Consider the following 72,089-nt stretch of genomic DNA (forward strand, 5'->3'; position numbering starts at 1 on the left):
CAAGGAGGGGACTATGTCAAAGAGAAATGTTTTTTGCCTAGAATGATTAAAAGATAAAAGAAGAAAGAAGATGAGAGTCTTTTTCTCATGAGTTTCACTCTGAAGAACTTAATCTCCAGAAGAACTATTCAGGTATGCTCCACAGTCTGGGAGGAATTGGAATGTCATTTTTCTTTAACACATAGGTCTTTATGGGGCATTCTAAAATCAAATGGCAACATCTTCACCAATGATAACTTGTCCAGTGGTGGAAGCCACTAGATACTTCTATAAATTCTAATCAGATCTCAGCAGACTAAATATTTTATGGAATTCCCATTAAAATAGTTTCTTGCAGACTGACTGGGTCTTCATAATGTGTATCTGTGTGTTTACATGTGTGTGTTTGAATAAACTAATAAAACAATGTGGCAGATTAAAGTATTAGTATGGTCTTTTTTTTTCTTCTCATACTATGAAAGCCTGTCACAATTCCCAATCAAATCCCATCCAAGATTCAAACAATAATGCTGTCCCAAAATTTCTTTATGTTAACCTAAGTACATCCATCTCATTTCAGATGGCCATGGTATAGGAAAATTTTAAATCTTCCAATTACGTTGTCACCAAGGAAACAACGTACAATATTTCTTTTAAAAAAACCTAGAATGTAGAATATTTTATCCATAAAATTGAAGGAGTATACATTATAGGATTTAATTTAAATATTTAGTCACATAAATGGATATTCTTTATCCCCAACTCAGAGCCCTTTTAAACTACATAATTGCACAACTCATCTATTACCATCTTCCATGAAGACAGTCCTTGCTGTAAACAAACCAGATGTGGTGAACAAATTAACATGTACACCATTGTTACATGCTGCTCTTCTAAAGCCTGGAAGTGAAAGAGCATTTAATGCATGTGTAGAGCTGGTTCTAAGGATTATAGAAAGTGATTACTTTGCACCATAAATAGAAAAATCCACAGATGTTTTAAGTTGTTTTTTGTTTTTGGCATTTGTGAGATATATTTTGGAAAGCACAATGAATGAAAGCATGCTATTTTGTAAAATTTTGCAGGCAGACACATTTACTGAAATGTTTCATATGAGAAGACAGACAATAGGGTGGGTAGGATGTGGTATGCAGCTTTAAATACAGACAAGCAAAACAGAGAATGGGAATTTTTTTTCCTTAACAAATGCTTTCTGGTTATATTGTGCTATACACTATAATGATGAAATAATCATTTCTTTGGAAAAGTAAGGAGAAAACACTGTCACCTGTTGATTTTCTTTTTAAAGTGAATCTTAAATGTCAAGTTCAAAGAAATTTAAAAGCCTTAATAAAATATTATCGAGTATTACTTTCATTTTTGATGAATAGTTAAAACAAACTGACAGACTGTTAATCCATTAAGATTTATAAGTTTCCTGCTATACATTTCCTATTGTTCCTCTTTTTGGGGGTGATATATTTTTTTTTAGAATGGCAACATGGTCTTAACCATTACCCACAAAATGTATGCTGTCATAGAATCAGAGAGTTTTTGGGGTTTTTTGTTGTTTTGTATGGTTTATTTGGTCAGTCTTGGAGCTTGAACTCTGGGCCTCAGTGCTGGTCCTATACTTCAGCTCAAGGTGAGCGCTCTACCGCTTGAGCCACAGTACCGCTTCTGTCTTCTAGTGGCTTACTGGAGATAAAAGTCTCACAGACTTTCCTGCCCGGGCTGTCTTTGAACTGAGATCCTCATATCTCAGCCTCCTGAGTAGCTAGGATTACAAGCATGAGCCACCAGTGCCCAGCCAGAGAGTTTTATTTTATTAAATTAAGACAATAATAGGTTCATTTTATGGCAACACAAAATATAAACACCAATGACATTTTTCCCTAAAAAAAAAACACTTATAAAACAATCATGAGGGGGGACCAAGATGGCGACGGGGCAGTAGGGAAACGCCACAGCTCTCTCCAACCAAAAAGAGAGTTCGAGTTCCAACGCTTAATCTCCCCAAGAGATCGACAACAAAAAGATGAACACTCAGAGAAAAACCAGATGTGGAAAATAACAAAAAAAGAAAGAGAGGAAAAGAAGAATTTCAGAACAGAGAAGAGCGAAGACCTCTCCCCCAACCTTTAATGGCCGTGCGGCAGTGTGCCAAGCTGCCAGCCAGCCTGCCCGGCAGGGGCTGTCGGAGCCCAGAGACACAGGGGGCCGCTTGCAGATCACCAGGTACCAGATTGCAGAACAGCGGATCGCCAGGAACAGAGAAACCTACCAGCCTGGATTCTCCACGAGGATCCCACCCCCACCCCTCACTCTCCACTGCAGCAGAGAGGCTCCATCCCGCCAAAGCCGCCCCGGACCAGCAGCATGACAAAGGGACCTGTAGGCAGACCACCCGCACAATCACGATCGCAACGACCCGGCGGGGGCCGCCCAACCCAGCCCCCAACCACCCCAACTGAACTCGGATTGCAACAACAACTGACGACCTACACTACACAGAAACAACCAGCTCCAGGGTGAGTATTCCACAGGGGACAGTGTATCCCTCAAGGGAGACCAGAGCTGGAGGGAATCCCCAGACCCTGACCTAGACTCCCTACCCCAATACCCGGACCACAGGACCCACTAAAACTGGGAACTGTTCGAGAGCTCCACCAGCTGGTGGAGCACATTCTGCTGGCCAGGCCAGAGCAAGAGTGCCCCTGGAAGGGAGCTTAAATGCCCAAGCCAGGAACAGTGCCCCTGGGTCAAGACTACCAACAGTAGAAGAAATTTGAACTGTGTCCTCCAGGCTGCATAACCTAGGTGGTATACACATCAGCACAGGCCTAACGAGCGTGCTCCAGGTTGGGGCCGGAACCAGGCCCGGGGATCCGGCACCTGAACAACACAACCAACTCCTCCCAACTGAAGTAAAAAGCTGAGCATACGCCTCAACAGAGAGGAGAAAACCAGGAAACAACACTCCCCAGGAAGCATGCCTGTGACAACAAAAGACCTGGAGGTTCAGGACAAGAGAAGCCCAAACCCCACCAAAACTCCACCCATATACCCTAGGCTGGGAATTGGGCAACACAGGCTACCAGCACCTGATATTAAGCAGGAGCTCAGGCTGATAAGGCGGCTCAGCAATAGAGTGATAGTCTTGGATGTATGAGGCCCTGGATCTGATTCCTCAGCATCACAAAAGCAAAAAGGGTCAGAAGTGGTGCTGTGGCTCAAATGGTAGGGTGCCAGCCTTGAGCTGAAGAGCTGAGGTACAGCACCCAACCTAGAGTTCAAGCCCACAACCAGCCCAAAACAAACAAACAAAAACACATCAGGAGCCCATAGCAGACTCCAGTATTTGGGAGAGTGCATCCAGAGCATCTGATCTTCCCAAGAGCACCCGTAGGAGCAAACACAAGCAGTCTAGGCTGCTCAACCCTTCCAAAGGCGGGAATTGCCAGCAATCTACAGCAGAGAGCTGAGAATCCTAAGTAAGTCAGAATAGCAGCTGGAAATAGGCTCCCAACAGAACCCAGATCAGGCACAGACTCTCTCTACCAATACAGAATCAGTAACCAAGCAAAGACAGACACACCAAAACAAAATTGAAGAGCAGTCTCCTGAACCCCCATGCGAAAATCACAGAGAAAAATCACAAGGTTTACCACCACCCAGGAGAGCAAGCTCACCTCAAAAGCCAGCAGCCACGCAGGGGAGAGCCCCAGTGGGAGCAAAGCAGAAATGGAAGACAAAAGCTACATCCAAGGGTTGCTGGAGGCAATGACTCAAGAAATAAAGCGAGAAATGGATCAGAAATTGAAAGAGCACAAGGATGAACTATCAAAAGTGATACAGGATATCAAACAAAAGTTGGATGCAAAAATAGAAGCTGCACAAACCTCAGTAAGAAGTGAGATAAATGCCAAATTAGAGGTAATGCATACTGATCTCACCTCATTGAGAGGTGAGATCAGTACTCTGAGAACCAACATTGAATCCATAAAGGGATCCATTTCCTCCATGCAAACCACAATAGAAGCCACGGTCAACAGAGTGAATGAAATGGAAGGTAGAGTGTCAGATACAGAAGACAGAATACACCAACTGGACCAAAAAGTGACAGATATGGAAAAATCACTCAAATTAAACCAAAGGGAAATTCAAGAGCAAGCAGATAATGCCAAGAAATTTAACCTTCGCATAATCGGAGTGGACGAAGGGGAAGAATTCCAGAGCAAGGGAATGCAACATCTATTTAACAAGATAATAAATGAAAATTTTCCCCACCTCAAAAACGACCATCTTAACTACATTACAGAAGCTTATAGAACCCCCAACAAGCAAGATCCCAGGAGAAACACTTCTAGACACATTATAGTAAAAATGATAGATCTGAATAATAAGGAAACAAACCTGCATGCAGCAAAAATGAAGAAGGAGCTATACTACAACGGGAAAAAAATTAGAATCACTGCAGATCTCTCCACACAAACAATGAATGCAAGAAAAGCCTGGGAAAGCACCATAGGAGCCCTGAGAGCCAATAAATGCCAACCCAGACTGATATACCTGGCAAAGCTAGCATTCACATTCGATGGAGAACTGAAAACTTTTAATAGCAAAGAAAAACTAAATGAATACATAAACATTAAGCCAGCATTACAAAGAATTCTAAGAGGGGGGACACAACCTGAAGAAAGCAACCAGGAACTGGGACCTGCCCCAAACAAGCATTACTCAAAGTCTAACGGAGCAAGCACAGGAGGAAAGGAAAGAAGAAAAACTTAGGAAAACGGAATGGCAGAGACAACAATGCATCTCTCTATACTTTCTCTTAATATAAATGGGCTGAATTCGTCAATTAAATGAAATCGAACTGAGGACTGGATCAGAAAACAAGACCCATCCATCTGTTGCCTTCAGGAGACCCACCTCTCAGCCAAACATACAAACAAACTCAGAGTGAAAGGGTGGAAAAGGATCTACCAATCAAATGCCCCCAGTAAGAAAGCAGGTGTAGCTATCCTGATATCTGACAAAATAAACTTTTCATTAAAATCAGTACAGAAAGACAAGGACGGACACTACATATTAATAAAGGGAACAATCCAAGAGGAAGATATAACCATCATCAACTTATATGCCCCAAATATTGGTGCACCCAGATATGTCTAACAAATGCTCTCAAACTGACAGAATAAAATAGATCCCAATACGATAATACTAGGAGATTTTAACACGCCACTCTCTGCTCTCAAACTTACAGAATAAAATAGATCCCAATACGATAATACTAGGAGACTTTAACACGCCACTCTCACCAAAGGACAGGTCTACCAACCAGAGGACTGGCAAAGAAGCTACCGAATTAAGTGAGGCCATACTTCAAGCGGAATTAACTGACATCTACCAAGTATTTCACCCTAAAACAACACAGTACACATTCTTCTCAGTAGCTCATGGAACTTTCTCCAAAATAGACCATATCATAGTTCATGCAAGGTACTTAAGCAAATACAAAGGGATCGACATAATCCCCTGTATCCTATCTGACCACAGTGGAATCAAGCTAGCTCTCAATAACAAAGCATACCGCAGAAATTTCTCTAATACATGGAAATTGAACAGCACACTCCTTAACAATGCCTGGGTAACAGAAGAGATCAGAGAAGAAATAAAGCATTTCCTACAACTCAATGAAAATGAAAACACCTCACAAAGAAACTTGTGGGACACAGCAAAAGCAGTCCTGAGGGGCAAATTTATTGCCCTCAGTGCCCACATCAAGAGAATGGAGACAGACCAAGCAAATAATCTATGTTGCAACTAAAACAGCTAGAAAAACAAGAAAAAAATGGGACCTAAAGCTACTAGACGAAGCCAGATAACCAAATTAAGAGCAGAGATTAACCAATTAGAAAATCAGAAAACCATAACCAAAATGAACCTAACAAAAAGCTGGTTCTTTGAAAAAATAAACAAAATTGATGGCCCGTTGGCAAGATTAATTAAAAAAAGAAGAGAGGAAACCCATATTAATAGGATTAGGGATGCCACCGGAAACATCACAACATGTACCCAAGATATCCAAACAATTCTAACAGACTACTTTCAAAAGCTATACTCTCTAAAGGAAGAAAATCTGGCAGAAATGGATGCATTTTTAGAGAAATACAAGTTACCCAAACTGAGCAAAGAAGAAGTTAACCAATTAAATAAGCCAATATCCTATAATGAGATACAGGAAGCTATCAAAAGTCTTCCAACAAAAAAAAGCCCAGGACCAGATGGATTCACAGCAGAATTCTATAAGACCTTTAAACAAGAACTAATACCCATACTCCTCAAGCTCTTCAGAGAAACAGAGAAGGAGGGAGCTATCCCAAACTCATTCTACGAAGCCAATATCACACTCATCCCCAAACCAGGCAAAGACCCAACCAAAAAGGAGAATTACAGGCCAATTTCCTTGATGAACACAGATGCAAAGATCCTTAACAAGATTTTAGCTAACAGAATCCAGAAACACATAAAAAAAAATACACTATGATCAGGTAGGCTTCATCCCAGAGACACAGGGATGGTTTAACATACGTAAGTCAATAAATGTAATCCAACATATCAACAGAGCCAAGGTCAAGAATTACATGATTATCGTCACAGATGCAGAAAAGGCCTTTGATAAAATTCAACATTCATTCATGCTAAAAGCTCTGGAGAAAATAGGAATAGAAGGAACATTTCTAAAAACAATAAAAGCCATTTATGACAGACCAATAGCCAATATTATACTTAATGGGGAAAAGCTACAACCAATCCTCCTAAAATCACGAACAAGGCAAGGATGCCCACAGTCTCCACTCCTCTTCAACATAGTCCTAGAACCCTTAGCCAAGGCAATAAGGCAAGAAAAAGACATTAAAGGGATCCGCATAGGGAAAGAAGAAGTTAAACTATCCCTTTTTGCAGACGACAGGATACTATACTTCCACGATCCCAAAAACTCCATGCCCAAACTTTTAGAAATCATAAGTCACTTCGGCAAAATAGCAGGATACAAAATAAACCCACAAAAATCAGTTGCCTTCCTATACACTGATAATTTACAGGAAGAGAGGGAAATAAAGGGAGCAACCCCATTCACAATAACCTCCCAAAAAATAAAATATTTAGGAATTAACCTAACCAAAGATGTAAAAGAACTATTTAATGAGAAGTATAAAAAGTTAAAGAAAGAAATTGCAGAAGACACTAGGAAATGGAAAGACCTCCCATGCTCATGGATAGGTCGACTTAATATAGTAAAGATGATAATACTACCAAAACTAATATACAAATTCAATGCAATTCCTATCCCAATGATGTACATCACTGAAATACAGAAAACAGTCCAAAAATTTATATGGAACAACAAAAGACCTAGAATAGCCAAAACAATTCAAGGGGATAAAGACAATATGGGAGGGCTATCCATGCCGAACTTCAAACACTACTACAGAGCTATAATAACAAAGACAGCATGGTACTGGCACAAAAACAGACCCGAAGACCAATGGAACAGAATAGAAGATCCAGAAATAAATCCACAGGCCTACAGCCAGCTGATATTCGACAAAGGAGCCAAAGACATACAATGGAAGAAACACAGCCTCTTCAACCGCTGGTGCTGGGAAAACTGAGCAGCCACATGCAGAAAAGTAAAAGTGGACCCCAGCCTATCACCATGCACCAACATCAACTCAAAATGGATTAAAGACCTTAATATTAAACCTGAATCTCTGAAACTACTGCAGGACAGAGTAGGAGAGACACTTGAACTAATAGGCACAGGAAGGAACTTCCTGAACAGAGTCCTAGGGTCACAACAAGTTGGAGAGAGACTCGACAAATGGGACTACCTTAAAATAAAAAGCTTCTGCACAGCTAAATCTATTGCAACTAAGCTAGAAAGACAACCAACTAATTGGGAAAAAATATTTACCAGCAATATATCAGACAAGGAGTTAACATCCTGTATATACAGGGAACTCAAGAAACTAATCCCTCCCAAACCTAACAAACCAATTACTAAATGGGCAAGGGAACTAAAGAGGGACTTCTCAAATGAAGAAATGAAAATGGTAAAGAAACACATGAGGAAATGTTCATCATCCCTGGTGGTGAAGGAAATGCAAATAAAGACAACCCTGAGATACCACCTTACCCCAGTCAGAATGTCCCACATCCACAAATCAGCCAACGACAAATGCCGGAGGGGATGTGGAGAAAGAGGAACCCTATTACACTGCTGGTGGGAATGTACACTTATACAACCACTTTGGAAAGCAGTCTGGAGGGTCCTTAGAAAGCTAAAGATTGACCTCCCTTATGACCCAGTCATACCACTTCTAGGCATCTACCCTGAACAAAAGGAACCAGTATACAAGGACACGTGCACCTCCATGTTTATTGCAGCACTGTTCGCAATAGCTAGGATATGGAAACAACCTAGATGCCTCACCACAGATGAATGGATCCAAAAATTGTGGTATCTATACACAATGGAATATTATGCAGCCATTAGAAATGACAAAATAATGGCATTTTCAGGGAAATGGATGGAGCTAGAAGGAATCATGTTGAGCGAGGTAAGCCAAGAACGAAGAGACAAACGGTACATGGTCTCCCTGATAAGTGGATGCTAAATCCAAAATGTTAGGTGATATGACAAAACTAACAGGACTTAAGAAACAAAGAACTCCCGCTCATCTGGTTGAACCACTACTAAATATCCCCATGCTGCTGATCACAAATATGGTATTTAACATGTGAACACTGTTATATATTACAGACTGTGATAGACAATTTGCTCCAGGAAAGTTAGAATGAACTTGTGACTTTGAAATTATGTAATCACTTAGTCACAATCAAAAAAAAAAAAGAACCTTGGGGAAGGGAGGGAGGGAGGGGATAGTAGGGGGAAAACAATGGAGGGGGTAACAATGTTCAAGAGGAAGTGTACTCATTACCTCACTCATGTAACTGTAACCCTCTGTATAGTATCTTTACAATAAAAAAAAAATCATGAGATTCGGAGGAAGATGGCAGAGGAGAAGCTGAAGGCTAAACAAACTCTCCTATAGAAAGCATTTTAGTATTCCAGTGAACAGTTTTAGGCTACAGAGTCACACCAAGTGTGTCATCTCAATGCAGAGAGTTTGGACAGAGAGGGAAAATCCAAGCAAGGAAACAGATCTGAACACATGCAGCTAGCTATGGCTGAAGTGGCAGAGTTGGAAGCAGAGACACTCTTAGCAGCCATAACTATGGAGAGAATCTGGGACAAAGGCTCCAAATGTGGCGGACAAGTGGATTCTACCCAACACAATCAAGAACTGACAAGGAGCAGATATATTCATCCTGCAGATCACAGACCAGAAACTGTCCCGGAACAAGATTCTGGCATGAGTAGAAACCTGATCTCCTCATTTCTTCTCAGGGAGCAGAGGAGGGAAGGCTGCGTGTCACCTACCACTGGAGAGCTCCATCGTTGATACTAACAAAGGCCCAGTTGAGCAACTAGCTCCAACTCAGGCCTTGGAAGCAAACAAATGTGTCATTTAGCAGGTCACAGGAATCTGCCCTGACCTGCCAGGCTCAGCTCTACCCAGGGGAAAGTCAACCAGCCCAGACAGAGAAAAATCTGCCCCCTGAGGAGTGACTTTCACCACTGGGTAAACAGAGCCAGAGGCTGCCCCTCCCTACAGCAGCCTAGACAAACAATTGAAACTCAGTAAACATAAACCCTGAGAATGGCTCCAAGCTGGGCTCTCTGAGAGTCTCATTAGCTAGCTCAGCAAGGAAAAGCTACTGATTGCTGAAAGGCCTCAACTCTACCCATAACCTAATCTCATCACAGCATCTTCAAACTAGAGGAAACTCCCTTCTTCCTCTTTTGGGATACTGAAAGCAAATCTACCTCCCACTGAACTAGCCTGGGAGAAGGATAACAAAACATTGGGTTAGGCAAAGCATTTTTCTGCCTGCTCAAACACTGACTTCAGAAAACAATCAAGCCACAGGAAAACCAAACACCACAAGCAGCCCAGAGACTCCACCAAGAGACTGGTTATGGACACGGAAGATACACAATCATCCCATTGCCCCCATCCCCCCACAAAAAAAAAAATCAAAGAACTCTTTTTTTAAATTTAATTTTATTTTTTATTGTGAGAATACAGTACAGAGGAGTTAAAATTACATGGGCAAGATAATGAGTATATTTCTCATCAAGCATTGTTGCTTCCTTGTTGTTTCCCCTTCCCATCCCTTCCCATACTTCCCCCTCCCCCCAACCGACCCTGCCCCACCCCCCACCAAAGTTGTTAAGTTCGTTTTTCGACATAATGAATTGTACATCTCATTGTTGCAATCAAAGAACTCTTTTTTGAACCTTTTAAAAAAATTAATTGTTAAAATTGTTTTCTATTAATCTTATTTTCCTCCCATAATTTTTATTTTAGGTGTATAGGTGTGTGTGTTTGTGCTTTTTTAAATCTCTTCTGATCTTTTGGCCCTTTTTAAGTATTCTTTTCATTTTTTTCTGTTTCTTTCTTTTTTTGTGTGACTAAATTGCTGTTCGGTTCATTCCCAGATATATACCTGTCTTTGATTATTAGACCTTAAACCCCATTGTGTACACATTTAATCCAGAAAATTATTACTCAATTCACAACCTCTTAGGCTTAAATTCTTTAACAGCAGTATTATCTCTTTATATGTATATAATTTTCAAGTAACTAATTTTAAGAATTTTTATTTTTTAGTTTTCATTTCTCCTTTCAATCCATCCCTTCTTCTCATCTTATCCTTTTCTTCTCTCAATATCATTTGTTTAAACTTACATAATTTTTAAGTGTTTCACTACTTAAATTTAAATTTTGGTTTTTCCATTTTTTCTTGTTCGTTTTTTTGTAATCTCTCTCCGATCATTCTATCCAAACCATTTCCCTCTTTAAGATTAGGACTTGGTTAAATACCATGTTTTCGTGATCCATCCATCTACTGAGGGGCATATGGGTTGATGCCTATCTTAGCTATGTTAAATAATGCTGTAATAAATATAGTTGTGCTGGTAGGGTTAGTACGTTCTTGTTTGTGATCATTTGGGTAAATGCCCAAAAGGTAGATTGCTGGGTCATAGGGAAGTTCTAGGTGGAATCTTTGAGGAACTTCCATACTACTCCAAAGTAGTTGAATAAGTTATACTCCCACCAACAATGCAGTAAGATTCCCTTCTGGCCACATCCCATGAAGGATCTGTTGGCATTAGAGTTCTTCATTATAGTCATTCTACATGGCTTGAGGTGGTATCTCAATGTTGTTTTGATTTGCTTTTCTATTATGGCTTGGGAGGTTGAGCATTTCTTCATGTGTCTATTGGCCTTCCTTCTTTTCTTTTCAAAGAAGTTTGTCTTGAAGTCTTTAGTCCACTTATTTATTGGGCAGTTGTTTCTTTTAGGATTTGTTGTTGGGGGATTTGATATTTTGAATTCCACATATATTTGAGATATGAGACCCTTCTCTATTGTATGGCTAGCAAAGATCTTCTCCCATCAATGGGCTTTCTATTGATCTGGCTAGCTATGTCCTTTGCAAAGCAGAAGCTCTGCAATTTCATACAATCCCATTTGTCCAAACTTTCTTTGATTTCTTGTGCTTCTGGGTCTCTATTAAGAAAATTTCAGCCTCTGCACAGGAGACCTTGGGTATGTCCTACTCCAATCTGTAATGTTTTCAGTGTGTCTGCTTTGACTCCGAGGTCTTTGATACAGGATGATATATAAGGATATAGTTTTAGTTTTCTATGAGTGATTAACCAATTTTGCCAGCATTTTTACTGAAGAAGCTCAGTACTGTACAGAGAGGTTACAGTTACATAAGTAAGGTAATGAGTACATATCTTATTGAGCATTGTTGCCACCTCCTTTGTTTTTCCCCTACTATTCCTTACCTTCAACCATCCCCAACAACTCCCTCTAATAGTATCTTGCAAATCTCATTGTTACAATGGGTCAACCTGTATCTTTTCCTTGCATCTTAAATGAAGAAATGCTGGCTTGTTTCATGCTGATTCTACTTGTGTAGACACACTTAAAAACACTTTCAAAGTCCAAAAGCATATAAATGAAATGCACTCCATCTATTGTCAGTTGGTATAATTGTGTTCTACACATTTATTGACAGGTTACAAATTATTCTCAAATTTTAATACATTAAAAACTTTCTTTTTTTCTCATTTGCGTTGCCAGGACATCGGCACGACCTCAGTCAGAATTGCTCACTTTAGACTTTTCATATGGGTTGGTTAAATTTTGACCTGCACTCCAGTCTTCTCGGGAGTCACTCATCTGCTTAGGAATTGATGCTCACTGTTGGAAAAGAGCCCAAGGAAGGATGCCATTTAAAGCCTTATAACTTTATTCTTAACAAGGATATTGTCCTGCTACTTTGGCTGTTGAGAGTGTCTACAAGAGCAAGCATTCCATGGGGAGCAGAGAGACACCATATGACCTATACGTATTGAGATTTCCGAGTTACTTGCTATCACTTGTCCTGCATTTTTCAAGTCGAATCTCTCTAAACGTACCAGTTGGAAGAGATAAGAGGAGTGGTAAAAGAACTCTTAGAGACGAATACATCTTCAACACATTTGTTTCCAAGCATTCTGTCTAAGGCATATTCAACAACTAGTGAAACCTGTGTTGGCTATATCTATGTGTCTTTTTCCATTTGTGCATGTGTACATGTGTGTACGTATGTGTGTATGTGTGTGTATAGTGACATTCATGTGTACATATATGGGCCGATATTCATATGCATGTATAAATAAAAATACATACATATATATATGTATATATATATATATATATATATATATATATATATATATATCAGGTGTTCAGTGATTTAATCTAGAGTTCCCAGCACATTGTCCTTATCAAAAAGTGTACATGATAAACTGCTCTAAGCATCTGTGTTATATGAGGGGTATCCTTTGTACATACTTCCCCCATTAACTTGTTTTTCATCACTGTGAACAACTTCAGCCTACTTTCCCATAGGATAGCTTTGTTTTTATTACTTACTGATAATAAAAAAGGTTGTTTGTAAATGAAAAAGAACTTTTAGGTCCCAGTCTAAAAGTATATTATCAGTCCCAATGATTCGTATGAGATAAAATTTATAATAGTACTAAAAGTGAAAAGGAATTCCTAGATCTGTTGTTTTGCCATTTTGGCAAAGAATAATTTCATGTCACTGTTATAACTCTTAAAGAATGCAAGGGTAACTGATGGTCCCTATCATGTTCCCACAAAACCAGTGGATCCTGAAGGATAATAGTAGACCAGCAGAAATTCTAAGTAGCAGACATGGAGCATGAAAGAGAAAGAGCAGAAATGAAGAGAGTGAAAGACAGAGAAAAATATCATAATATTAAAGTGTGTAACAGATAAACAAGAGGTGTATGAGGACATTCATACTGCTATTTTGAGACACTACATGTACATTTGAAGGTATTTGATGTATGATAACGCATCAAAATAAAATATAAAGTGATTTTGATAATAAATAAAAATGGCTCAGAAGAAATTATAAATGCAAAAACAGTCTTCACAGAAGCAAACTTTCAGAAATATTTCTTGACTTTGAAAAGGATAAATTGGCTGTAGTTAGTATAAATTTAGAAGTATGACAATTCACAAAAATATAAAAATGTGTTCACATATTTCATTATATAACCCAAAGCAGAAAGCAAATATTGTTCAGATGATTTTTTAAATCACAGTTTCTCAGGAGCTGGGAAGGCGGCTCAGTGGTAGAGTGCTTGCCTTGCATGCATGAGGTCCTGGATTTCATTCCTCAGCACGACATAAGCAGAAAAAGATGAAAGTGCTGCTGTGGATCAAGTGATAGCGCTAGCCTTGAGCTGAAGAGCTGAGGGACACTACCCAAGACCCAGAGTTCAAGCCCCACAACCAACAAAACCAAAGCAAAAAACAAAACAAAACAAAACACAGTTTCTCAATTTTGTGGCCTCAACACTATAATACCGCTACTTCAGCCTAGGGTTAAGATTTTAGGTGTGGACATTTATCAACACTCCTGATTCAGACTCTACTTGATATAATTTTTAATCAATATTTTGTTTTTAGTTTTGCTATTTGTAAATTCACATGCACCTATGAAAAATGGTGTGGCCATCCCAATAATATTCTCAAAGTACCTCTTAATCACGACTCACAAAAAGTTGTATTATATTACGACAAGGAAAAAATGCTATAAATAAAGAAAACAATAATTATATATTAATGATTCCTAAAATAAAAAAACAAAACAATTACCAGGGTTTACAGTATTTGAAAAGTACATAGTAGATTTTACTATTTTCTCATATTCCTGTACATTTAAAACTGGATAAAGCTATGAGTAGCCTTTAAATTTACCCACTAAGATGACTATTTATAGATAATCTCATCATGTGTATGTGGCTTTTATCATTATTTGTTCATCACTAACATATAACTTAAGGGAGCCCTAAAGATTTATCAGAAACTGTGTACTTAAATTCTTAACTCTTCACTCTGCTTCTTTACACAGTCTTTGTAACTTCTCATTAGCAAAGTTTCTATAAACTCTGAAATGTACTTACTTAGTAGTACATGCTACCGGAAATATTATATACTTTATCGAAAAAATTTATGACCTACCAGTCTTAATTTTGCATATATAAGCAAATCCCAAAATGAAACATATTTAAATCATTAAAACTTTTAACAAACCTTAACATTTGCTGCAATGATCATTATGACAGGTGCCTTGTGTAGAATAATTGAATTCCTCCTCCTACACATCTCATGAACAACAAATATCTGGAATTATTTTATTTTTGTCATGTCAATATTGACTTTATTCTTAAATGTGTGCTTATGTAAGAAATACATGGTTGCAAAATTTCACAATTTTTTGAACTTACTTTTTGTTGAATTGTCTAGTTTAAGACAATCAATTACACTTTATATATAAAAAATGTTCTGTGCTCAATTTGGCTGCACATACACTAAAATTGGAACATACAGAGAAGATTAGCATGGTCCCTGCACAAGGATGACACGCAAATTAATGAATCGTTCCATATTTTTACACCAACAGATGCTGGATGGGATGTGGCCAGAAGGGAAACCTACTGCACTCTTGGTGGGAGTGTAAACTTGTTCATCCATTTTGGAAAGCGGTTTGGAGCTTCCTCAAAAGACTCCACATAGAGCTCCCCTATTACACAGCAATCCCACTTTTGGGCATTCACCCAAATGATCACAACTAAGTCCATACTAAAACTACCACCACAACAACGTTTATTGTAGCATTATTTGCCATAGCTAAGATACGGAACCAACCCCGATGCCCCTCAGTAGAAGAATGGATCAAGAAAACGTTCTGTGTGTGTGTGTGTGTGTGTGTGTGTGTGTGTGAATGTACACTTACACAACCACTTTGGAAAGCAATCTGGTGAGTCCTCAGAAAGCTAATTATTGACCTTCCTTATGGCTCACTCATACCACTTCTAGGCATCTATTCTGAACAACAGGTACCAATATTCAAGGATACATGCACCTCCATGTTTATTGCAGCACTGTTCACAATATACAGGATATGAAAACAACCCATATGTCCCACCAGAGGTGAATGGATCCAAAAACTGTGGTAACTATACACAACGGAATATGTTCCAGCCATTAGAAAGACAAAATAATGGCATTAGCAGGGAAATCAATCAAGCTACAGGAAATCATGTTGAGCGAGGTAAGACAAAAGCAAAGAGACAAACAGCACATGGTCTCCATGGTAAGTGGATGTTAAATCCAAAATGTAAGGTGATACAACAAAATTAACAACACTTAAGAAACCACGGACTTCCACTCATCTGGTCGAATCACTACTAAATATCCTCATTCTGCTGATCATATTTGCACACTGAAGGGAAACCAGGAAGACGACACAGAACTAGAAGGAATCAGGGAAAAACATGCAACAGTGGGATCCATCACCTGCACTGGACATTGACCAAAATGAACTAAGCAACTCAATGTCACTGAAGGGAAGGAGGGAACAAGTGGGAAAGAGGGAACAGCAGACACTATACAAAACAAAGGAAATATACATATTTCAAAACAAAAAACTATACATATGGAGGAAATAACTCTATTGCAAAGCTCATAGAACTCATAAGTATTGTAGACCATGATAGACAATTTGCTCCATCAAAGTTAGAATGTGTTTGTGACTTTAACTAAGCATCACTATCCCACAATATTGTGAAATATGGGAAATTATGTAATCATTTAATCACAATAAAAACATTTGAAAAAATGATGAAGGTGGAAAACTAAGTTGCTCTAAAAAACAAAAAAGGAAAATGTTCTGTGTGTATATGTGTGTACACACACACATATACTATATATATACATATATATGTGTATATATATTAATTCTATGCCTCCATCAGAAAGAATGACATCGCCCAATTTTTAGGAAATGGAAAGACTTGGAAAAAAATTATATTAACTGATGTAAGCCAAGTCCAAAGAAACATAGGTCCCATGGTATCCCTTATTTGCAATGACTAGTATATGTCTGGGATAAGCAGAAAAGTTGAAAAGCTATGTGTATATGACTACATAAGTAGATGTTAAGCTAAATGACCCCCAAGATAGAGACACAAGTGGTTTTTTCTTTCTTGCTGTTGTTTCTCACATATTTATAATGTACAACGTGATTTCTTTTTTTTTTAATGTGTTTCTCCCCAACAATATAACCCCTGTTTTCACTTTACTTGATGTTGGTGCACCTGCATCTTGTATATACACTTCTCTAATTTGGGGAAAGAAAGGGACAAAACAACATGCTTAAATAGGAATACAGTTTGACCCATTGTATAACAATAGATGCACAAGACAATATTTTGAAGAACGAATTTTACAATTTAGGCTGGGGACATTGGGTGGGCCTTGGAGGTGTGAGGAGTGTACTTGTGGAGGTGGAAGGGAAGGAATGGTGGGGGAAAAACAAAGGAGGAGGTAACAATGCTTGATATGAAATGTACTTATTACTTTGCTCATGTAACTATAACCATTCTGTACAGTATTTTTACAACAAAAAATGTATAAAAATGTTTTGAGATGGAAGAGTTTATTTTGCCTATTTTACCCAAATAATATCGTTAACAAATAAATTAATGCAAAACACTGATATGAAGATATTTTGAAAAAGTGAGTGTGTGTGCATTCCTGCGTGTTGGCATGCTCAGAGTTTGAAATCAGGGCTTCAAGGTCTCGCTATGTCTTTCTCTCTAGATTGGTGAGCTACTATATGAGCTACATCTCCATTCCTGGCCCTTTGTTAGTTCATTAAAATTTTTGAAAAATAATCTCATGAATTTATTTTGCCCTGATTGGCTTCCAAATGTTATCCACAGATCTCAGGCCCCTGAGTAGGTATCCCGAGTAGTTAGGATTACATGTGTGACAAACCAGCACAAGGCTTTCAGAATAATTTTGAAAGTAGAAGAAAATTTACTTCACAGTGGCCTGTTTTATCATTTCCTAGTTTTAAAGCATTTTGGAGTGATTATATGTGATTTTTTTCATTCTTGAATTCTTAAAATACAGTAAGTGATGATATTTAAAAGATTTAGTACTTTTTAAAAACGATACTGGAACTTTAAATAAAAAATAAAATAAAATATATGAGAGCAGCGATACAGGAGATGTGACTGGAGGAAATACTGTAGTATCGTAGAGTAGAAGAGCTGTGGAAAGGAGTAATTTTACATTAACATAGCAAGTAATAAACTAGCATAAAGCTTTTCAGCCTCATGTCAGTAATTAAAAAGTTTAAACAAAATGCATAATCAGCAAACCAATAGAGATAAAATAGAAAACTAAACAATTAAGATGAAGAGATGACTTAGACCAAGAATAACAAATGACACAATTAGGAAACAAAAAACAAGCTGCTGGGCTGGGAAGGTGACTCAGTGGTAGAGTGCTTGCAGTGCATGCCTGCGGCCCTGGGTTTGATTCCTCAGCACCACATAAGCAAAAAGAAACAAGCCGGAAGTGGTGCTGTGTCTCAAGTTGTACAGCGCTAGCCTTGAGCTGAAATGCTGAGGCAGAGCGCCCAGGCCCAGAGTTCAGGCCCCATGATCGGACCCAAAAAATAAAATAAAAAAAAACAAGCTAATAAGTTTAAAAATGATCACCCTTAATTCTATTGAGTTGTTTAGATCACAATTTGTTAGAAGTATAATTCAAATCAGAGTTTAATAGTATATCATTTTAATAATAGTTACTTACTGATTTCTTAATATTGAATGTTTAATATATAATTTTAATTTCAGCAGCTATAGAAAAGAAGAAAGTGAAAATAATTTTGATAATATATTTATGAATTGTAAAATTGAGAAGCATTAGAGTTTAAACAAATAACATATCATTATTGCTTCATTTCTGTAATTTAATGTAATAATTCAAAGTGTATTCTACACTTAGCACTCATCTTAACATCAAATAATAAATTATTGCACATGACTCTTGGTATTAGTTGGAAGGGTTCATCACTGTGGTAAAATTCACACCACATAGTACACGAGGGTATGACCCCTCTCATATAGCTTAAATTGTGGAAATTTGATTTCTACATGCATTTTAAATTCTTGTCTAGGTGACATCTATAAAATTATTTACAATTAGCATCAGGAAAATGGAAAATTTAGGTCAAACTGAAAATAAATCTTTGAATAACAAGTCAAGATCGAATTAGGATGAATATGAAATAGGAAACTGCTAATAATATTAGGATTAGGGTATGATTAGTGTGAGGGTTAGCCTGAATGTTGTGTTAGAAAAATGGCAAGATATTGAGTAAAACTAGAAAATATTTTAAGAAAGATGAGTTGAAGCCAAAACAGGATGTATAAATTTAATGTACTTTTGTGGCTTTTAGAATCCAAAGGCAATTGGTTCTAGGGTTAGGGTTACTTTTCTAATTTATGAACTAATGAATTAAAGGCACAATTCTTTCATTCTTACAAACAAAGACAGTCAAGAGTTGGGGAAAAAACAACTTTCTACATGAAAATGTGTCTTAAAATATTTTCCAACCAGGATTAAATAATAGTGAACAGGGTGTCATTTATTAAAATTAGGCAAGTTGATGATAAAACTTTCAAAAATATCAAAACACATAAGATTTGAACTCAGATATGTTATTGGAAAAACAGATACTTGCTCTAGCTGGGAAATTGTGTGTGTGTGTGTGTGTGTGTGTGTGTGTGTGTGTGTGTGTGTGTGTGTGTGTGTGTGTGTGTGTGTATGCACCCACCACTGGTCTTCTAATGAAGCCTGGGTCCTGTCATCAGCTTATTCTGTGGAAGTATGGCACTAAATCATGTAGCCAAAGGCTTTCTTCTGGCTTTTTAATGGTTATTTTGAGATAAATACCTCATGGATTTTACTTTCTGGACTTAATCTTCTGATCCCCAGTAATCCTTGGGTTAGTGTTATTGTGGGTGCTACCACAAAGTGACAGTTCATTAAACTGGGAGCAATATGGAAGTACTCGTGCAAGATATGAAGTAACCAGTTCATTAATGTGGGAGTAACAGGATCACATTTGATTGCCTTCAAACACATTTCAGATGAGTTTAACTGAAGCCCAAAGCATAATCCAAACCTATAGCCACACTGTATGAAGTAGCACATATTCATGGTGTAGAATATGTACCATGAATTGAATCCTGAATCAAAAGACTTTGTTGGGTTTGCCTCAAAGAAATAGAGTGTCATTGAAATGAAGTCCAGACTGGAGGCCTGTAGCAAGCAGGAGAGCATCTGCTTAGTGTGTGTCCAACACCTAGGACCATAAAAAAGTAGAAGGGAAAGTGTAAGAGAAAGAGGAAAGGAAAGGAGGAGGAAGGGGTAAGAGAGGAGGAAGGGATAGCAGGAGGGAGAAGAGGATCAGACAGGGAGAAAGTAGAGGTAGGAGAGAAGGAAGAGGGAAACAGGACCCTGGGGAAGAGGAGCAGGAGAGGAGACAGGAGGAGGAAGATAAATGCAGTATAACAGCAAGAATTGTCGGAAAACATGTTGCATAAATGATTTGCATGTGCATGGCAGGATTATTTTCTAATCAGAAAGACAGCTAGCACAGTGACAATATGGGTGATACCTGTTGCTCAGTCATTTTATTCTCTTTCTTCAGTGAGGAGTTCAGAAGAAATGCTGAGTTCGGTGTTTTACAGATATATTTCAGGATTTCTTTTTCATGAATCAAACAATAGAAAGAAATAAATGCAACTTCCCTTAATTAAAAAAAGAATAGAAGCTATATTTATTTGTATTACTATACATGAAGAAATCCTGGAGATTTCTGGTTAATTTAGAGGGATCCATGCAAAAATATAATACAAGAGGAAACTAAAACTGTTTTTAATGTATAATAGGTTATCATTGATGAAAAGTTTTACTGGACTTTTTTCGTTTTTTTTTTATTTTTGTTTTGTTTTTGTTTTTGTTTTGTTTTTGCCAGTTGTGCATTGCTCCAAGGCTGTGCTCTGGAGCCCTTTCCAAGTCACCACGTGAAACTCCATTTCTGTAGTCCCTGTGGGTGTGGGTGCCTCCTCAAGTCACCCGTTGAGATGTGTGGCCAACTCCTTTACGGTGGATGTGCAGTGAGTGGATGTGTGTGCATGCTCCCCAGCATTGCCAGATGAGCCACGTCCACCCTTCCCACCTAACTTCCCAGTTTCAGTTGCTCCATTTCACCCAGGAGCTGGCAGCCATGGGTCTGGAGTTGAGGCCACTGCTGCCCTCTCCTCCTCCAGTTGTGCTGGTACTGGTCTTCTGTGCTCCTGAGTGCATTGCCCATCCTAGGGAGACTCTGTTCTGGGGTCACTGCCTGCCCACATGAGTGCAGTGTGAGGGACACCATTTTTGTACACTGCACAGTCCATGGGTAAAGGAAGGCTGGGTATGCAGTCTGCCCCCTTGGGGCCAGGCAGCCTAGCCGTGGTTCACCTCATTATTCTTTAAGGGGGTCTGGTTACTGGAGCCATGTGTTGGACCCTCTGCCAGCTGGCTTGTGACAGCTGCAGCAGCTCAGCAACCTTGAGCCCCTTCAGCATCTCTGTGGACCTCCATTTTCTGGTCCTTGTGGACTCGGGTACAGGGCCAACCGTACATATGCCAATCAGTGTCAGAGAAGCCTGGACTTGCAGCACAACAGCTGCAGCACCGAGGGAATGAAGGCCCTCTTGCTTTGCTGTGTAGCCTCCTCCTTCGCCCTTCTGGCCTACATGGGCCCAGCTCTGGATGCCATTCTAGGGATACTCCATTTGGAGGCAATGGGGTCACCCCCTACCCTCGTTCTTCAAAGCAGGGGAAAGGACATTGCCTTGGCAATGTAGGCTGCAGAGATGGAAGGCAGGACTTAGCATCTACCCTGTCTTCCTCCCTGGCTTTGGCACCTGAATCTGGGTTGCTTGGCTTGGTCACTAATGGAACCTTGTTGGCTACAGCCCACCGGAAAGGTCCTGCACCTGGTGCAGCAGCAATGCGGTGTCCTGGACCCCCTTAGGGTCCCCACATGGACCTCTGATGGGTCTACTTGGGCTGGGTGTGGGTTTCATCTCAAGACTCCCATTAGGAAGTGCCACACCCCTTCCTGTTACTGCAAGCAAGAGGTGCCACATATATCTACTTTGTAACATTTTCCTTCACTGAGATAAGCAAAACTTGGAAATATAAATAAGTTTTGTAAAAACAAAATATATAACCTATATCACTTCAACCTTCTAAATCATTGTAATATTTTTATATCTAGTAGGAATTCTGTCTGTAATTACTTATTTTACATTTGAATGTAATGTATTTTGTGTTTATTTAACTATTCTAGTATAATTTCATTTGCACTACTTACAATTTTTTTCAAATTCTGAGATTCAATCACGTGTTTATGGATAAGTGTTTTGTTGTACTTTTATTTCAGTTTTCCATTATGGCCTTATGATTACAAACAATAAGATCCATTCTTGCTAGTATATAGTTCAATGATTTTGGACTAGAGACTCAAGGATGTAGTATAACATATACAGTAATGTGTATCACTTTGTTTAATACTGCTCCATAAAATAATTAATAATTCAGGTGGCAGCCACTTCATCTGGCATGCTGGTCTGTCTGGTGAAGTAGGATCCTAGTGGCAGCCTGCCCATATCGGGCCATTGCAGGCACCTCGCCTAGGGCTGTGGGAGAAGATCAGGGTGCACCTGCTGTTCAGCGAGGGCAGCAATCTGGCAGTTGCTGTGTAAATGACACAGTGTCACTGACTCACATCTAACACATGCCTGCCCCGTGGGCTTGGGACCTGAGGATCACCCCCTGGGAGCACACACACACCGTGGGGCAGGGGGCGCCTAACTAGGAAGGTATGCAGACCAAACATAAGCCACTCTGCAGATTGGCTGGTACAGTATTTATTCTCCGTAGAGCAGTGGACAATTCTGCTCTGCTGTGGGGAGAAAACAAGACAGACCCAGGCAGGTGAAGCCAACTTTTTGTACTCAGGCTGGCAAGTAAACTTTCCTCCATGCACTTTTCAGCAGGCTCAGGAAGCCCTTCCATGCTCCTTGTCCATGGAGTAGCAGCCAGGGACACTCAAGTCTGGTACTCCTGGCTGCTCTTTTGGGTTTGTTTTTTAATTTATACAGACAGCCCCTCCCTCAAACAGCAGAGGTATTCTGGGTATTGTAAAACGTTCTGCATCTGAGCATTCCCAATGTTTGGTTTTTGTATTGTTTCTTGTAAATGCTTTGTGAAATTTGTGTTTTAGGTGTTGAGGTGCGAGCGAAGGAGCCAGATTATGAACATAGTTTCCTACCAGTCTTTCATTTATAAATGAAAACAGATTCTTTATAAAAATGCTTACCAGGAAATAACTTGAGAGGGGAAAAAAAAGGCTGCTTTCTCATAAGATCAAAATCTGCTAGTTTTATATGCATGTTTTATGCGCTCAAAATACAATTAAGTAACTCACTCTCTTGGAACAATTGTCCAGAGCTAAGAGTTAAGTGTCTGGGAGCTAGAGGCAGGGTGTTTGTGAGCTTTATCCAAAGGGAGGAAAGAAAGTAAAAATTCATAAATAACTTTGTAGAATCAAGGTGGCAATACAATATGAGAATCACAATAAACTTGTTTGCTATTTGGGCTCTTTTATTCTTCCATATGAATTTTTGGATTGCGTCTTTTATTTCATTGAAGAGTGACATTGGGATATTGGTAGGTATCACATTGAATTTGGATATAGCCTTTGGCAATATTGCCATTTTCATGATGTTAATCCTCCCAATCCAGGAGAATGGGAAGTTTCCCACTTCCATAGCTCTGCTTTAATTTTCCTTTTCTGGTTTTTAAAGTTCCCATCATAGAGGTCCTTCACCTCTTAAGTTAACTCCTAGGTATTTTATTTTTGTGTGGCTAGTAAAAAGGGGTTGCTTTCCTAATTTCAGCTGCACTCTTATCGTTAATGGAATACAGGAAAGCCTTTATTTTCTGAGGGTTAATTTTATATTCTGCTAGTTTGCCAAAGTTTCTGATCAGCTCAAGTAACTTGGGAATGGAGTCCATGGGTTTCATTAAATACAAGAGCATGTCATCTTCAAAGACGGAGTGTTTTACTTCATCTTTTGCTATTTGGATCCCTTTAAGATTGCATCTTATCTTATTGCCCCAGCTAGCATTCTAATACTAAGTTGAAAAGAAGTGGAGAGAGCAAATATCCTTATCTTATTCCTGAATTTATAAGAAATGGGTTTACCTTCTCACCATTAAGTATAATGCTGGCTGTAGGTTTGTCAATTCTTAGCAGAAAGAACAGCACTAGAGCAATATTAGTTCCAAATTTCAAACGCTACTAAAAAGCCATAGTAATAAGAACAGCTTGGTTCTGGCACAAGAACAGACTTGAGGACCAACGGAATAGGACTGAAGACTCAGAAATTAACCCCCTGACCGATAGCCACCCAATCTTTGACAAGGTATCTAAAAAAAGAGAATGGAAGAAAGACAGCCTTTTGAGTAAATGGTGTGGGCAAAATTGGTTAAACACCTGTTAAACTAAAGCTGCATCTGTATATATCACCCTGCACAAGAATCAACTCCAAATGGATCAAAGACCTCAAAATAAAAGAGGACACCATGAAAACACTACATGAAGGAATAGGATAAAATCTAGGGCTTTTTAACACATACCGAAATTTTCTTAATAGAGAGCCAGATACAAAGATTAAAGAAAAATAAGTTAAAGAATTCATTCCTTAATTCATCTCTTTATGAAACAAGTAATTTTTACAGGATGAGATGGAATTATAAATTCCGAGTGTTGATAGAGTCTGTATGTAATAAACATATTACAATGGTCAAGAAAAAAGAAATCAAAGAAAGGTTGGACAAATGGGATTGCATGAAACATGAGAGCTTCTGCAAGACAAAGTTCATAGATAGCAATATCAATAGAAAGCACACATTCTGGGAGAAGATCTTCACAGGTTATAAAATGGACAAGGTCTTATATGTAAAATGTACTTAGGACTCAAAAAATTAAATTCCCCAACATCAAATCCTCAGAGATACAACTGCTCAATAATTAAGTGGGCTAAAAACTTAAAGAGAGACTTCTCTGAAGAGGAAATAAAAATGGCCATTAGATACATGAAGAAATGCTCAACGATTCTAGCCACAAAAGAAATGCAAATCAAGAGAATGTTGCGATTGTACCTTACTCTAGTTAGAATGGCTATAATCAAGAATTTTTTTTTTCTGTTTATGTGGTGCAGAGGAATCGAACCCAGGGCCTCATGCATACAATGCAAAACACTCTACTCCTGAGTCACTTTCCCGGCCCCTAATCAAGAAATTTAATAACAACACCTTAGAGGGTATGTGGCTAAAACGGAACCCTATTTCATTGATGGTGGGAGTGTAAACTTGTTTAACCACTTTGGAAAGCAGTATGGAAGTTCTTCAAAAGACTCCATGTAAAGTTTCCCTATGTCCCAGCAATCCCACTTTTGGGCATTTAGGCATTTACCCAAATGACCACAAACAAAGTCATACCAAAGTTGCCTGTGCAAGCATGTTTATGGAAACAACCTCGATGCTCCTCAGTTCATGAATGGATCAAGAAAATGTGATACACAAACACACACACACACACACACACACACACACACACACACACACACAATGACACACACACAATGGAATTCTATGCTTCTATTAGAAAGAATGAGATTGTCACATTTGTTAGGAAATGGAAAGACTTGGTAAATATTATATTAAGTGAAGTAAGCCAGGCCCAAAGAAACATATGTCCCATGGTTTCCCTTGTTTGCAAGGACTAGTACATGTCTAGGACAAGCAGAGAAGATCAAAGGTTATGGACATATAACCATATAACCATATAAGGTGACATTAAGTGAAAGGACCCCAAGTCAGACACACAAGTGATTTTTCTTTCTTGTTTTTGTTTTTAATATACTTATAATGCGCTATGTGATTCTTTTGTAAGTTCATCCCCCCATGGTATATCCCATGGTAAAATCCCTGTTTTCACTGTATTTGTTTCCAGTGTTCTGCACCTTATATACATATTTTGTAATTTGGGAAGTAGAAATGTTGTAGCAGAATGCAGAAATGGGGATGCAGGTTGACCCATTGTGATTATGAGATGTACAGGACACTGTGTTGAAAATGAATTTACAATGTAGAGTAATGGTCAATGAAGGAGGAGTTGGAGAGTTGGGGAGGGAAAGGGTTGTAGGGGAAAAACAAAGGAGGAGGTAACAATGCTCAATAGGAAATGTACTCATTACCCTACTCATGTAACTGTAAACCCTCTGTATAGTATTTTTACAATAAAAAATATAAAACACTCTTCCTGGTATAGATTTCCAGTGCTGCCCAAGGCATTGCATTTTTTACCTTTTCTGGCTGTGGTTAGGTCCATCTGCCTAATGGATCAGTACTCTTCAAGGCTTCTTGGTCCTGAAGTGGGACTTGGATTATCCAGTGACGTTTGGAACTAGGCCAAGGACAGGACAAAACCACTTCCAGGGCATTGCTTCTTCATTCCCCTCCCCCCACCATGCAACTAGGATTGCAAGCAGAATTTCTCTGAATTCGACTCCAGAAAACAATCACTGAACCAAAAGGCAAGGTCACCAAACACATCCCCTCCTCCCCCCAATTCCTCCTTTCTTCCTCCTTGGTAAAGTACAAAATAATTTTGTAGGTTTTGGCAAACACACAAATTGCCCACTACCTCCCCTTTTAAACTAGGCTTAAAGTCACTAAGCATTTACACTGATAATGCCGCACTCATTATTCTGGACAACAACTTCAGGTTGTTTGATGCTTTAATTTGTTGTTGTTGGTGATGGTGGTATAAGGGCCTCAAATCTGGGTCTAGCTGTTATACCTGATGAGCTTTTCAGCTCAAGGCTAGTGCACTACCACTTGAGCCACAGAGCCATTTCCACATTTTTCTGCTTATGTGGTGCTGAGGAATTAAACCCAGGACCTTATGTATTCAGGACAAGTACTCTACCACTGAGTCTCCTTCCCAGCCTTAATGCTTCAATTCTTTAAATTGTATTTTTGTCAGTCCTGTGGTTTAATCTCAGGGTATTAACATATTCCTGAGTTCTTCAGCTCAAGTGGAGCCCTCTACCACTTGAGCCACAGTGCCAATTTCTGTTTTCAGATAAGCGTCTTTCAGATATTCCTGCCAGGGTTTGCTTTGATCAGTGAATTTTTAAATTATATTTCTTCTATGTATTTATTGGAATATTGCAGTTTATCTGAATTTTAAAGTTTTCTGTAAAACTCTGTCTTCAAGTATTCCAATAGTATTAAATATTACATTTACAATCTATGCTGTAGCAATACATTTTGAAATTATTATGTTAAGATGAAATTCTTGTTGTTTGTAGAAAAATCCCATTAAAGTACAAATGGGAAATATGCTTATTTCAGCAGCCTTGAGTCTCCTTCTTATTTATTTATTTGTGAAAATACCATATAGAGGGGCAACAATTACATGGGCAAGATAATGAGTACATTACTCATCAAGCATTATTGCCTCTTCCTTTGTTTCCCCTTCCCATCTGTTCTCATCTGCCCACCCCCCCCCCCTTGCTCTCCAGACACCCCTTTGCCATCCCCCACTCTCGCCGGCCAAGGTGTAAAGTTCGTTTTTCTTTTATTTTTTATTTGTTTATTTTTTTATAGTGAGAATACCAACAGACAAGTTACAATTACATGGGCAAGATAACGAGTACATTTCTTATCAAGCACTGTTGCTGCCACTTTGTTTCCCCTTCCCATCCCTTTCCATACTACCCCCTCCCTCCATCCGACCCTCCCCCCACCCCCCATCAAAGCTGTAAAGTTCAGTTTCCGACCTAACGACTTGTATATCTCATTGTTGCAATGGGTCCACCTGTATCCCGAGTTAAAAGATTAGTTTTTTCCCTTCTCCTCCACAAATTATACCAACATCAAATACCGTGAAAGCAGGGTCTTTACTGTGGGGGAGGGACATGCAAAGCAATATAGAAATCATCTTATAAATATGTTAGAAACAATCCCAAGGGGAAAAAAAAATCATTGAATCCTTATCTTGTGGTTCATTTCACCCAACCTCAACTTGTCTGACCTTTTCGGCTTATCTCAGACATATACTGGTTATTGTAAATAAAGGAAACCATGGGACCTATGTTTCTTTGGGACTGGTTTATTCCCTTAATATAAATTTTTCCATGTCTTTCCATTTCCTAACAAATGGGGCAATGTCATTCTTTCAGATAGAGGCATAGAATTCCATTGTGTGTGTGTGTGTGTATATATATATATATGTGTGTGTGTGTGTGTGTGTGTGTGTGTGTGTGTGTGTGTGTGTGTATACCACATTTTATTGATCCATGCATATACTGAGGGGCATCTGGTTTGGTTCCATATGTTAGCTATGGTAAATAACGGTTCAATAAGCATAATTGTGCTGGTAGCTTTAATATGGTCTTGTTTGTGACCATTTGGGTAAATGCCCAAAAGTCGGATTGCTGGGTCATAGGGGAGCTCTATGTGGAATCTTTTGAGGAACCTCCATACTACTTTCCAAAGTGGTCGAACAAGTTTACATGCCCACAAACAATGCAATAAATTTCCCTTATGCCCACATCCCCTCTAGCATCTGTTGTTATTAGAGTTCTTCATTATAGCCATTCTAACTGGGGTGAGGTGGTATCTCAATGTTGTTTTGATTTGCATTTCTGTTATGGCTAGAGAGGTTGAGCATTTCTTCATGTGTATATTGGCCATCCTTCTTTCATCTTCAGAGGAGTTTCTCTTTAAGTCTGTTTTTTGTCTTTTTTTTTTATTTTATTTTATTTGAAAACATACTGTACAGAGGGGTTACAATTACATGGGCAGGAAAATGCATACATTTCTTACCAAGCATTGCAGCCTCCTCCTTTGTTTACCCTTCACCTCCCTTCCCAGCCTCCCCCCTCCCCCCCACCCAATCATAACCCCCCTCCCTCCCCCCCACCGACATTGTAAAGCTGGTTTTGACATGACATTTTGTACTTCTCATTGTTGCAACAGGTCCACCTGAATCCTTAAACGACTTGTTTGTCCCCGTCTCCTCCACATGTTATACTGACATCAAATATAGTGAAAGCGGGGGTTACACTTTGGGGGAGGGACATACAAAGCAACAAAGAAATAATATTATAAATGCGTTAGAAACACATGCATGAATGAAACAAAAACATTAAAATACATATTTGAGGGTTCGTTTTCCTAACATCACATTCTCTGACTTTTTCCGCTTGACTCATACCTATACTAGATATTGCAAATAAGGGAAACCATGGGACCTATGTTTCTTTGGGCCTGGCTTACTTCACTTAATATAATTTTTTCCAAGCCTTTCCATTTCCTAACAAATGGGGCAATGTCATTCTTTCTGATGGAGGCATAGAATTCCATTGTGTATATATACCACATCTTCTTGATCCATTCATCTACTGAGGGGCATCTGGGTTGGTTCCATATCTTAGCTATGGTAAATAATGCTGCAATAAACATAGTTGTGCTGGTAGCTTTAGTGTGGCCTTGTTTGTGGTCATTTGGGTAAATGCCCAAAAGTGGGATTGCTGGGTCATTGGGGAGTTCTATGTGGAGTCTTTTGAGGAACCTCCATACTGCTTTCCAAAGTGGTTGAACAAGTTTACATTCCCACCAACAATGAAGTAAGGTTCCTTTCTGTCCACATCCCCTCCAGCATCTGTTGTTGTTAGAGTTCTTGATTTTTGCTGTTCTAACTGGAGTGAGGTGATATCTCAATGTTGTTTTGATTTGCATTTCTTTTATGGCTAGGGATGTTGAACATTTTTTCATGTGTCTATTGGCCATCCTTCTTTCTTCTTCAGAGAAGCTTCTCTTTAGGTCTTTCGCCCACTTACTTATTGGGCAGTTGTTTCTTTGAGGATTTGTTGTTGGGTGGTTTAATTTTTTGAGTTCCAAGTATATTTTAGATATGAGACCCTTGTCCGTTGTATGGCTAGTAAAGATCTTCTCCCAATCCGTGGGCTTTCTATTGATCTTGCTAGCTATGTCATTTGCCCTGCAGAAGCTCTGCAACCTTATACAATCCCATTTGTCCAACCTTTCTTTGATTTGTTGTGTTTCCGGATCTCTATTCAGAAAATTTCGGCCTGAGCCGAGGAGACCCAGGGTTTCTCCTATTCCATCCTGTAATGTTTTCAGAGTGTCTGCTTTGAGTTCAAGGTCTTTGATCCATTTGGAGTTGATTCTGGTGCAGGGTGATATATAAGGATCTAGCTTTAGTTTTCTACATGTAGTTAACCAGTTTTGCCAGCACCATTTACTGAAGAGGCTGTCTGTCTTCCATTCAATTGTTTTAGCTCCCTTATCGAAGATTAGATGGCTATAGGTCTGTAGGTTCATTTCTGGGTTTTCAATTCTATTCCATTGGTCCTGAGGTCTGTTCTTATGCCAATACCAAGCTGTTTTAATTACTATGGCTTTATAGTAGAGTTTGAAATTTGGTATTGATATTCCTCCAGCAGTGTTCTTTCCGTTGAGGAGCGTTTTTGCTATTCGGGGTCTTTTATTGTTCCATATCATACACCACGATCAAACAGGATTCATTTCAGGGATGCAAAGCTGGTTCAATATACGCAAATCAATTAATATTATTCATCACATCAAGAGGAGCAAGAATAAGAACCACATGGTTATCTCAATAGACGCAGAAAAAGCATTCGACAAGATCCAACACCCCTTTATGATGAAGGTTTTGGAAAAATTAGGAATCCATGGAACATTCCTCAGTACAATAAAGGCTGTATATGACAAACCTACAGCCAGCATTATACTCAATGGTGAAAAACTAAAGCCATTTCCTCTTAACTCAGGAACAAGACAAGGATGCCCACTCTCTCCACTTCTCTTCAATCTAGTGTTAGAATGCCTAGCTACAGCAATAAGACAAGATGCAGACATAAAGGGGATCCAAATAGGGAAAGAAGAAATAAAACTCTTCCTCTTTGCAGATGACATGATCTTGTATTTAAAGAATCCCATAGACTCCACTCCCAAATTACTTAAGCTGATTCAAAACTTTATCAAAGTAGCAGGTTATAAAATTAACCCCCAAAAATCAATGGCTTTTCTGTATGCCAACAATGAGAAAAGTGTGGCTGAAATTAGGAAAGCAACTCCATTTGTAATAGCCCCACAAAAAATAAAATACCTAGGAATTAACTTAACTAAAGAAGTGAAGGACCTCTATGATGAAAACTTTAAAATCTTGAAAAAGGAAATCAACACAGAACTTAAAAAATGGCAAAACCTCCCATGCTCCTGGATTGGAAAGATTAACATTGTGAAAATGGCAATACTTCCCAAGGCTATCTACAAATTCAACGCAATACCTATCAAAATTCCACCCTCATTCTTCAAGGAAATAGAAGAGGCAATCTCTTTAAGTCTTTAGCCCACTTATTTATTTGGCAGGTTTTTCTTTAAGGATTTGTTGTTGGGGGATTTAATTTTTTTGAGTTCCAGGTATATTTTAGATGTGGGACCCTTGTCTGTTGTATGGTAGTGAAGAGCTTCTCCCAATCAATGGTCTTTCAATTGATTTTGCTAGCTATGTCCTTTGCCACGCAGAAGCTCTGCAATTTCATGCTATCCCATTTGTCCAACATTTCTTTGATTTGTTGTAATTCTGGGTCTCTATTAAGAAAATTTAAGCTTGTGCAAAGGAGACCTACTGTTTCCCCTATTCCATTCTTTAATGTTTTCAGAGTGTCTGTTTGACTCCGAGGTCTTTGACCCATTTGGAGTTCATTCTGGTGCAGGATGATATATAAAGATCTAACTTTAGTTTTCTACAAGTAGTTAACCATTATTGAAAACACCATTTACTGAGGAGATTGTGTCTCTTCCTTTCCAATTTTTTAGCTCTCTTATCGAACATTAGATGTCTTTAGGCCTATTGATTCATTTCTGAGCTTTCATGTCTAGTCCATTGGTCCTATGGGCTATTCTTGGGACAGTACCCAGCTGTTTTAATTACTATGGCTTTGTAGAAGAGTTTGAAATTTGGTATTGATATTCCTCCAGCACTGTTGTTTCCATTAAATATCGTTTTTGCTATTCAGGGTATTTTATTTTTCCATGTGAATTTTTGGATCACATCTTCTTTTTACTAAAAGACTGAGGCTGCAATATTGATAGGTATCATATTGAATTTGTAGATAGAGTTGGGAAGTATTGCGATTATCACGATGTTGATCTTTCCAATCCAGGAGCATTGGAGTTTTTGCCACTTTCTAAGTTCGGTTTTGATTTCCTTTTTCAGGTTTTTAAAGTTTTCATCATTGAGGTCCTTTTTTCTTTGTTAAGTCTTAGGTATTTTAATTTTTGTGGGGCTATTACAAATGGAGTTGCTTTCCTGATTTCAATCATATTTTTCTCATTGTTGGCATACAGAAAAGCCATTGTTTTTTCAGGGTTAATTTTATACCCTGCTACTTTGTCAAAGTTTTGAATCAGCTTGAATAATTTGGGAGTGGAGTCCGTGGGATTCTTTAAATCCAAGTTCATGTAATCTGCAAAGAGGTAGAGATTCTTCTTTCCCTTTTTGGATTCCCTTTTATATTTGAATCTTATCTTATTGCTGTAGCTAGGCATTCTAATCCTAATTTGAAGGGAAGTATAGTGAGTGGACATCTTTATCTCATTCCTTAGTTAAGAGGAAATACCTTTATTTTTTCACCATTAAGTAAAATGCTGGAAGTAGGTTTGTCATATGCATCCTTTATTGTATTGAGGAATGTTCCCTGAATTCCTAATTTTTCCAGAACCTTCATCATAAAAGGGTGTTCTATCTTGTCAAATCCTTTTTCTGCATCTATTGAGGTAAACATGTGGTTCCTATCCTTGCTCTTGTTGATGTGATTTATTGTATTAATTGGTTTGCGTATATTGAAGCAGATTTACATCCCTGAAATTAATCCTGTTTGATCATGTTGTATGATTTTTTTGGATGAATTGTGAAAGTCGATTCACCAAAATTTTGTTGAGAAGTTTTGCATTAATCTTCATCAAAGAAATGGATCTATAGTTCTCTTTCTTTCATGAGTCCCTGCCTAGTTTGGGGATGAGGTTTATGATGGCTTCATAGAATGACTTCGGTAGTGAACTTTCTCTTTCAATTTCATTGAAGACTTGAAGGAGTATTGATGTGAGCTCTGCTTTGAAGGCCTTGTAGATTTCCGCTGTAAAACTATCTCGTCCCGGGCTTTTCTTAGATGGGAGGTCTCTTATTGCTATTTCTATTTCATTGCTTATTATGGGCCAGTTAAGATGGTTTAACTCATCTTGGTTTAGTTTCGGCATGTCTATATTTACTAGGAAACAGTACATTTCTAACAAGTTCTCAAACTTATTAGCCTAAAGGTTTGAGAAGTATTCCTTATAATATACTGAATCTTTGTTGTTTCTGTGGTGAAGTTTCCATTCTCATCTCTGAGTTTATTTATTTGAGTGTGTTTTCTTATTCTTCTAATAAGATTTGTTAAGGGTCTGTCAATTTGTTAATTTTTCAAAGAACTAACTCTGTTTTGTTGATTCTTTCTATGCTTTTTGAATTCTAATTGATTTAATTTTGATTTAATGTTAATTATTTCTTCCCATGTACTGGATTGGGGTTTATCTTGCTGCTCTTTTTCAATGAGGCTCTGATGTATCACTAAATTGTTAGTTTCAGATCACTCCAATTTGTTGATGCCTCTGAGTACTGCATATGCTGTGTCCCAGAGGAGCTGTTATTGTGAGTGTTCATTTTTGTCGAATATTGTAAACATTTGAATTTCGTTTATGATCTCTTCCATGACTCACTGGTGATTCAACAGTGTGCTGTTCAGCCTCCATGTGTTACAGGACTTCCATTGGTGGCTTTTGGTGTGGGGTTCTAATTTTATTCCCTTGTGGTCTGAGAGAATGCAAGGTATAACTTCAATGTTTTTGGATTGGGACAAGTTTGCTTTGTGACCTAAATGTTGTCTATTTTGGAAAACGTTCCCTGTGCTGCTGAGAAAAACGTGTATTCTGATGTTGCTGGGTGAAATATTCGGTAGATGTCTGTTAAATCTAGGTGATCTATGCAGTTTTTCATATCCGTGGTTTCTCTGTTGATTTTTTGCCAAGTTGATATATCTAGTGGGGAGAGTGTGTGTCCCAACAATTAATATCTTTGGATCTATAGGAGATGTGAGAAAAAGTACGTTTTCTAGGATAAATTTGGTTGATCTTGTGGGGAATAGATATTTAGAATTGTAATATCCTCCTGAAGGAGAGATCCCTTAATAAGTATATAGAGACCTTCTTTATCTCTTCTCACCAATTTTAATTTCAAATCTATTTAACTGATATTAGGATTGCAACTCCTTCCTGTTTATGAGGCCGTTTGCTTGTTAGATTTTGTTCTAACCTTTCACTTTAAACATGTGTTTGTTTTTATGAGCACGTTGTGACTCCTGAATACAGCAGACAGAAGGATTTTTTTTAATCCAACTAGACAGTCTATGTTGCTTAATTTTATTGTTAAGTTCGTTAATGTTGGGAGATAGTACTGAGAGACATTTGTTAGTTTTTGCCATTTTATGCACCTTCTTGGGGGCTGCACTAACTGGGTTCTTCCTATGGTTCTTGGATTCTCAATTTGGGTGCAGTTTCTTACCCTTTATTGTGGTCCTGTTGGTTTTCTCTGTGTAGGACATCTTTAAGTAACTTTTGTAGGGCTGGTTTGGTAGAGATAGATTGTTTCACTTTTTCTTTGGTATGGAAAATTTTTATTTGTCCTTCAGGCATGAAGGAGAGTATAGCTGGGTACAGTATTCTTGGTTGATAGTTGTTTGTCTTTAGGGCATGGCATACATCATTCCAGGCTCTTCTTGCTTTAATTGTCTCTGCTGAGAAATCTGAGGTGATTCTAATTGGTTTCCCTTATAGGTGATTGATCTTTTCTCCTTGACAACTTTAAGGATCTTTTCCTTGGTCGGAATTGATCCTGTGGATATTATAATGTGGAGTTGTGATATCTTTTTCTGGTCTGGTCTATTTTGGGTTCTAAAAACTTCTTGTATCTCTATAGGCCTATCTTTTTGCATCTTTGGGAAGTTTTCTGCTAGGATCCTGTGAAACAAATTTCCTAGACCTTCTGTTTCTAGGGGATCCTCTACACCTATTATCCTCATTAGGCTTTCTGATGGTGTCTTCCAAATGTTGAATAGATCTATCATATTTCTTGGATTTGTCTTTGATAGATGGATGTTCTTTCTCTATAATATATAGGCTGTCTTCAATCCCCGAGTTTCAGTCTTCTGCATGGTCTAACCTACTGTCAAGAAATTTTATCACTCACAAAGCCTCCTGAAAAACGCCTCCAAACAATTGTGACTACATCATGCTCTGCTGGAAACCCCACCTCCACCCTAACACACTTCCCAAAGTCCTGCCATTCTCCATTAGAAACCCCGTCCCTTACTAGCTTATGTCTTCCTAGTACCACCCAGCCCTCTCAAAGTCAGACCCTGAAAAGCCACTCCCTCATAGCTCCACATTCCTGCTCCAGAATCCCCACCTTCGGTCAACCTTTTGCCTCCATTCCCTGCCCTGCCTTATGAGAAACCTCACCCTACATATCCCACAAGGTCTCACAGTGTTCCACCAGATCCCCTCCTCTAAGTAACCTCCTCCATTGTAGCCTTGTTCTTCCTTCTCAAAGCCTTGCCCCAAACAGCCTCCTCCCCAGTGACCCCACCTTCTTCCAATGAAAACCTGTGCACCTGCCAGCTTCCATCCTAAATCCCGCCTACTCCACAAAAGATCCCTTCCCTAACAAGTCTAGTCCTTCCTGTTCCCTCCCTGATGTCTCAAAGCCCTACACACACTGGCCTTCGCCCTCAAAACCCTGTCCTGTTCCACCATACAGGCTGTGCCAATACCATCTCCTCCTTAAACCAGACAGAGCCCCACCAGAAAACACATACCACCTCATCCATGAAGGTCTCATATAGTAACTTTTATTACAAAGGGATTTTGAACATAAAAACTGGGGAAATAAAAGTTCCGGCCTCCAGCTGGGCTCAGTCACAGAGAAGGATTTGTGCCTGGTTTTGACTTTTCAGCTAGTCCTGACAATGTAAAGTGCTCTTGTCTAAAACTGGATAAAAATCAGACCAGTTTAATTTCAGGTGACTCCCCAACCCCAGCCTTCCTCCAACAGAAGAGATTCAAAAGACCAATTTTTGAAATGCCTTCCTAAATAAGCAAGCCCTGGGAAAATGAAGCTCAACAAAGTTACTTAGATTAAAATAAATACTATCTTAAATTTTTCTTTCAAAACTTCAAAATGTACATATGATTGATTTTGATTTTTGCATGCTTAAAAATCTGAGTGTGTTTGTATGTGTTTGTGAACATGTTTATGATAGAAATGGTCAGCATGCTGTAACAATGGGCTGAGTTTAAGTTTAAAGTTCAAAAGATTATGAGATTTGATCATTACTAAAAATTGTTAAAGCATTTTCACATTTTTAAAATGGATTTCGAAGGATTCTTTAACTTAAAAATTAGAAAATCTGGTATTTTAGAATGCATAAGGCTGTTTACACTGTAATCAAGATATCTGGCTTAACAAAAAAGGAGAAATTGAGAAGCCAACATAAGACCTATCTTTAGGAGTGAAGGGTGAACAAGCAGAAGTGCAGTTCAGCTGGTCATGCATGGTGAAACAGGCCCTGGGAAGAGTCCACGCATGGTGAAAGAGAGCAAGCTGGCACAAACGCAGTTCAACTAACCCTAAAGTGTCAGATTGGATGTATGCCCATTCCACAGGAAGGGCCAAGTGGCCCATGTTTATTCTGCCCCTTTTCCCTACAGATAGACACTGGAAACATGATGGCAAAAATGAGTGATGTGAAGATCTGATTAACATTGCTAAAACTGCCCTTTGGATGTGTTAAAATTAAGAAGGCCTCAAAAAGAGGTTTAAAAAGTTTATTTGTATAATGTGGTTTGCTCTCAATGATATTCTGCCATTGGATATGTTATTTTTAAGGCATAAGGGTGTTAAGTCTACCTTCTTGGTACAGTGATGGTGATTCTAATTTTTGCATTAAGAAAAAAATGTTATTTCAGCTGAAAAGTTTTCATGTGTATCTGTTTTAAACAAGCAGCCAAAAGGAAATGAATGACACCTAGCCTCGAGAATTTAATGGGTTTCTAAAATGCAACTAAAAACTAAAGTATAGACTATTAAAACAGAGATGATTAGGAGGCTTACAAATTAGGAACGGATTTCTGTATATAAAGTTTAAAAGTAAAATTGTTCTAAACATTTGCCTCAAAGTACAAAAAGAAAAATTAGGATGACCAAAGTTATTGCTTAATTCCTATTTCAGTTTGGTCTCATTGGTGTTTTTGTTTGTTTGTTTGTTTGTTTTTGGTAACAGTTCCCAGCAGATCCACAAAAAGGAGTGAGGATTCTTGTAAGTTTGTCAGATGTAACTTTGGCTCTTAATAAGTTTCAGGTAAGAATATGCTTAAAAGCTACTTCTATGTTGACTGCCTTGTTGCTTTTAATTGGAGTAAAATGGCCTTTTATGAGACTCATTGATCTGAAAACTTGTTCGAATCCAGCCTGGGCAGATAAAAGTCCCTGTGAGAATGTCACCTCTACTCAGCCAGCAGAAGGCAGAAAGAGCAAGCAGACCTGCTTTAGGATTCAATGTGGCAAAGTGCTAGCCTTGAGCTTTAGAGCTGAGGGACAGCACGTAGGCCCCAATTTCAAGTCCAACAACCAACTAAGGGAAATGCCAATAAGGCATTGTTCCCAGTATGGAGAAAACACTCCTTGGACGAAAGTAATTGAGGAGCATCCACAGACCGTAAGCCACTGCTTAGAGGGCAGAAATAATGTCAGATCCTTGAGTCATTTGTGCATGGCCCTTCAAAAATTGGTCAGAGCCAGGAGGTCATGGGAAGGTAGTTTGTAAGCATGCCTAATGTCTATGACTATAAGGGACAGGAAATTGTCAGTCATCTGTGATAGTAGTAAAAAGCTAAAGTTGTAAAATGTGGAGTATAGTTTAAATCCCAACCCCTGCATGTGCCAAAAGCTCTAATTGGCAGTAACTTTTGAGCTGACACCAGCTACAGGAAATTCATCTGCTCAGGAAAAGTTTGTAAACCTGACAATGTGTTTCTATTGATATCTGTCTGAAGGCCTGCATAGGTATCTCAGACATTGTTAGGACTACTAGAGATCACGTTCCTAAGCCATCCATAAAGATCCTTTTGCAAACCAGAAGGCTAAATAAGCTCCACTGCTGTAACCAGAAAAATGGTATGTGCATTTGTCAAAAGTTAAAATATTGTTCTTAATGACATCTAACCCTGGTAACCTCTTTGTAAAATAGGCTAAGTTTATAGGTTCCTGGCTAGGTAGGATCAACACCTCTGAGTCAGCTTGAAGAAGTGACAGAAGATGAATCTTTGCCCATCATCCCATTTTAAGAACAAGGGAAAATATTCACTTTTTTTTTAAATGTGGCAAAATAGACAGAAGGAAAAGGCATGGGAAATAATAGTACAAGCCTGAGCCCTCTATATGTGCTTAGAAAATCCTAGCATTATTAAAAGAACTATTTGTTTAAAAAGTTGTCATCTTGGTAAATTGTCCTGGGCTATTGTATAAGTTGTCTTAAAAACTAGTGGGGTCACAGCCTGACAAGCATATGCAATGTATGCTTACCAGTCTGTGTAGGAATTTGCAGTCCAGCACGAGGTGTGACATTCCCTTGGAGCGACTGTGAGTCCCTGCTGCTGCTGCTCCACACCCTAATGGGTAAAGTTCAACAACAGCCTGACACTTACCTGGAGGAACTTTATATCATCACCCAGACCACCTCCACCGTGGTAAAAGTAGATTGCACTCCTGACTGATTCCATCACCTGAAAATGCTTCCCAGTTGAAAGCTGCTACAACTAAGATGGTGTGGGACATTCTCTTGGTAATATGCAGTAATCCTCTATACTCCCACAGTAGATGTTGGGAACGAGGATATCACTGGCTTGCCTTAGGCACTTCAGGGTCGCAACCTAGTTTGGTTCTGGTATGGTAATAACCTGCTTCCTCCTGGGTGTTTTTTAAAGATAAAGGAGATTTTTTTTTTTTAATCAATGGAGGTAGTAAGAGGAATGAGACCCAGCCCTAATCTTAGCCTTAAAATCTAGCAAGCTTGGGCTGGGAAGGTGGCTCAGTGTTAGAGCGCTTACCTTGCATGCCTCAGGCCCTTGGTTCGATTCCTCAGCACCACATAAGCAAAAAGAAAAAAGCTGGAACTGGCGCTGTGGCTCAAGTGATAGAGCACTAGCCTTGAGCTGAAGAGCTGAGGGACAGTGCCCAGGCCCAGAGTGGAGGCCCCATGACCGGACCCCCCAAAAAATTCTAGCAAGCTTTTCATTCCACTGGTGTCTTGAGGTTTTCTGAGATTACTTGGTTCCACAAGTCAAAGGAAAAAATGGGCAGTTTTAAACTCTCACCACAAAGAAGCTCAAGGAATTGTAAAGAAGAGGAGGGTGGTAAAGAAAGCCTTAGGAAAGGAACTGGGGGAAAATTGGTATCCTCTGGATAAGAAAGGATTTAAAAAGTAAGGATTGTTTTAAAATGTTTGTAAAGAAGACAAACCTCAGAAAGTGTAAGTGTGTAGCAAATAGTATGAGTATGTCTTAAAATTGGAGTTTACGAGTACAGCTGGTATAAAATTAAGTTAGCTGTTGTATACAGAATCAAGATTGCACGAAGAAAATGTCAGGGCCTTTGGTACTGTTAATTTTGTTACTCACAATCAGACCTTGTAGACTGGTGTCCTTTGTAAAAGAGAGGATCAGCACAGTCCATCTATTAGTTCTGAGATCCCAATACTAAACTGTAAATATAGAAGACTGTTTCAATTAGGGGAACATGATTGGTCCCCGATGCTCTAGAAGAGGAGGGAATGAAGAGCCAAAGTAACTCCAACTTGAGATTAACCCCACCATCTTGTGCTAGGCTGCCCTCAGAGTAAGCCCAAGAGAGAGAGAAAAAAAAAACACAGGTTGCCACCAATCCTGCCCACCCTTAAGAAAGCAGAACAGTTGCTCAATTCTTCCAGGAACAGAACATACCAACAGTTTAGAAAAAGGGCAGTATGTTTAGGGTGGACTCAAATCAATCATGTAACTGCTTGTGTGGAAATTCCCTAAACTTGTTTGTTCAATACTATAAAAGTTGTGCTGATTTTGTGCTTGGGGACTCTTACTGTCACCGGTTACCAGGGCGTGGAGGACTAAGCTGGAGCTTACAAATAAATGACTCTTTTGCTGTTCACATTGGTCATAGTCTCTGGTGGTCTTTTGGGGGCCCCAAGTCCGTACAACAGGGCTTGATATAAAATGTCTCTGCCCAGAGATTTGAATGTTGGCATTTATAGTTTAAATGATTTAGGGTAATTATTAACATCTAACACATGCCGAGGTTTTAATTTATACCTCTCTTTCACCCTTTCTTTCTTCCTCCCTGTCTTTATTTTTTCTTTTCTTTCTTTCTTTCTTTCTTTCTTTCTTTCTTTCTTTCTTTCTTTCTTTCTTTCTTTCTTTCTTTCTTTCTTTCTTTCTTTCTTTCTTTTTCTTTCTTTCTTTCTCTCTTTCTTTCTCTCTTTCTTTCTCTCTCTCTTTCATTCTTTCACTCTTTCTTTCTTTCTTCCTTTCTTTCTTTCTTTCTTTCTTTCCTTCTTTCTTTGCTTCTTTCTTTCACTTCCTTCCATCTGTACTTCCTTCTTTTCTTCCTTATCTCCTTCCTTCCTTCCTTCCTTCCTTCCTTCCTTCCTTCCTTCCTTCCTTCTCTCCCACCTTCCTTCCCTCCCTCCTTCCTTCCTTCTTTCCTTCCTTCCTTCCTTCCCGTCCCTCCTTCTCCTTCTCTGCTTTCTTTTCTTTCTTTCTTTCTTCCCCTTTTTTCCTCTTTTATGAAATGAGTATAAATTTAGATATTTTGTTTGCTGAACAAGTACTATACCATTAGAACAATCCTTTTTTAATTTAGTTACTTTGCTCATAGGTTATCAATTTTGCTGAGGGCTGAACAGAGGCTAAGCTCCTCACCTATGTCTGCCAATTAACTGGGATCACAAATGCATTCCAACTTGCAAGGCTTTAGGATAATATGAGAATCATATTACTTTCCTGGCACACTGGTTCTGAACTGTAATCCTCTCAAATTCTACCCTTTAGTTAGTAATGTGAGCTCCAATAGCTTGCCCTCAGTATAGATTATCTAAATGAATGATTGAAGGTAATTTCACTTTAATCTCTTTTTTTACCAGTTCAGGGACTGTTATAATTTTATTTCTATATACATTTTGTGTATATGTGCACATTACTTTTAAAATGTTGCTCTCTCTCTCACTTTTTTTTTTTTTTTTGGTCATGGGGCTTGAATTCCAGGCCTGGGTGCTGTCGCTAAGTTCTTTAGATCAAGGCTAGCACTTTACCACTTGAACCACAGTGCCACTTCCACTTTTGGGGGTTTAATTGGAGGCAAGAGTGTCACGGATTTCCTGCAAGGGCTAGCTTTGAACTACCATCTTCAGATCTCAGCTCTTGCATAGCTAGGATTACCGGTATGAACCACTGGCTCCCAGCTAAAATGTTACTTATTTTAAGTTCTATGATTTATTGAGGGAGCAGCATGAGTGTGTTGAAGGGAAACTTTCAAGTCATCTCTCTAAATAATTTCAGAGTTTCATTTTCATAATATTTATTGCAGTGATTAATAACAGAAGCTCCCAAAGTAACAGAATGACCCTTCATAGTCTTCTTCCCATAGATATTATTGGCGGATGAGCAAAAACTAAGTATAAGGCAATATGTACTTGAAATTATAAAAAATTTTGATGATACATAAAGAGCTATATTACACAGCGTGCTTTTCATTTCATAAAGAAAAGAATGTCATACAAGTATAATTATTGGCAGGCTTTTTCATCTGAAAAAAATATTATAAAAAAGCTGAAGGGGATCAGCAACCATTTAAGTGTGATATAACATTGGAGACTATAAGACATGAATTTATTCATTAAATAATTATCTAGGAAAGGTATCTGTTCACTAAATTTATTCATTGTATATTTTATTTTATTTACATGTCACTTAATATATAAATACATACAAGTGTGTATATATATATATGTATGTATATATATATGTATATATCTATATATATATAGATATATACATATATATATCAGCAATACCTGTCCAGTGAATTGTATGGTTAGGTAATTTCATCATGTCAAGTTCATCAAAAGGATGGACTTCCATAAACTTTAACAACCCTGCAACACCACTGCACATGCAAACTTGTGTTCACAATTGTAAGCCAGACCTGTGTTTTACCAAAGCTTTGTATATAGTGTGTTAATTTTTCATTTAAGCTTGACACAAAATGTGTTTGCCCTAGAAATAAATGATGGCATTATAAATACAGTAAGTTAGTGTAAATCTTTACATTGAACACATGTTAAGTATGAGTTGTTCTTGCTCTCCTTTTCTTATTTTATCTTTAGGAAATTGATTTCAGTTTTGATGTAGTGTTTGCCAGACAGGTACTCCTTCACTGGAGTCACTCCACCAATCCTTTCTTGTTTAAGTTACTTTACGTATAGAGTAACAATTTTTGCACCCAGCTCCAAAAGCAGGGACCATGATTTCATTCCAATATACCTACCTAGTAGGTTGATATAGGTGATACATTCCTTCCTAGACTGATTCAGAACTGTGATCCTCTCAAATTTCTACCACTTTAGTTAATAGTGTGTGCTCCAGTTCTGCATACCTCTAGAAGATATGACAGAAGTAAATGATTACAGGTAATTTGAGTGAATCATGGGCTCATAGGTGATTTGATATTAAAACGTAGGGTAAGTTTGAAAGTATAATCACAGTAGTCAGATATTTTGCTAAGTAAATTTTGCTTCACATTAAAAAACCCCTCGACCAGAATTCAGGACTTATTTTGTTGTCTGTCAACTTGTATGTCATCTGGAAAAATAAACTTAATGTCTTCCATGCGTGGTAAAGATTTTTGAATGGTCTGATGTGCTGGTTTACATCTATAATCATGGTTAGCAATCAGAAATAAATAGATCACAATTTGAAAATAGCCTAACCAAAAATTAGGATGTCTCAATCTCAACAATCTAGTGGATCATGTTGAATCATTCCATTAATCTCAACACCACAAGAGGCTAAGTCTCTGCCCAGTACCTGTGTCACTTAGGTAACTGGCTCACTTGGAGGCAGTCACCTCTTCTTATGCAGAAACTGGGCTGAGATTTAGCCAAGAGGAGGGAGGAGTCTCCCCCAACTTCCCAGGGTGGACCTCCAGAATGTAGTGAATGTGCCTGCTTTCCTCCTCCAAATGGTTTGAGATGCCATGCTGCTGAGTGCTCATTATTTGATTCCAGTTACCTGTGTTAGAGGTGTAAGGTAACAGTAAATTAAATTTCACGTTTGCCAATTGAGTTGTTCTTCACCGCCTGTGAGTTCAACTCACCAAGTGTCCATTTTTTGAGAGTTGAGAACACTCAGGTAAGGGAGAGAGGGAGGGTGAGTGAAAGAGAGGAGAGATATAGAGAGAGAGGGAGAGAGAACAGAAAGGAAGGAAGGAAGGAAGGAAGGAAGGAAGGAAGGAAGGAAGGAAGGAAGGAAGGAAAGAGGATGGAATGAAAGAAAGAAAGAAAGAAAAAAAGAAAGAAAGAAAGAAAGAAAGGAAGGAAGAAAGAAAGGAAGAAGAAAAGAAAGAAACGAAGGAAGGAAGAAAGAAGGAAAGGAAGGAAGGAAGGAAGAAAAAGAAAAGAGAAGAAAGATAATGATTGAGAATGAACGGTTTGGAGTCAGGAGTTACATGTTACATGGCAGAAGTCCTACCTGTATTTACTATTAGGTCTGCCCAAGCCATGCAGACCTTATGCAGACACTTCCCCTCTTCTTGGTTAATTTTCCATCCTTTATGTGTAACCTAGGTATCTGGCATGCCTGGAGGCAGACACCTCCCCCTCCTACTAAGTCACAACCTAGTCAGCCTCTGGTCAAACTTTCCATTTGACCAGAGGATATTCCCAGGCCCTGAGGTCACATCACAGCCAGAATTTTCCTCCACCAGGCCATATCTCATCCGGTCCTTGGCCTAGATATGTCCTGGCCTGAGGTTGTGTCAACCCCCTTTTTTTCACATGCCTCTCCACCATATATGGCATGGGCAGCAGTTCAGTAAATAAACTACTCTACCTGACTGAATACCATGCGGCGTTCTCTTCATTGGCTACCTAATGAAACTTACCTTATTAATATACCTTACACTTCAGAGTTTCTAGTTATGAATTCATGGATATTTTTCTGACATATGTGAGATCAATATCTACAAAACATATGTACTAACTCAACATTTAACAGTAAAATTCTGCCTGGAATCTTTTTTTTTCAATTTTTTAATTTTGAAAATAATGTACAGAGAAGTTGCAATTACATTTGCAAGATAATGAGTACATGTCTTATTAAGCATTGGTGCCTCCTCCTTTTTTTCCCCTATTCATCCCTTCCCATCTCCCACTTCCTCCTCCAAAGTTGTAAAGTTCATTTTTTGACATAATGTGTTGTACATCTCGTTGTTGCTATGGATCCACCTGTATCCCTATTGACATAATTTGTTTTTTTCCCTTCCCTTCCACAAAGACTACCAACATCTGAATTTTTAATAGCAGCCTAATTAACCTTAACATCTATTTTGTTTGCTTTGCTTTGTTTTGTTTTTAGCTTAAAATAATCCAAGATTTGGTGGGACAATCTGCAAAGATCTCTGCCTTCATATTTTCTAATCACCCTGGGCTACAACATGTGTGCTACCAGATCACATGATGGAACTTTGAAAAACTAGAAAGCAGATACACATCATAAGGTCCATGGCTTTGGGATTTCTCAGATTCTTTTTTAAATGTAATTGTTACTAAGGTATGTAGAGTGAGTTTACCATATCACAATTTATATAACGTGTACATTTGCCTTGTAGAGAGCGCCATCCTTTCCTGACCTTTCCCCCAGTTTTTGTTTGTTTTGTTGTTGTTGTTTGTTTTTGTTTTTGTGTCTATCAGTTTCAACTCAGGGTTGGTTTCTGCACCTGCGTTTTTGTAATCAAGTTTACTCTACCTCTGGAGTCCCAGCTCCCTTTATGACTTTTTGGTTGTTAATTGGAGAGAAGAGTCACAGATTTTCTCACTCCTGCTGTCTTTGAACTGTGATCATCAGCCTCCTGAGTAGCTAGGATTATAGGCCTGAGTCCCCAGTGTCCAGCTACTAACGTGTTGGTTTCATGCTTCCCTGGTTGTGTTACAATTTTCCTCAACTCTTGGCACTAATACTACATATTGCCTGGCTCAAATCTGAATTGGTGGAACATGCTTTTATTTTGAGGAAGGCAGGAATAGGAAACTATAGGCCATAGGGACATATAAGCTAAACAAATCATTTGGAACATGACATAAAAACAAGTAAATTTATTGCCAGTTGACTGTGTCCTGTCTTTACTGTTAATTTTGCATGGCCTGTGAATGATGTTAGACACATCCAAATGTCCATTTGCAGAAATAAGCTTTCTCATCCTTTTCTAAAAACAAAACAAAAAGCCACCAAAAAATATTACGTATGAGTCCAGCAATTTCCTTGAATTATAGACCAATCTGCCCCTATTTTATGAAAAAATGTCCTTTATTCAAGTGCTGCTACTTTTTCTAACTACAAGTATAATGAAAGCTTTAGTAGTCTGTAGAATTGTATACCACAGCTGTCATTTTAGTTTACAAGAAATTCAGACTTTAAAATGTTTATTTATTTTTTTGACAGTTATGGGGATTGGACTCAGGGCCTGGACACTGTCCCTGAGACTCTGTGCTCAAGTTAGTTAGCATTCTACCAATTGAGCCACAGAGTCACTTCTGTTTTATGAGTTGTTGATTGGAGATAAGAGTCTTATGGGGACTTTTCTTCCTGGGCTGGCTTTGAACTGCGATCCTCAGATCTCAGCCTCATGACTAACTGGGATTACAGGCATGAGAGACTGGCACCTGGCTTTAAATACTCATTTTTAAAATGAATTGCTTGGTGCCTCTGGCTCACATATATAATCCTAGCTATAGTTAGGTTTACAGTTATGAGAAACAAACACTAGGTAAGTGTTGTTCATGATGGTTTGTATTGCCATGTTTTAATATTGTTTGTTTCTTATACTACAGTGCCCTTATTTTTATTTTCACCTAGGAGGGGGTGATAAGTGCTAGTCAGTGTTGAACTTTCTTTGGACAGATGGAGCCATGTGGATGATCTTTCCTAGAATGGCATGGAATTGAAATCTTCCTGCTCTCAGCTCCCCATGGGCCTGGGATGATAGAAGTATTCCATCACGCACAGCCAGGGGTTGGGGAGTATTGCAGGTAACCCTACACTTGTCTGGAACTGATGTCCCAAATACCTAGCTTTACAGGCAAAACCATCTTATATTCCATTTCACTTTGAATACCTTATGTATATACTTAGAGAGTACAATGATAACATACTACATGTTAAGTATATAAAATAGCCAATATAATTAGCAGGTTTATCTCCCTAAACATTCAAGCTCATTTATTTTGGTAACTTCCTGACTCTGTTAACTATTTTGGAATATACCATAAACACGAATACACTGACAATGTGCAAAATATTGGAAGTTGACAGAGATAGAAACAAGTTAGATTGATGTTAGGAAAACGATCCCTTAAATATGTATTTTAATGTTTTTTTTTTCTTTCATGCATGTGTTTCTAACGCATTTATAAGATTATTTCTTTGTTGCTTTGTATGTCCCTCCCCCACAGTGTAACCCCCGCTTTCACTATATTTGATGTCAGTATAACTTGTGGAGGAGATGGGGACAAACAAGTCGTTTAAGGATTCAGGTGGACCTGTTGCAACAATGAGAAGTACAAAATGTCATGTCAAAAACGAGCTTTACAATGTTGGTGTGGGGGGGGGAGGGGGGAAAGGATTGGGTGGGGGGGAGCGGGGAGGCTGGGAAGGGAGGTGAAGGGTAAACAAAGGAGGAGGCTGCAATGATTGGTAAGAAATGTATGCATTATCCTGCCCATGTAATTGTAACCCCTCTGTACAGTATGTTCTCAAATAAAATAAAATAAAATTAATTAAAAAAAGAAACAAGTTAGATTATCTATAGTAAATATATATTTATCTATTGCTCCTCTGAAGAATATTATCATATATTCACCATGACAATACCACCATATATTCACCATGACAATAATTTTCCTGCAGTGTAGAATTTCCCATTTCATAATCGGCCATCTTCATCTTTTTACATCTTTTTAGGTTATAAGTATGAATGTTTTCCTGTTTATTATAATGTTTTGAAATTATTATATGATGGAATTAAAAATTTGTAGAGTCTACTGAAATTATCTCATTTTGTTTGGATTTGTGATGCTAAATCAATAAGACCATGGTTTCCTGAAATTTATGCTAACAGACTATATCACCAAATTATATTCTAATTACATCTTATTATTGTATTTTTATATAGGGTTCTACTGTTGCTGTTTTATGATATAGAAAGTTGTGAAGCTAGACTGAAACTTGCAACCCCACTGCCTCCAGTAACAATGTTTTATCACTGATAAGTATAACTCTAACTAATCAGGAGTTTGAGACCTGAGATTTAGTTCAGACAGCCTGAGCATGAAATTTTATGAGTCTCTTCTCTCCAGTTCAGTACAGAAAGCTTGCAGTGGAACTGTGGCATAATTGGTAGATCACTACTGTCACCAGAAAGATACTCGGGCTTGTCATAAAGCCCCTGAATTCAAGACCTAAAACACAGATATGTACAACACACCCTCACACACATACACACACACTCCAACACACATGTACACACACATTCTCTGGCAATGTTGTATCTTAAATTCTTATCCAGAGATTGGGCAATAGGCCACTCATTTGTGAAGGTTTTTTTCCTGATTATTTTGAAGGAGGAGGATAGTTCATGGGACAAAGATGACAAGACTTTAGTGAGGAATTCTTTATAAACGACTAGCTTATTAAAAAAAAAAAAAACAAGAGCACAGTTTTTATATTTAAAGCTTACATTCCTTCAACTATAGTATTTCTCTATAATAATCATTGAATTATGAGAAGACAATGCAGCACCTCTTCCCTCCTCCCCTTCCCCTCTGTCATAAAATATGACAAAAGTATCAAAAATACTCTCTTATTTTACAAGAATGTACATCTATAAAAAGGTCTAACAATATGTATAAGGTTTATTTTTAAATACTTGTATGATTTTTCCCACCTCTAAGTACTTAACTTTTTTCCACATGACAGCACACTGGGGCTTCAAGGGCAAACAAGATTAGGAAACAAAAAACTAACAAAGTCCTAGGATGTAGATGTCAAAAATAGATGCAAGAAGTACATGGCAGGCTGAGAGGGCCCAGAGAGGAAAAATGATTTCTGTAGGATGAGAGGAATAGTGACAAATAAGGCATGGATCTGACCTAGGAAGTGTTCCTTGAGGTTGAGAGCATACTGATTCCCAGGCCGAGCTGAGGATATTGGGATTTGACAATGTTCACATATGTATAGAGTGATGTGGGAGGGGAGATTTCAGTCTCCAGTATGTCTTTGGGATGGTCTTATGTGAGCAGGAAGCTTAGATCATTGGGCTCTGAGAGATGACACTCTCTACCTCATAATGGAATAGAATATGGAACTCTGAGAGCCAGGCAACTGTAACTGACAGTCAGCTCAAACCAGCTCAAGTGGCCTGTAGCTCAGGAACAAGAAAGATGTTCCTGTGTTGTTTGCAAAGTTCAAGAGACTCAGATCTCAGGCATGAGAGGTGTTAGTGCTTCACTCAATGCTGTAGACATTGGATCAGTGCCAAAACACGAATCCATATTCTCAGGCCTTTTTTAAATTTTTTATTATAAAGATACTATACAGAGGGTTACAGTTACATGAGCAAGGTAATGAGTACACTTCTTATTAAGCATTGTTACCCCCTCCATTGTTTTCCCCCTACCATCCCTTCCCTCCTAACTTCCCCGAGGTTTTTTTTTTTTTCTTTAATAGTGATTAAGTGATAACAAAATTTCCCAAATTTCACAGTATTGTGGAATAAGGATGCGCATTTAAAGTCACAAGCTCATTCTAATTTTCCTGGAGCAAATTGTCTATCACAGTCTATAACATATAATGGTGTACCCATATACACCATACATGTGATCAGCAGTATGGGATAATTAGTAGTGGTTCGACCAGATGAGTGGGAGTTCTTTGTTTCTTAAGTCCTGTTAATTTTGTCATAACACCTAACATTTTGGATTTAGCATCCACTTATCAGGGAGACCACGTACCGCTTGTCTCCTTGCTCTTGGCTTACCTCGCTCAAAATGATTCCTTCTAGCTCCATCCATTTCCCTGAAAATGCCATTATTTTGTCATTTCTAATGGCTGCATAATATTCCATTGTGTATAGATACCACAATTTTTGGATCCATTCATCTGTGGTGGGGCATCTGGGTTGTTTCCATATCCTAGCTATTGTGAACAGTGCTGCAATAAACATAGAGATGCACGTGTCCTTGTATATTGGTTCCTGTTGTTGAGGGTAGAGGCCTAGAAGTGGTATGACTGGGTCATAAGGGAGGTCAATCTTTAGCTTTCTAAGGACCCTCCAGACTGCTTTCCAAAGTGGTTGTATAAGTGTACATTTCCACCAGCAGTGTAATAGGGTTCCTCTTTCTCCACATCCCCTCCAGCATTTATCGTTGGCTGATTTGTGGATGTGGGACATTCTGACTGGGGTAAGGTGGTATCTCAGGGTTGTCTTTAGTTGCATTTTGGATTAAAAAACAAGACCCCTCTATCTGCTGCCTTCAGGAGTCACATCTTGCCCGTAAAAACAAACACATTTTCAATGTTAAAGGTTGGAACAAAATCTACCAAGCAAACGGCCGCCATAAACAGGTGGGAGTTGCAATCCTAGTATCAGATAAAATAGACTTCAAATTAAAATTCGTGAGAAGAGATAAGGAAGGTCGCTACATACTAATTAAGGGATCTCTCTTTCAGGAGGATATTACAATTATAAATATCTACTTGCCAAACAATGGTGCACCCAAATTTATCCAAGAAACACTACTTTCCCTCAAATCCCATATAAATCCAAAGACATTAATTATTGTGGATTTTAACACACCACTCTCTCCACTAGATAGATCAACTTGGCAAAAACTCAACAGAGAAACTGCAGATCTAAACAGCTGCATAGATCAACTAGATTTAACAGATATCCACCGAACATTTCACCCAGCAGCATCAGAATACACGTTTTTCTCAGCAGCACATGGAACATTATCTAAAAGAGACCACATTTTAGGCCACAAAGCAAACTTGGCTAAATTAAGAAACATTGAAGTTATACCTTGCATCCTCTCTGACCACAAGGGAATAAAATTAGAACTCAACACCAAAAGCCACCAAAGAAATTCTAGTATCACATGGAGGCTGAACAACACACTGCTGAATCATGAGTGTGTCAAGGAAGAGATTAGAAGGGAAATTCAAATGTTCATGCTATTCAAAAAAATGAACACACAAATTACCAGCACCTCTGGGACACAGCAAAAGCAATACTCAGAGGCAAGTTTATAGCTCTGAGCTCCTACATCAACAAATTGGAGAGATAGAAATCAACAATTTAATGACACATCTAAACCTCCTTGAAAAAGAGCAGCAAGATAAACCCCAATCCAGTAGACGGAAAGAAATAATTAAAATTAAATCAGAATTAAATGAATTAGAATCCAAAAAAACTATAAAAAGAATCAACAAAACAAAGAGTTGGTTCTTCGAAAAAATTAACAAAATTGGCAGACCCTTAGCAAACCTTATCAGAAAAAAAAGAGAACACACCCAAATAAATAAAATCAGAGATGAGAATGGAAACATCACCACGGAAACAACCAAGATTCAGAACATTATAAGGGAATACTTCTCAAAACTTTATGCTAATAAGTTTGAGAACATGACAGAAATGGACCTTTTCCTAGCAAATATTGACATGCCAAAACTAAACCAAGATGAGTTAAACCATCTTAACAGACCCATATCAAGCATTGAAATAGATACAGCAATAAGAGACCTTCCAGCTAAGAAAAGTCCAGGACCAGATGGTTTTACAGCGGAATTCTACAAGGCCTTCAAAGCAGAGCTCACACTAATACTCCTCCAACTCTTCAATGAAATTGAAAGAGAAAGTTCACTACCGAACACCTTCCATGAAGCCATCATAACCCTCATCCCAAAACGAGGCAGGGACTCATCAAAGAAAGAGAACTATAGACCCATTTCTTTGATGAACATTGATGCAAAACTTCTCAACAAAATTTTGGACAACCGACTTGAACAATTCACCCAAAAAATCATACACCATGATCAAACAGGATTCATTTGAGGGATGCAAAGTTGGTTCAATATACGCAAATCAATTAATATTATTCATCACATCAACAGGAGCAAGAATAAGAACCACATGGTTATCTCAATAGATGCAGAAAAAGCATTCGACAAGATCCAACACCCCTTTATGATGAAGGATTTGGAAAAATTAGAAATCCATGGAACATTCCTCAATACAATAAAGGCTGTATATGACAAACCTACAGCCAGCATTATACTTAATGGAGAAAAACTAAAGCCGTTTCCTCTTAACTCAGGAACAGGACAAGGATGTTCACTCTCTCCAATTCTCTTCAATGTAGTATTAGAATGCCTAGTTACAGCAATAAGACAAGATGCAGACATAAAGTGGATCCAAATAGGGAAAGAAGAAATAAAACTCTCCCTCTTAGCAGACAACATGATCTTGTATTTAAAGAATCCCAAAGACACCACTCCCAAATTACTCAAGCTGATTCAAAACTTTGGCAAAGTAGCAGGGTATAAAATTAACCCCCAAAATCAATGGCTTTTCAGTATGCCAACAATGAGAAAAGTGTGGCTGAATTTAGGAAACGAACTCCATTTGTAATAGTCCCACCTAAAATAAAATACCTAGGAATTAACTTAACCAAAGGAGTGAAGGACCTCTATGATGAAAACGTTAAAATCTTGAAAAAGGAAATCAACACAGAACTTAAAAAATGCAAAATCTCCCATGCTCCTGGATTTGAAAGATTAACATCGTGAAAATGGCAATACTTCCCAAGGCTATCTACAAATTCAGCGCGATACCTATCAAAATTCCAACCTCATTCTTCAAGGAAATAGAAGAGGCAATCCAAAAATTCATATGGAACAATAAAAGACCCCAAATAGCAAAAACGCTCCTCAACAGAAAGAACATTGCTGGAGGAATATCAATAAAAAATTTCAAACTCAACTATAAAGCCATAGTAATCAAAACAGCTTGGAATTGGCATAAGTACAGACTTCAAGACCAATGGAATAGAATTGAAAACCCAGAAATGAACCTACAGACCTACAGCCATCTAACTTTTGATAAGGGAGCTAAAACAATAGTATGGAACAAAGACAGCCTCTTCATTAAATGTTGCTGGCAAAATTGTTTAACTACTTGCAGAAAACTAAAGCTAAACCCTTATATATCACCCTGCACCAGAATCAACTCCAAATGGATCAAAGACCTCGAAGTCAAACCAGACACTCTGAAAACATTAGTGGATGGAATAAGAGAAACCCTAGGTCTCCTTGGCTCAGGCCGAAATTTTCTGAATACAGACCAGGAAACACAACTAATCAAAGAAAGGTTGGACAAATGGGATTGCATAAAGTTGCAGAGCTTCTGCATTGCAAAGGACATAGCTAGCAAGATCAATAGAAAGCCCACGGATTGGGAGAAGATCTTCACTAGACATACAACAGACAAGAATCTCATATCTAAAATATACTTGGAACTCAAAAAATTAAATCCCCCAACAACAAATCCTCAAAGAAAAAACTGCCCAATAAATAAGTGGACAAAAGACTTAAAGAGAAACTTCTGTGAAGAAGAAAGAAGGATGGCCAATAGACACATGAAGAAATGCTCCACATCCCTAGCCATAAAAGAAATGCAAATCAAAACAACATTGAGATACCACCTCACTCCAGTTAGAATGGCAAAAATCAAGAACTCTAACATCAAGAGATGCTGTAGGGGAGGTGGACAGAAGGGAACCTTACTTCACTGATGGTGGGAATGTAAACTTGTTCAACCACTTTGGAAAGCAGTATAGAGGTTCCTTAAAAGACTTCACATAGAGCTCCCCTATGACCCAGCAATCCCACTTTTGGGCATTTACCCTAATGTTTACAAACAAGACCACACTAAAGATACCAGCACAACTATCTTTATTGCAGCATTATTTACCATAGCTAAGATATGGAACCAACCCAGATGCCCCTCAGTAGATGAATGGATCAAGAAAATGTGGTATATATACACGATGGAATTCAACGCCTCCATCAGAAAAAATGACATTGCCCCATTTGTTAGGAAATGGAAAAACTTGGAAAAAATTATATTAAGTGAAGTAAGCCAGGCCCAAAGAAACATAGGCCCCATGGTTTCCCTTATTTGCAATATCTAGTATATGTATGAGTCAAGCGGAAAAGGTCAGATAATGTGATGTTAGAAAAATGAACCCTTAGATATGTATTTTAATGTTTTTTTCTTTCATGCTTGTGTTTCTAACTCATTTATAAGATTATTTCTTTGTTGCTTTGTATGTCCCTCCTCCACAGTATAACCCTTGCTTTCACTATATTTGATGTCAGTGTAACTTGTGGAGGAGATGGGGAAAAAAATGTCGTTTAAGGATACAGGTGGACCTGTTGCAACAATGAGAAGTACAAGTTGTCATGTCCAAAACGAGCTTTACAACGTCAGTGCAGGGGGGGGGGGAGAGTGATTGGTATTGGGGGGAGGGAGGCTGGGAAGGTATGAGAAGGGTAAACAAAGGAGGAGGCTGCAATGCTTGGTAAGAAATGTACGCATTATCCTTCCCATGTAATTGTAACCCCTCTGTACAGTATGTTCACAAATAAAATAAAATAAAATTTAAAAAAAAAGTGTAACCAATTTAAGAGGTCAAATACATATTTTGTACTGACAATCATCTTACAGCAATAACTTGCTAACTAATTATGTCGGTATCTTCTTACCTAACATACAATAAGAGCTGAAAGCAGTCTCTTTTTCTAAATTAATATTGTAAATGCTTTATGATGACTTTATTATTAGACAAATAATATGTACAGAAGGGTGGTTCCACTGAAATGACATGACAGACACTGATAAATAAAAACATTTCAACACAGTTAGCTTTTTTCAGTCTCACCCCCTCCACATTGGCAAACAACATTGAAACAGCACATGTACACATATACACATACACACATGTTCGCACATGTATACACACATATGCATGCATGCTAAATTCAGGGTTTATTGTACAAAAAATCCAAATAAAATATTAGTGATTAGGACAAATGATAATATGCCTTATTACAAAATAATACATAAACCATTACCACGCATGTTACATTTTACCTGCCTTTCCACATGTGACCACTTAATTTATTTTTAATTAATTAATTACCCTATTAATTAATTCATTTGTTTGGTGCTAATCCTAGTACTTGAACTCAGGGCCTAGCTTTGTCCCAGAATTTATTTTTTGTTTCAGTTTTCTCAAGGCTAGTATTTTACTGCTTGTACCACAGCTCCATTTCTAGCTTTTGATTGTTACTTTCAAATCAGAATCTAATGGACTTTTTTTTTCTTGGTCTGCTTTCAAACCACAATCCTCAGATTTCATCTTTCTCATTAACTAGTACTAAAGACATAAGCCATCGGTGTGGCTTCTACTTTTTCCTCTATAGTTATCTAATGCCCATACTTATATAGTAATTTTAAAATGAGAGTATAGAAGCAAGATGTACAGTGATGATACTGTCCTGTCAGAAATTCAAGTTAGTAATGTAAATTTATTATTAAAACCATACACAAACAATACCATGATATAGTGTAAGAGAACTCACTATTGAACATACCAGCTTTAAGAGTTTTCTAATAGATCCATTATTTATTGGTACCCAACATTAGAAAAATGTATGAGGCATTGGTAAAACAGAAGTCCTTTGCATGACTACATACATTCTTTGTTTTTTTAAAGACACTTGCTTTCATCTAAAATGTAGGCCTGACTATTGTCTTCATGTGATTTTGATGATTGAAAGTGCTTAGTGAGAAAGTCAAAACGTATTAGTAGTCCTTAACTATCAATTCTCATTTTCTTCTTGGAGAATATTATGATCAAATCAATAGTTCAGAATCAGCAAGCAATACTTCACAATCATGCTTCCAGTGCAAGTGGATCACCAATAAGAAATCCTCAATACCAATTTCCACAAAGTTTTGTCACAGATACAATCTCCCTGCTTTCTCTAGCTGCTTTACTACCTTCTTATTCCTTCATTGTACAGGAAAAGTATGATTCAACTGATTTCAGTCAGATCTGTTACTAGAATTATCAAGGATTTAGTTTATTGTGTGTAATTTTGTCAAAGTTATATCTCTTTACATAGGCTACTAAAAATGTATTTACTAATTTCAAGTAAATACATAAATTCTATTTCCATCTCTTTTAAAAATAAATTTTTGTTTGCTCTATAAATTGATCAGAGGCATGGATTTTGTGGCTAGATAGGTCATTAAACATCTGTCTCTCTCTTTCTCTCTCCCTTTCTTGGTTCTCATAGATAATATGATTGCTCCATAATTATCCTAATTTATTTTGCTTTTATATTTTTGGTTGCATCATTTCACTTTTTCCACTGCCATTTCCCATATCATTTATATAAAAGGCATTATTTCCTATTTTCTCATTCCTAGAATAAGCTGCACATGAAGACATCACAGGTCCTCATTTTCAGTGTGTACATTTGAATATGGAGGAACATCTTTCCTCTGCTCTCCATCAATTCTCTACTCTCCAGTTAGAATAATTTCGAATAGTAAAATTGGAAAAAAAGAAAATAAATCATGATGAATAAACAGTTGCAGAAAATTCACCGGATATTTCTGACCAGTTTAACCAATGTGAAATATTAGGGAAATACATGGACACCTCATTCCCACTGGCACTCAAAGTCTCTGGTTAGGCAATTCTTAGGAATATGGGGAACAAGATGAAAAAGTAAGGAATGGTATCAATTGCAAGAAATACAATTGGAGAAGGATCCAAGCAATTTTCTTCATTGGGCTGCCGAAAATATTCAGCTTATTACATTGCGGAGACTTCTTTCCCAAAAGGCCACTCATGTGAATAGTAGGGATGATGATGAGTATACCCCTCTTCGAGAAGCCTACAGTGGACACTTAGACATTATCAGTGAGTTGATGTCTCAAGCGGCACATGCAATAACTGTAGATGACTGATCACCCCTGCACAGTGCATATACATGGAATAATACCAGAGTGGCTTCTTTCTTACTTCATCATGATACAGATACCAATGCCCAGACTAAAGGACTCATTTTTTTTAAAAAAAAATTTTTGGTTTGGTAGTGGGACCTGAACTCTGGGCCTGGACGCTGTCCCTCACCTCTTCAGCTCAAGGCTAGCGCTCTACCACTTGAGCCACAGCACCACTTCTGGCTTTTTTTTCCTGCTTATGTGGTGCTGAGGAATCGAACCTAGGGCCTCATGCATGCAAGCTTAGTGCTCTACCACTGAGCCATATTCCCAGCAAAATATTTTTGTTTGTTTGTTTTTTGTTGTTGTTGTGTTTTTTTTTGGTCGGTTGTGGGGCTGGAGCTCTGGGCTTGGGTGCTGTCGCTGTGCTCTTCAGCTCAAGGCGAGCACTCTACTGCTTGAGCCACAGCGCCACTTCCCCAAACTAAAGAATTTTTGACACCTTTACATCTTGTTGCTGAGAACTGAGATAGCAAAGATACGCTGGATCACCTTCTGTTGAACCATTATATAAAACCAGGCCGGAAGAACAACATAGAAGATACTGTATTTGATATTGCCAAAAGGATAAGTATGTATCACTACCTCTGTGAAGTTGTGATAGGCTATACGAATTGTTCACTGAAGTCCTAATGGTCGGGTTAAGTTTCTTAAATTTCAAAAATGCAAGTCCATCTTTTGTGTCCCTACAAAATATTTTCACAATCCAAATAACAGCAATATATATATTTTTTGGTCAGTCATGGGGCTTGAAATCTGGGCCTGGGAGCTATCCCTGTGCTCTTCAGCTCAAGGTTAGCGCTCTACCACTTGAGACACAGCTCCACTTCCAGTTTTCTAGTGGTTTATTTGAGATAAGTGTACCACAGACTTTCCTTCCCAGGCTGGCTTTGAACCATGATCCTCAGATCTCAGCCTCCTGTGTAGCAAGGATTATAGGCATGAGCCACCAATGCCTGGCAGCACCAATATTTTACTGTAAAAATTCATGGATTCCGTGGAATTCTTCCAAGTGAATTGCCTGCCTTGGATGTCAAAATGTATTCAATATTTTTTGTATATATGTATAATAATTTCTTCAGAGTTTGTGATTTTTTAATCAGAAATAATTTTAATTTATCTGTTGAAATGAGTAGTACAGAAACTAAAATATTTCTTGTGCTTGTCTGAAAAAGTATATTTTAAAATATTCTATATTATATGTTTGCAAAATGTTCATAATTTATTTTATTTTCTCCTAGATATACTTTGAATTCTACATTATTTTATAATATATAGGTTCATTAATGTGTCCTTTCCGATTGCATTCCATATAGAAACAGTTTGCTTCCTTTTTTTCTAGGACTTAATATTATTTTTATTTGGGATAAAATGACAATGTTGTCTAATTTGAGAATATTTGTAAAGTTTATGCTATGTAAACGCCTTTCTGAGGTGAAGATTTAATACACTGATGTCAAACTAAATTATATGAATTACGTGTATTTTTACACTTGCAATTTTGTAATCAACTTTTTAATAACTGTTTTTCATTTCTTGCATCTGAAGAATGAAAAATATGGAATACTTCTCAAATTTTCATATTATCCTTGTGCAAGTGCCATGTTAATCTCTGTATTTTAATTTGAGTATACGTGCTGCTAAAGTGTGTAGTATCCTCTAAATTTAAGTAGTTAATCATGCAATCTTTATACAGGTTTTTATCTATGGGTGCCTACTTGTAACAAGGAAACTTTATTGTTCCTAACAATGCTATCGATCTTATTTCCCTAAAATTCTGTGAATAGTGGAAAATTTATATTTATCAGTCGATTGCTCACATTTGCAAAATTTTTTTGTCAATGACTATCTTAAGTCTTTTTATTTGGAATTTGATCATACTCTCAATTATTTATAGATAGGTCCAAAGGTGATGGCTTTTTCAAGTACTTATTTATTCAACTGAATTAGCTTTGCGGACCTAATGGATTCAAAGTAAGTGTTGCTTAAGAGCTACTTCTAAACTTCTTAAGCTGACATTTTCCCAAATGAGGTGTTACAGGAACAAATGTCTACCTGAGCCTTTACACTTCTTCCATGTGGGAACAGCCCAACCAGAATATCTTACCCTGACAGCATAGATTGTCTTACTAGAAGAAAACTAATCTTGGTTACAAGAGATCATAGAGAGATGAACAGTTCAAACAGAACTGTTCAGACTAGAAGGTATTTTATCAAAATATAATTGTTTATTATACCTTCCATTTCAAAAGTAGCTAACGCCAAGAAGGTGAAAAAATTGTTGGTATGCATGATTACTTAATGTCCTGGCCTGTCTACCATCCAACCATGCAGCAACTTACACTACTGCCTTTTTATCACCCAATATTTTCATAGTTGCAGGAGAAGTGCATATGTTTCTCCTCATTATTAGGCATTAAATTGATAATGTTTTAATCACAGTGTTTCCTATTGCCTCCATGCTGTAAATCTACAAATGGTAAATCTTTAGGTCTAACTCTATCAGACACTGAAGTAGAGATAATGGAATAATACTTTAAAATAGAGTTGCCTTTAATACAGTAACTACAACAGAACAATACAAAACGTGTGCTTTTTAATTATATTATATATAGTTATATATTTTATATTGATATGTGCTGATTTTATATTTCACACATTGAAACTGACTAGAATTAGTTGATAGTTTGACAAATAAATTGATATTTATTTATTCCAATAAATAGAATTGGAATATAAATAATTAGGTTTAAAATATATATTAGACTATAAAAGTATCAATGCAATGTTTTTAGTATAAACTTATGATACATTCTAACTGTTCTTGGTCTTCTGAATCCACATGGTAAAAAAAAACAATGTTTTCCTCTAATCAATAATGGATTTTACTCTGCTGCTGTTTATTGTTTTAATTCGCTTGTCCCAAACTGTTTTTCTCCATATTTCTAAAGCATTCCTACTGATTATGCCCAAATTTTGCTAAGATGTCTAAAAAATATTATTCTTCTGCAATACCCATGCATACTAGGGACCCAGGTCCGAGTTACCTGCATCATCAGATAACAGGGGCAAAACTTCTCACCAAAGCCCATGCAACATATCAACACAAACTAATTGAAGACCCATCTCAATTTCGCATTTCCTATATTTCAGGGCACCAATTCCTTGAGATGCAGGAATTAGAAGTAAGCAATTGTGAAATACAAGGCTACTTAAAATGAAGGATGAGATCGCAAAATTTGAGAGAAAGTACTGTAATTTAAACATTCAACTTACAGATGACCAGCCCATATGAGTGAACAAGTTCACAAAGTGTCATAAGATTATTTTAATACCCCTCACCTATTATTAACGAAAGATTTTATTCCAACATAAGTGGGCCAAAAAATAGTTTCTGGGAGGATAGATCAATAATTGGTCTACTAAACCCTGAAATCTTGACTTAGAGCTCAAATGTAATTCAGAAAAACATTTGAAGCACTAAAGAGTGCTTCAAACACTGGGAATTCAGTACAACATGTTTCTGTGGTATAAAAATGTCACTCTCAAACCAATGATAATCTATATTTAATCTCCTGAAAGTGTATTCCTTTTCAAATAAACATTTTGAAATCACATTTGCCAAAATAACATTTGACAAGTTGATGATACTTAGTGACATTACAAGTTTTTCAAGTATCGGGAGCAAGTTACAATAGAGTTGAATTATTTACACAGCACTAATGCCAAACATGTTCAACCATTCATTAAAGTGTAGAAATAATACCACCCACAATTTGTGTTTTTCAGTAAGAGACTTCCAGAAGTGTGTTAAATAGATCAGCCTCCTAAATTTCAAACCCAAACGTTACCTAATAAATTTCATCATTTATTAAGGTACATTTAAAAAAAATCACAAATAGTTGCCTTATCATATGTTATTTTATGTTTTCCCTCTGTCTAACATAGTAAGAAATATGACTTTAAGTCTTGAATATGGGTACTCATCAGAGATATGACAAACATAATATCTGTCTTCTATTTCTATCATATTCCTCTCTAGGAATAAAGTCAATTTTCTTCTTTTTCCAAAACTTATAGGTAATAGAAAATATTATTCCATGTAAAATAAAAGAATCACACCATTGTACAAAGCCATTTATAAAAAATCATTGTTAGGAATACATTCTAAGCTATTTTTTAACTTTCTTTTTGACTAAAGATTAATCTTCCAAATGGGTGAGAATAAAATCATGTTTAGGTGCTTCACGTCTCCAGTCTTGCAAATTGTTGCTGCAGATGAATGAATTATGGAAATATAAGCTGACATCAGTTCAAGAATATGCAGGATTGAGACTCCATGGAATGTATATAAACCTTTCAAAGTATTAATAGATAGTTTAACAGAATGACTATCAGGAAGTTGAAACCAGAGAGGAATTATAATAAAGACATAGAATGAATGAAAAATGAACAAGGGGTAAGTACAGCTAGAATACTCAATGTACACATATCATGAAGGGAGTGGTAAATTGGAAATAAATCTTGGAGAAAGGGTTGGTTGAGAATGATGGAAGGAGTGACTCTGATCTAGGAGCATTGGACAATTAGATGGATATATTTAATTGTAACACAATTGCACAACCTTTTAAAATTCAGTTAAAAAACACAAGAAACAAAAACACACAAAAATCACAACCAAACAGCAATCTCTAGAGAGTATGAATATGACCTCTCAAAATTTGAATCAGTTAATGAAGGGCATTCTTGGGAAAAGCAAACAAATCTGTTCAAAGAGGAAGTTTGGGGTAGGGGAGAATTTTGAACAGAATAAAATAGATTGTCTAAGGTTATAAATCACCTACATCTGCTCTAAACAGTATCTTTCTTCTATGAGTTTTCTGTCTGAACTGTATAATCCAGTCCTGAGAAACACTTGGTAGCTTGTGAGGTAGAATGGAAGAAACAAGATCAAGAACCCATTACTCCACTGGAGAGAAAACAATCCTCTATATTTTCTCTAATCTCTCTTCACTACTCTTTCTTCAAACTTTTAAGTCAATTGATTTTGAATTATATTTTTCCTTTTTCTTCTGGCAATGTAATTGGTCAAAATAATTTCATTAAATATTATTTGTCATTTTCTTCTTTCATGCTGTTTAATTGGCCAAGTGAGTCCATTAAACTTCCCTCTTGCATTTGGTTGCCATGAAACAACATCTATGTTAATGAGGAGAAATCTAATGCTAAACTTTGTCTCCAGAAAACAGTCCAAGAGGCTCTAATCACAAATATTTGGCTGCATTATTTTTTCTTTTACCTTGAAAGACTTCTTCTGGCTAAAGTGCCCACAATAAAAAGTACTACATCACTTGTTGGTTCAATCAGAATTGTCTAACCTCAAGGATATATTTTGCTAACAAGATGCTTAGAAGAAACAAAAAATATTGCACTTTTATCTTCTCTCTTAAGATTCTCCTTAGATACTATATCAGAAACAGTGAAGTTATTCTATGCAAAATTATTTCAATAGATTATTTTTCTCTTGGTCTTGCATTAGTTCACCAAGATGTATGAAGGAGAGTAGAGTTAAATCACCCATACCTTGGAAGAAAGTGTGTGTTACAAAAGGACAATGCTTCTATGTCCTACTTCTATGTCCTTCTCTTAGCTCTTGCCGAGTTCCAATTAATCACAGCTTCTTGGCTTCAAGTCTAGTGAAGCTGAAGAGCCATACAGGCTCCACCACTGCTACATCTTCATTATTTCTCTTTTAAAACTCTTTAAGTTGCCTCATTTGGATGTGGAATTTATTTTCATGTCTTCATTCAATCAGTTCTGCATTATAGTGAGACAAATGTGCTCTGTAAAATCACTTTAGGGAGTAAAAATACTAACACAATTTACATCAAAAAGTTTTGGCCTCCCTTCACTGCAGAAGACAATACGCTTAGCTAAGGCTTCTAAGAAAACTTTTTTATTAACTTTTCCATTTGCTCAATTCTTTTCTGAAGTTTTAGGCATATGTAATAAAAGAAGTCTTCACTATTTCATATTAATAAGAATATTATTTTTGTGAGCCACTTGGAAATGTGAAATCATTGGTTTGAAGTGTCCAATCAGATTTTTTTCTGTGTTTCACTGCTTCACGTCCAAAGACATTGTGGAAAGTGTTACAAACAGAAAGGTTTAATCCCAACACCTTCTTTCATTGTGGAGGTCACTTTCTCCCTAAATATTTTGACTCAAATTATCTTTTTCAGAGAATTAATGTTTGATAATTAAAGGTAAATTCACAAATTTTGATGCCTTATTTTTTTAAGAACTTTTAATTTAAATTCCAATACAACCTTGTTTCAAACACTGAGAATATAGTTCCTGGGTAAGGACAATTCTCAAGGGAACCTACAGGATTTACAGCAAAGTTTCTGAGGTCTGATTGTTTAGTGTGAAAAAGAGCCATCTTCATCCACATTGCTCCCTCTCTACTAAGTCTCCTTGGATTTCTTTGCATGAAAGCCTATTCTTCCAGGCAATTTAAAATTTTTTTAATAGGCTAAGTTGTTAAAAATTTTGAACAATTAAATTTTACCTGTCATAACTTTAAAACTCTTTGAAATCCTTTATCAGAACCGAGAATTCACCAATGCTAATTCCACCTTTACCATCAAAAAGTTAACATGCTTTTTTCAGAACGTTATCAATGCAGCTATTATTTTCCAGTGGCTTTGTTATGCGTATATATAACCATATTAGCTGATGCTAAGCAAAATGAATTCCAAGATATGGAACCAGATTATTTTTTCATTTGTGGTTGTTGTTTTTGATGAACTATGTGATTTCTGTTTTCTTTGGGTTTTTCCCCTATGGTTTATCCCTGCTGTATTTCATTTTGTATTGTGTATACATTTACCTTGATTAGCGAAGGGTAAAGGAAAAACATAATGGTGAGACAAAGGACCAAAGGCAAACCAATGCAATAACAATACTCACAAGACATTATGTTGGAAATGTACATTACAACTTGTGAGGGGTAAAGGGGTGAAGGAAAATTGTGAGAAAAATGAGGGAGGGTTATCAAGTTTGAAAAGTTATGATTTTATACCTTACAATTACTGTAACCCCACTGTATATCATTTTTATAATAAAACTGAAAAAATAAGCTGCATAAAATATAATTTCACTGTATTGGCCCAGTAAATAATATTCTTTATGTAGTAACATTTTAAAAATCAATAATATTTGGCATCTAATTTGAATTAATTACCCCTTCTTTATCAGAGGGTCATCAACTTGAATGTTATCCAAGTAGACAATATTTTCACAATATACTTGCCAAATTTTTCAAAAAAGAATAAATTCAGTACTTTCTCATTCTAAAACAGAAAACAGTTTAATGCTATGGAAATCCATAACTTTTAAAAGTAAGTAAGTTGTTAAGAGGACAGAATATATGTGTTCTTCAAAATTCCTATGATTAATAGCTACTCATTTTTAAATTCTCAACATTCCTAAGAGATTCAAAACAGTACCTGTTTGCATGTTATGTAATTTTGCAATAGATGCAGTTTCCAATGGGGTATTACAGATTGAGACCTAAACAGAAAAATAGCCACATTCTGGTAGAGGATAAAACTGTGAAGCATGTGTAATAATTAATTCTTCAAAAGTAAGCAATTGTTTATGAGTAAGCTATTATAAATATGACCATCAATCCCAAGATTTATGCCATAAAGTCATCCTAGCCCAACAGTTTCCAACTTGTAAGGGACACCTTAAAATTCCTTAATTCACATCATGAATACCTTATCTCTATTTTGAAAAAATACTACACCTCTGCTAATGTGACACCCTCCTTGTTCTGAAAAGAACACAATAAACTGAGCTGCATCATTTTTCCTCCACTTGTATTCTTGAGATCAGAACACTTGCAAATATTATTTATATTTATACTTTTTTAATTATCATAGATATTCAGTATGCTAAGATAAGAAAATTATGATCCAAAGCCCACCCAGGAAGGAAGGTTTCTTAGAATCTTACCTCCAAAAATCTCCACGAAAGCCAGACTCAAGTGGCCCTGAGATTGAAGTGGTAGGACATGAGCCTTGAGCATAAACAGGCTCAGAGACACTGTCCAGGCCAAGAGTTCAAGCTCTAGGACGAACCAATAAAACAAAAACAAAATTGAAAACAAACCCCAATCCCAGCATTTTTCTCCATGTATACAGAGGCACGTAAATAAGGAAATGGCTTCCTGTGTTACATATATGAAGAAGAAAGAAGATGTCACACAATTACTATCTTCATACCATATTAAACCAAACCCTTAAAAAATTGGTTTTTCTAAATGTATAAATTAATGTCATCCATTTGTTGGCAACTCTGTCTAGATTATTCACATTAACATGGTATACATGAACTGTGCGAATTATCTATTAACTATGTTCTAATTATAACTCTTTTGAAAGAATAACTAGGCAAATAGAATGCCAGAAGCATTTGTGATTTTTCACTTAATCCCTCTACTTAAAAAGAATTTTGTAGTATCCTATAGAATATGAAATTACAAACAAAACCAAAAAATATATTTTAAATTTAAATTCTAATTTAACAAGGTCTACAAAGTCCTACATTAGACGAACTTGCTATTTCTCCAGACTTAAGCTTTTTTAATCCTTCAACATTTATTTGGAATCCAACAGAATGAGACTTACTTACTTTTGCAAATTTTTGGATGGGAATCATGAGCTATCTTGCATCTATGGATGTTCTGTAATGATGAGAGCATTTAAAACACAAGTGAGAATATATATGAGTTGCATTCAATAGGAAACATAATGACAAAATTGAGCCAAACTTACAACTGTGTATTCCTTTAATGTTGTTTGGTTTGTTTTACTGAGACAAAATTATTCTACCTGGTCCAGGGAAGGTACCGTTATGTAATTCCACTCTCTAATCTCCTGTCTGAGTGCTAGAATTCCAGGCTTGTATCACATTGACCTGCCATATTTTCTTTATTTAATCTAGAAACAGACTAGCAATTCTGAACTTCTCCTATGATCTTATCCACTAGACTGACTGCTCAGACTGTTTATGTACTATTTTCAAAGATGTTTTAACATTTGACACTGGATATAAACATTTTCAGATGCACCAGCAGGGTTCCCTGACTCATTCCTCCATGGATCCTATCCCATTAATAATGATTGCTTGACTCTCTTACTATCTTTGGTCCCTACCTATGTAATATTCTCAACTTCTGGGGCAAAGTTCACTTGAGGGATTTCTAATATTAAAAATTATCACTTGATTCTAGTCTTACTCAGGACCTATTTTCTATTTTTTCTAACTTTTCTACATATTCTGAGAGCTGTTTCATTTGTGTATTTTTGTGTGCACCTATAAGTGCCTCTGTGTGTATGTGTATGTTTGTATGTATGTATGCAAAAACCTAAAGCTGTTATTCAGCAATCTTGCTCCTGACTGGTATTCCAGCTTTTGGCTGGTTAATTATAGGTAGTGTCTTAAAGCCTATACTGTCCAAGCCAGATGCAAATTGAACTTCCCAGACTCCTTTACATTCTTAGGTTTTATTTTTCCAGGAGTATCAACTTTTAAACTTCAAACACTTTTGTGAGTGTAAAGTCTAACCTGTAGCCCAGATTTTTAACTCAAGAATTCATATAAAGATAGATGAACATTTACATTACATATCCTGAGTGTACACTGTTAGAAATGTGATCATAAACCAAGTTGTTGTGAGATCTGAGGATTGGGGTTTAAAGCCAGCACAGGTAGGAAATTCCTGGAGACTTTTTGCTCCAATAATTACCAGAAAACTGGAAGTGGCACTGTGGCTCAAGTGGAAAAGCACTAGCCTTCAGCTGCATTTAAGAGGGACAGCCCCCTGTCCCATATTTCAATTTCCATGAACAACAACAACAAAAAAAAAAGAATTTAAGAAAAGGAAAGGAAAAGATATGTGATCTTAGCCACCAGGTTCATTGCTAGTATAATTCCTGTTCTCTCAGATGGACTCTTTTTTTCCAGTTAAGTCTATTCTTCCATATCTGACTTACATTGGAAACAGAATCATTCTTCCATTCTCCTTTTTGCACATTTACGTGATTATCAAGCGTGATTTAGAAAAGGAGTGGCCTCATGCTTCATGTTCCACTTAGGAGTAATGCTTTCTCCATATCACTCACATAAATCTACATACTGGACTTGGCATTATTGTTTCAAAGTTTTCTTATTTGTAGAGTATTCTATATTGTATTGAACACTTATACATAAACACAGAACTTCTTTTTCTCCTATAATTGCTATTGTTTCTCTTACGGTTAACTCATGTACACTTGGGAAATTAATGCACAGCACATAGACTCACAAAAAAATGATCTGAGGACCTTCTTCCCATTTAAAATTCACATTAATTTACAGAGCACATAAGAAGTTTGAACAAAATGTTCTCATGGATAATGTATTAATAAGCAATTTAAATTGCATTTCTATTTACTAAGTTGTCTCTGAAACACGTGTTACCCCATGTCCCAAAGTGTCCTTGTGCTATTTCAATGAAGCCAGAAAACAGTCATTATTTTCTGTAGCAGCACCATAGATTGTTACTGGAAATAAGTGGAAGTAACTGTTATTGGACATGGAAACTGATCCCAGGAGAGGAATTGAACATGGAGAAATGATAAAGTTCAAGTTAACTATTGCTTTCCTTTTTACTGTACAAGAAAAGAATCCAAGGCTTGAAGGAAACTCTGTCCGTGACTTTTTTGAGTGTGTCCTTTACTCATATAAAACTTGTCTGTAAACATCTGGTTGAGAGTATTACAAAAGGAAACAATATGCCATTTGAAGGCCAGTATAGAACAAAAGGAAGTAACTTTGTTTTAAAAGTGTTCTACTGCAAAGAAGCAAAGATATGGAGGTTTTTAAGTGTCTTATGGATGGATGTTTCACTCCTGAGATGATTCTCTTGTTGCAGGAATCAGTTATCAATTCCTTTAGTCTGGTCATGAGTTTTCGATAGCAATAAGGATTCCAAAAAAGCAGGATCCAGTGAGTATGATCAGCAAAAGCAGCCTCTTCTCGGACCACCACTATTATAAGGAGAGTCCCAAAGAAATACCCAGGGTTTGTTTTGTTTGCTTGTTTGTTTAGTTTGTGCTGGTTCTGGCGCTTGAACTCAGAGACTGGCCCCTGTCCCTGAACAGTTGTCTTTCTTTCCCACCTGGCCCAAAACTAGTACTCCACTGCTTGAGCCAAAACTCCACTTCTGGCTTTTTTGGTGTTTAATTACAGATAAGTGGTTGACAGACTCTCTTGCCTGGGTTGGCTTTAAAATAAGACAATAAGAAAGCTAAGTGACATCAACTGTATAGACTTCTCTTTTGAACCAAGAAATATTAGATGAAGTTTATTATAAAGCTAATATTTGACAATTTTTAAAGGAGAGAATATATTTAGCAAAGAAGCCATAACAAATAACTCAGCGAAAGTAGGTGCACTACTAAATCATTTGGGAAGATTACAATTGACTTCATCATTCCTTTGGGGGAAACTTAAAGCCATATTTGCACTTTTTTGTTGGTTGTGGGGATTGAACATTGATCTTGGGCACTGTCTCACAGCTCTTCACCACAACTTGAGCACTCTACCACTTTAGCTTCAGCACCACTTCTGGGTTTCTGGGGTTAATTGAAGATAAGTGTTTCATGGACCAGTGTTTCCTGACCAGGCTGGCTTTGAACCAGAATCCTCTGGTCTCAACCTCCTGAGTAGCTAGGATTACAGGCTTGAGCCACGAGCACCCAGCTCATATTTGCATTTATGTGCATTTAATGTCACTATGTAGGCAAAGAATGGAAATCTGAACCAAATGATGTGACATTGCAGCTTTTCAGAAAAATTGAAGTAGCAATAAATATGTCCTCCTTTTCCATTTTGTTACATTAATGACTCATGAGTTATGGGACTCTTACATTAGCATCCACTTTCATCTTTGTAGGTGTATTTAGTATCAGGAAATGTTCATAGAGAAGTATAGAAAGAGATTTTTAGGAAGCAAAGGAGATCAGGTATGAAAGAACAGCATGGAAGAAGATACATTTATCACACAGAGATTAAGAACTAGCCTAGGAGATTTTGAATGCTAAAGGCAATGAGGAATAAGCCTAGTTGATAACTAGTTCTTCAATAACCAAACATGGTTCCCTAGAACGGTTTCTCCTGTACCTTAGTTACTATCATGTTTTTCTTTCCATCTGGAGTTATGCCTTCTCTTCTGTCACAACTGTTAATTAACCTTTGCCTTTTTGGTGTGATGACTAGCCAAAATAATTCCCAAATCTCACTTAGACTATCCTTCTCATGGTGACTAGCAGTGACCCCACTCAAAAGCCTGGAATCTTTTAATTTTCCAGTATTAATCTTCACCTGACATCTAAGCACATTCCCGGCATTAATTGCCGTGACCTAATGAACAAAACATTCTTTCAACACAGTATCCTAACATAGGTAAAGTACATGAATTAGGGACTATTGTCAGGTATTAGTATGGAAGGAGCAATTATATATTCCAAATATGGGTTCTTTATTTTGCATTTACTAACTAAATTGTTGTTGTTGTTGCTGTTGTTGTTTTGGCAGTCCTGGGACTGAACTCAGTGCTTGGGAATTATTCCTCAGCTTTTTTTTCTCTCAAGGCTAACACTCCACCACTTGAGGCACAGGACCACTTCCAGTGTTTCCTTTTCAATTTATGTGGTACTGAGGAAGGAATTGAACCCAAGGTTTCATGCATGCTAGGCAATCACCATACCATGAAACCACATTCCCAAAACCCTAAATGACTTTCTTAAAATGGCATTACATTTTCATTCTGTAATTATGTATCATAATTTTAGCCAGTAATTTTGGCTAGAAAAGTGCATTGAACACAGTACGGAGTCCAGTAAGGCTAGACGGACAATGCATAACTGTCACAGTGTAGCCAGGGCACAGAGGGACTTACCTCATGGTGCTGGTACAACAGACTGAGTGAGACAGCTCCTGACCCACAGCCTACCTCCAGAATGAGAGGGCTACCTTGGTTCTAACCACATGGGAATGCTGAGAAAGAGAAAGAAAGAAGGTCAGAATTACACTTAAGCCAGGTGCCGGTGGCTCAGTCCTATAATCCTAAGTACAATAGAGGCTGAGATATGAAGATCGTGTTTATAGCCATCCCGGGCAGCAACACCTCTGAGACTCTTATCTCCAAAGAACCACCAGAAAACTGGAAGTGGTGCTGTGACTCAAGTGGTAGAGTGCTAGCTTTGAGCTGAGGAGCTCAGGGAGCTGCCCCAGGCCCAAATTTCAAGCCCCATGACTGAAAAGAAGTGGACTTCCCAATACAAAATGTGGACTGAATAGCACCCATTGTCCTAGGGAGCATGGCAGAGAAGTCAGGCCGAGCTTCCTGTCAGCTGGGAGTCATTAGTAGGTCACCCGGTTTATCTGTGCCTCAGTTTCCCCAGCTTTAAAACTGAACAAAGTGAAGGATCCCATTACTCATGGGGATAGGATAATGAATAAAGAGATCCATATTTTGTTTCATAAGCCCATACCTGTTGCACCATTAATAATACACACCATCTGAGATCTTTCCGGGTATCTTCCTATCATATGCTCACGGAATTGCCAAGAATAGTATCAGATGGCCTCTTCCTCTGTGCCTGTCCCTGATCCAGAGATCCCTCTGTATTAATCTCTTGTTTCCTCACAACTGTCCCATGAGGAGATTGAAGTCCAATGGTTGAGGCCCAACCCAGAGCTTCACCTGTGGTCAAGAATCTGCTGCCGTGGACTGAGTTTGGGCCAATCTGACTAAACCAATGACTGAGCGTGGTGCTACATATCTACCATTCCAACTACAGAAGAATGGGCCTGGTGGCTAATGCCTGTCACAGATAGGAGGACCATGATCCAGCCCAGACTGAGCATATATTAATTCTCCATCTCAGAAATGCCCAAGACAGAAAAGCTTGACTCTCATGGTAGAAGACCTAACTGGCAAGCCTAAGGCCTTGAGGTCAAACCCTAATATACCAAAAAGAACCAGAGTCCCAGTGCAAGAGGCTCATGCTTATAATCCTAAGTACTCAGGAGGCTGAGATCTGAAGATCACAGCTCAAGATTTAAAATAGGGTTGACCTCACCCATCAGACGTCATGATGAGAAGACCCAGAGTCTGACCTATGCTGTTGCGCTCCATACTAGCAGAACTCATATCCTTACTAAGTGTTGGTCATGGTCTATGTCCCCCTGGGAAGCCATCCCCTGGAGGCCGCACTCCCAGGTCCTACAAAGCTCACACTGCCACCAACCAGGCCAAAATAGTACACAGCTCCATTGCACACAGATCCCTTGTTCTTGTAATTTAACAGTGCTGTGTCCCCTTCAAGCCTCTCACCTTTCCAGGCCCTCAACCTCAGCTGTGAATCCCATACATGCCCCAAAGTTAGCAGGTAGAAGTTAGCAAAGCATTCGGCCTCCTTGTTACAACCCACTTCTACACACACACACACACACACACACACACACACACACACACACACACACACACACACACATCCAGACCGGTGACAGAAGTTTCATCCATGCAGCACCTGCAATTTGCCAACTGATCACAAACCTGAGCACAGTCAGGCTGTACAAGGAAAAAGATGATCTCCCTCTCTCTGTCTCTCTCTCTATGTCTTTGTCTCTCTGTTTTCAGGTGAAAGGTTGACTGAGCACAGAAGACAATGGCTCACACAGCAAGGTGTCTATCATCTGCATCCAACACCTATCACCAGAAAAAAAGGAAAAGACCCCAGAAGGCAGGTGTATACATGCTGCTCTACACCTCTGATTAAAGCCACTGGGTTCTCATAATGGAGAGGAAGGGCGCAGATGTGCGGCTGTGTGGCTCCCATTGCTACAGGCCAGGGATCTGTGGCGCCCACTCCTCACCCAACCCTGCATCTCCCCGATTCCTGGGACACTAGCTGCTGGGGATGGGGGTAGGATCTTCAGGTCAACACCCACCCCCTCCCCTCGGGCACATTTATGGCAGGGCGTGGGCCAGAATTTGGGGCACAGGAGAGGCGCGGGTCTGGGTCGGAGGGAGGAGATATGGGGTCCCAGGGTGCAGGGCTGTGTGGCAGCCACTCACATGTGTTGCTGGCAGAAGCTTTTGGCAGCTGCTCCAGGTGAGGCAAGCAGCAATGGCAGAGGCATTACAGACACTCAGGCCCTGAGCAGAGGACAGAGAAGCCAGGACCTGGGCTGCAAACTGGCTTGTGGCACACCATTGCACCATTGCCTGAGGAAACCATGGGTCTGAGCCCGCAGCACCAGGTTTGAAATGCTGCTCCATGGGGAAGGTGGGGAGGGGGCCGGGACTCAGGCAGGCACAGGGTGGGCCTGAGGAAGGCCTCTCCTTGTAGGCCTCGAGTCTCTTGCTCACCACTCAGCCACCTCTACCTTCCTTAACTGCTGGTAGTGGTGTCAACAAACAGAGGGAATCATGGTGCTACTGGGCAGCATGGAATGTGGGCGTGGCCACCATTCTTGTATCCCATTGGTCAGAAAGAACCATGAAACAATGGGGGTGTGGCTGGAATTCTGTGATGCAGGCAGAATGGGCGGAGTCAAAATGATGGCAGCCCCTTTCCCAGAGAACTCTGTCCAATCCAGTTGGG

At 38.0% G+C, this 72,089-nt stretch overlaps 1 non-coding gene and 1 pseudogene across 1 annotated transcript; one reads left to right on the forward strand and one right to left on the reverse strand.

The window, feature by feature from the left end:
* The first annotated feature begins 15,058 nt into the window (after nucleotides 1-15,058).
* On the forward strand, nucleotides 15,059-15,164 carry LOC122127615. The gene has a single exon (XR_006151217.1). It is a non-coding gene; the product is annotated as a U6 spliceosomal RNA (small nuclear RNA).
* A 42,752-nt stretch (nucleotides 15,165-57,916) lies between these two features.
* On the reverse strand, nucleotides 57,917-58,013 carry LOC122127610 (annotated as a pseudogene).
* Nucleotides 58,014-72,089: the final 14,076 nt, after the last annotated feature.

The sequence above is a fragment of the Dipodomys spectabilis genome, unplaced genomic scaffold (genome assembly GCF_019054845.1).
Source record: "Dipodomys spectabilis isolate Male_0828 unplaced genomic scaffold, ASM1905484v1 ptg000304l, whole genome shotgun sequence".
Lineage (NCBI taxonomy): Eukaryota > Metazoa > Chordata > Mammalia > Rodentia > Heteromyidae > Dipodomys > Dipodomys spectabilis.